The sequence below is a fragment of the Euphorbia lathyris genome, chromosome 10, assembly GCF_963576675.1.
Source record: "Euphorbia lathyris chromosome 10, ddEupLath1.1, whole genome shotgun sequence".
NCBI classification, from domain to species: Eukaryota; Viridiplantae; Streptophyta; class Magnoliopsida; order Malpighiales; family Euphorbiaceae; genus Euphorbia; species Euphorbia lathyris.
In genome coordinates this window covers 62,454,804-62,526,892 of record NC_088919.1, presented here as the reverse complement: position 1 = coordinate 62,526,892, position 72,089 = coordinate 62,454,804, and the positions used below count along the sequence as shown (strand labels likewise).

The 72,089-nt window shown below is 36.1% G+C and overlaps 2 protein-coding genes and 1 non-coding gene across 5 annotated transcripts; 2 read left to right on the top strand and 1 right to left on the bottom strand.

The window, feature by feature from the left end:
* Nucleotides 1-43,214: 43,214 nt before the first annotated feature.
* Nucleotides 43,215-43,321, top strand: LOC136210273 (small nucleolar RNA R71). The gene has a single exon (XR_010677978.1). It is a non-coding gene; the product is annotated as a small nucleolar RNA R71 (small nucleolar RNA).
* A 4,055-nt stretch (nucleotides 43,322-47,376) lies between these two features.
* On the top strand, nucleotides 47,377-52,128 carry LOC136209220 (F-box/kelch-repeat protein At1g57790-like). The gene is made up of 3 exons (XM_066000631.1): nucleotides 47,377-47,532; nucleotides 49,058-50,182; nucleotides 51,865-52,128. Exons 1-2 carry the CDS (start codon nucleotides 47,501-47,503, stop codon nucleotides 50,154-50,156), a joined length of 1,131 nt encoding a protein of 376 aa, XP_065856703.1. The 5' UTR covers nucleotides 47,377-47,500; the 3' UTR covers nucleotides 50,157-50,182; nucleotides 51,865-52,128.
* Nucleotides 52,129-53,199: 1,071 nt separating this feature from the next.
* LOC136208829 (heterogeneous nuclear ribonucleoprotein Q) lies at nucleotides 53,200-60,730 on the bottom strand. 3 transcript variants are annotated; one of them, XM_066000082.1, is made up of 9 exons: nucleotides 60,574-60,730; nucleotides 59,035-59,445; nucleotides 58,835-58,951; nucleotides 58,506-58,646; nucleotides 58,219-58,392; nucleotides 57,605-57,812; nucleotides 57,351-57,526; nucleotides 54,723-54,808; nucleotides 53,200-53,744 (listed from the first exon to the last, which is right to left on the bottom strand). In XM_066000082.1, the coding sequence occupies exons 2-9, from the start codon at nucleotides 59,434-59,436 to the stop codon at nucleotides 53,606-53,608; spliced, it is 1,443 nt and encodes a 480-aa protein (XP_065856154.1). In that variant the 5' UTR covers nucleotides 59,437-59,445; nucleotides 60,574-60,730; the 3' UTR covers nucleotides 53,200-53,605. The 3 variants fall into 3 exon arrangements, with proteins under 3 accessions (XP_065856154.1, XP_065856156.1, XP_065856155.1); XM_066000084.1 differs by having other exon boundaries at nucleotides 59,035-59,471; nucleotides 60,574-60,726; XM_066000083.1 differs by having other exon boundaries at nucleotides 59,035-59,820; nucleotides 60,574-60,718.
* Nucleotides 60,731-72,089: the final 11,359 nt, after the last annotated feature.

Below are 72,089 nucleotides of genomic sequence, written 5' to 3'. Positions count from 1 at the left end.
TATATGGTACTTGTGTTCGGAGAATACAAACTCACAAAAAAAAAATTAAACAATGAAATATATATTAAATTTTGTAATGTAGTTTGTTCCTTATTAAAACCTAATTTTCTCAAATAAAAATAGATTTTTTTTCAAATAATAATAATAATAATAGATTTCTTAATTTGAATTAAGAAGATATAGGTAGATTGTTTTTTAAGATATATTTGAATTCTTAAATATTAGATGATTTAGAAGATATTGATAGATTTTTTAGTTTTTTTTTTAATTCTTAAATATTTGTTGATTTAACATAAGATTCCTAATGAATTAGTCATAATAAATCCGAAGTGTAGCCATAAATGCGAGAATAATACGAAGAAACACACAAGAAAAAGGAAAAAAAATAGACAGAGGAAAGCTATAATGGCCGCTGCCATGTTGAAAATTGATTATCAATACTCTAAACAAGATTAAAACACCCTAATCATGGTTTATATAGTGAAATTTAATAATATAAAAAATAAAAATAGATTTTAATTTTGAATTAAGAAGATATAGTAGATTTTTTAAATATTTTTAGATATATATTCGAATGACTTGGGAGATAATGATATATTTTTCAGTTTTTTTAGATATGTATTTGGATTCTTAAATATTCGGTGATTTACAAGATATTGATAGATTTTTTAGTTTTATTAAGCAACCGATTATATTTGATAATTTGTTTATTTTCTTATAGTTTAATAATTTAATTAATGTTGATTTTTTTTTGCAAGTATTTATTTAATTTGATTGTGTAAGATGATTATGTGAAAAAAAATATTGTATACGTTTTTCTTAGCAGAAATATAGTTTTATGGAAAAAAAAGAGTCAAATTTAATGCTGATATTATTGATTTAGCTTTGTAGGAATTTCCTCCGGATTAAAAGTCGGATTTGGGTAAAATCATAATTGGATGCAGATACTTATTTAATTAAAAAATTAAATAAATAGAAATTTTAGTTGAGTTAATTCTAACTAATTAATTAATTGGGAATATTAATCTTAATCAGAAATTAGAATAAGTGTTCAGCTAGATGTTAACTATCTCAATCGGATAAGAAGTCTAACCTAAAGATAGAGGGTTAAGTTAAATCTAAGACAACAATTATTTTTAACTCTTAAATAATTTTAGTGTGGGAAAAAAGTGACTAGTGATACAAGTTCGCGGTTCTAAAAAGATTCTTCCGCTGCTTACTCAAAATTAACCAAAACTTCAAAAAGATAAGCCTCAAACTCGTATTTGAAGTCCATTTGATTATTTGGTTAGCAAAATCCTTCAAGCCCTAACATATGAAATTATGAATTTAACCCTAACATTTCTAAACAAGATTAGTTTTAGCTATATATTACCGAAAATTTGAAAATATTGGTTAATTGGACCTTCCAAACAAGTTTGTTGATAAACGGAAGCATTTTAATATTTTTTTTTGTTGGTTATTTCTAATATATTAGTAATATAATAAATATTTTAAACACTTTAAAAATTGGCATAAAAGCTTATTTTCCCCTCGTGGTATCCAAAATTTTGTCATTTGCACCTTGTGGTATCATTTCGTAATAATTGCCGCCTTAAGCAGTCCCATAGGTAACATTTAATCTATTTTGAATGAAAAATTAACTGATTTGTTAATTCTCGACACGTGACACAATTTTTTACACATGAAATGTACACATTACAATTGTTTTTATTTTTTCGGCTTAAACAACATTTGCCTCCTAAACTTATCCAAAAAACTTGATTGGCCCTCTGAACTTTCAAAGTGTCTCGATAGCCCACTCAACTTATATAAAATGTCCAGTTAGCTCCCTAAACTTGCATAAAATGTAACCAATTAATCACTCAATTGCAAAAAAAAAAAAAAAAAGTTAAATGCGAAAGATGTATTGCACGCGTCTTAAAAAAAGTAAAACGGCTAAGATTGGGGTATATAGTTCTAAAATTAGAGAAAATAAGTTTTAAGTAAAAATACTAAGGTCGTTGGGGTATATGGTTCTAATATTAGAGAAAATAAGTTTTAAGTAAAACGACTAAGGTTTGGGGTGTATCGTTCTTTTTATATATATTCTGTGAATTATATGTAATAACATCTTCCACACGCAGCTTATTTTTTTACAACCAAATGATTAATTGATTATGTTTTATGCAAGTTTAGAAAGCTAACTGAATGTTGGCTTGAGAAACAATTTACATCGTGGTCCGAGATTTCTGGTTGAAGATAAGATCGTTTCTAACTTCCAAGTTTTCAATATAGTAGGAAAATGAGATTTAGTGGACCAAAACATGATTGAGGAGGCTAATCAGGTACTTCGAACTATGGGACATCAAAAGAATACGTGAAGAGTCTTTTCATCATCCGTACACCAACAACAAGTTTTACTTCGATCAAGACATCTCTTGGAAATGTTAGTGCCCATGGGGTAAACAAGCCGAATCTAGGTAGGTTTGATATTGACTCGTTAATATTTTGAGCCGAACCCTCTCAAACCGAGTTTTGAAAAGTTTCGACCGAATCTGACCGAGCTTTGACCGAGCCGAATTTTTATCGAGTTTGTAACGAGCTTAATAAAATTCATCATAGGTGTATAGAATAAGTAGCGTAGGATCATCTTTAAAAAAAAGTAGCGTAGGATGCAAACAAAGGTGTTATAACATACTCCACAAAAAACAATCACATGTTACGTTCGAGATTCAAGAATAGTATATGGTACTTGTGTTCGGAGAATACAAACTCACAAAAAAAAAAATTAAATAATGAAATATATATTAAATTTTGTAATGTAGTTTGTTCCTTACTAAAACCTAAGTTTCTCAAATGAAAATAGATTTTTGTTCAAATAATAATAATAATAATAATAATAATAATAATAATAATAATAGATTTCTTAATTTGAATTAAGAAGATATAGGCAGATTGTTTTTTAAGATATATTTGAATTCTTAAATATTAGATGATTTAGAAGATATTGATAGATTTTTTAGTTTTTTTAGATATATATTTGAATTCTTAAATATTTGATGATTTAGCATAAGATTCCGAATGAATCTTACGCCCCTTCCCTTTGTTCTCTTTCGACAGTTCCTTCCCAAATTACAGAATCTCTTGATTTCCCCTTCTTTTCTGAAAGAAAATAAAATTTTGTAAGAGAATAATTAATAAATAAATATGTCGAAAAAGAAAAATATTGCTCTGCTAGGGTTTGAGAGAAGGAGAACAGGAGAGTGCTAGGGTTGCCGCCGCTAGGGTTCCCGCTGCCGCCTAAAATGCTCATGTTGAGAGCCTACTCCAAATGAGAGTGTGTATCGTCGCCGTCTACTCCTATTGAGAGTGTGGGTTTTGTTGGTTTAGTGTCCGATCGGTCGTTTTGGGCGTTTCTATTGCCGTCATTCGTCGCCATCGTTCACTGCCGTCAGTCCATCGTCGCCTGTGTTTTGTGTATTGAGAGTGGTTCTGGTGTCTGTTTGGTCATGGATTTGTCTGGTGTCGAGTTGGTTAGCCGCTGTTGTCAGATCAAGGTTTTCTCTATCCAGTGTCGTCGTTCGTCGCCGTCTATTGAGAGTGGTTGTCTGGTGTTTATTTGGTCGTGGGTTGTCTAGTGTCGAGTTTGGGTAGCCGCTGTTGTCCGGTCGTGTTTTTTCGCTGGTGTGCTGTTGGTTATGCTGTGTGGTCGTTTTGTGCAAACAAAAATCAATTGAATTTATTGAATAAATAGTAGTAATTGTATAGAACATAATTTTCATATTCATTAATTTGAGTTGGTATGTATGATACATGAGTTGTCTGATCATGGTTGTGAAAACATAAGAAATTTTAGGATCTTGGTTCTATACTAGAGTTTGATCCAGAATTGAATTGAAGTTTTCTGAAATTTTATTTTACTAAAAAGTGATGGAAGATCAGTTCCAACAATTGAAGATTGTTGATGATGGGTTCGAGTTCGAGGCAACAGACACCGGAGGAGAAAAAACAGATTATAAGTGGTGCTTGGTTGGATCACTTGTGACGAACAAAAACTTTAATTTTGAAATTTTCAAACATCGAATGGCTAGTATATGGAGATCGAGAAAGGGTTTAACGATTTCTTGGATTGGGGGAAATTTGATTTTGTTTAGGTTTTATCATCCATATGATCTGAAATGGGTTAATGAAAATGGTCCTCGGACTTTTGATAATCAACTGTTAATTTTGTATACTCTGAAAGAGGGGAAAGATCCATCTGCGACTCAATTGACACATACAAACTTCTGGATACAGATTCATAGTCTTACACAGAATTTGTTTACTGAGACAGTGGCAAGGGCATTGGGAAATTTCATTGGGTCTTATGTATCTATGGACTCAAAAGAAAAATGGATAAATGAGCAAAGCTATCTCCGTGTGCGAGTTAGCGTGGATATCAGACAACCATTACAAAATGGAAAAAGGTAAGAAGGGAAGGAGGTGATTGGTTGAACTGTGTCTTTAAATATGAAAAATTGTCAACTATATGTTTTATATGTGGTCTAATTGGCCATTTGGATAGACATTGTGAGATCTTTTTTTGTAGTAAGGAGGAGGACTTAGTGAGGGCTTGGAATGCTTCCATGAAGGATCCCTTTCGCCGTGTTAGTGTTATGGGAGGAGAAAGATGGCTGAAGGAAGAAGGAAATATGGTATATGGCTCAAATAGAGATGCTGGTAGTAGTACAGCGGGACAGTTGAAGGAACCAACTCCTAGACATAATCTCCGGCATCTATCAAAGAACTTGGGTGTAAGTTTTTATGATCAGGAGGGTATGGAAGTCTCTCCAGTTAATCTCTTGCAATCAGAAACTGGATTAGAAGTAGGAGAGGAAAGGAAAAGACGAAGGGGAGAACTTGTGGCATTTCAACCAAAAGCAATTGAGACTATACAAGAGGTAACTATTCAAACCATGGAAGTTGATGATCTATCCCCAAATCAGGAAAAGGATAATGATAATAAAGCTTGTGAGCAAGAACAGAGAAACCTGAAAGTACAAAAAAAGCTAAACAGCAAACAGGAAAGGCAAGCCAAATGGTCTGCCCAGAGCAATGAAAATATTTAGTTGGAACTGCCAAGGTCTGGGCAACACTAGGGCAGTTCCCCTTCTGTGTGAGCTCATCAAATTGATTTGACTGTAAATGACCCTAGGGAGGGAGACTGGCGCCTTACTGGTTTTTATGGGTACCCGGAGAGAGCTAGACGAAGGACTTCTTGGGATTTACTAAGGAGCCTTGCTGCCACCTCTTCTCTTCCATGGTCTATTTTGGGAGATTTTAATGATCTACTTGTTCACAGTGATAAAAAAAAAAGGATAAATGAGCATACAGAGTGGTGTTACAAAAGATTTAGAGATACTCTGACTGATTGTGGCCTTACTAATATTCCGTTACAAGGTTATCCGTATACATTGAAGGAAAATAGACAAGCCTAGGCGCAGCGGAATTATAAAATTTTATCTATTTTATCTATTTCCCTTTTTCAAGATCTGTTAATTGTTATTTCATATAAAGAGGGATAGAACGAAATACCTTTATGACGATCTATCTACCGTTGCAAACGAAGTGCCCACAACTTCAAAATAATAGAATCTGTCAATGAATCTTCCCCCTACCCGAACAGACCTTCCAGACCTCCGAATGAAAATCCCAACGGTGAAAACAAGGAAGAATATGTCTAGAAGCTCCTGTCCAAAAATCGTGACGATCCGACGGTTCAATCTCCAGGAATCCGCGAAAATATGAACTGACCTGATGTAGGAGGAGCAAAACGAATTTCTCCTTTTGTTTGTCTTTTCTTCTTTCATGAGAACAACAAAACAAACAACACAGAAAAGAATAACTAATCAGTAATCAACCTTAATAATAGCAATCGCAATGATTGCCTCTAACAGAAATCGATATGAGATCAAAGAGAGAGTAAGAAAGATTGTAATTAGCCGAGACGGTTTCGGAACGGTTCCTCTTGCCTCCTTATTGTGTTAGACGAAATATGTAGGCTAGGGAGTCTATTTATAGACTTCTCAAAACCCTAATCCTAGTTGTGTTAGGTAATTAATTAATTAGAATCTTAGTCGGAATATGATTACTAATTATATAATTAAATAAACACTTTACTATTATCTAAATAATAACTAATTATATCTAGATAATTATTATTAATCAAATTAATAATTAATTAATGTTAGGGATAATTAATTAGAGTTTCAATCACATAAAAACTTCTAATTAATATTATCAGATAATCCTTTAATTTAATTCATAACCATAATCAAATTATAATTATTAATCAAATTAATTTATCCCTAATTAATATACAAATTTCAGCCCATATATATAGTGTCTCACTAATTACATTTTCGTCATCCGATTTCAAGTCCCATATGCGACCTATTAGGTTCTTTATTGCCACTAGCCGTATATATCCTTTGAAATTATTCATCACGATTAATTCCAACATATATATAACGGAATACCGTCGCGAGCTGTTACTAGCAGAACCTATGATATTCCCCCAGAGCAATTAAGAAGTCAGGTTGATAACTGACGTTAACCTTTCTGTATTAGGTACAGTATAATATGATCCTTCATCAATTATATCATGTCGGTCAATTCCTTATAACCATGGAACGTGTCAAGGTTACATACAATGAAGAGTCCGGTTTTACTTGTACAGGTTGAATTCACTCTGAAAGATAAGTTAAGTGAAATGTTCATTTCTACTCTTAACTCTATCACCTTGCAAGGATTTCAGTCAATTCACCACAAGCGGCCATTTGGATATATCTTCCACTTATCGGGAGTGACGAATGCTCAATCTGACATTAACTATTCTACAATTACTTTGTGTGATACCCAACCCTGCTCTCACACACCCCAGGCTCTCACCTGTTGGATCGTGCTCGCACAGAATCAAAGTATCAGACTCCATAATCCAGAATCACTAATTAACGAATGTTTGAGTCTGAGGATTAGTTATACCTACTAATACCAATGAGATGAACAGTTGACACTTTTAGATAAATTAATCCATGCTGTTATCTCAAGTCGGGTCCCAATCCTAATGAACTCCTTCACCGGATCCATGTAACTGTCTAGATATCTAAATATCTAAAGCTTGTGAGATCAGCTTTCTGTCTCGATAGAAAACACTGTTACATGCAAGTCTCAACAGTAATATGCCAATCCCTATAACATATTACTTGACTTGGGTTGATTTTAAGTCTATTGGTCTATTATAAAGTATAGTCTCACTTCATGCTTGTATGAACACTTTATAACTACTTAAATAAACTTAGGATTACTTTCTTTATGAAAGATTTGTGCCTTTATATATAGTTACATTTTAATGCTATATATCTGATTAAACAAATGACTAAATAAACAATTTATTCATTAATATTTATATCCTAAAACAATTGTCTTTAGGACACTAAACTCCAACATACATGAGTATGACACAGAGGTAAATCAAATGAAGTTCAAGAGAAGCTAGATCGAAGTCTCTGTACAGAAGCGTGGGGGAGACGTTTTCCTAGTAATTTTTGTGTTAATTCTATTGCTCCCACTTCAGATCACTCCCTAATAATTTTGCATACGTCAACCGACTTAGCTGTTCCAAGGCAAAAACAGTTCAAATTCGAGCAACGATGGCTAAGGGATGAGGAGATTTGGAATGTGATTCAGGAGGCATGGGGATCAGATAGGCAAATGGTACTGAGTTTGTGTTTAACGCATGTGGCAGAAGTGCTTATGAGATGGAGCAGAAGTAGTAATGTCAATTTTCGTCAGAAAACTGAACAATTAAAAGCGAAGTTAATACAACTACGTGATGTGGGAGGTCCAAATAATAGTGATGAGTATGAGTCGACCCGAGCTGAGTATGTGAGAATTATGGTTCAAGATGAAGACTACTGGAAACAGAGAGCAAAAGTCTTATGGCTTCAGGAGGGAGATTTGAATACTCGTTTTTACCACTCTTTCGCCAATGGAAGGCGGAAGCATAATAGTTTAACAGAGCTCAGAAACAATGCAGGAGAATGGATTGATGATAAAGATGGGATGGGACAGATTGCAATACAGTATTTTGAATCGGTTTTCTCTAACAGTAATAGCGAATGGAGTGAAGTGGTAGATTTAATACAGCCACGCATCACTGATTGGGACAATGAGCAATTACTGCGACCACTTACAAAACAGGAATTCAAGAGAGCATTATTTGATATGCTTCCTGATAAGGCTCCAGGACCTGCTGGATTTAATCCAGGATTTTATCAAAAATTATGGGACATAATTGGAGATGATATCTTCATTGCTGGGTCAACATGGTTTGATCAAGGTATGTTCCCCTCTAAGTTTAATAATACTATCATTACTCTCATTCCAAAGTGTGAGAATCCTGTTATTATGACTGAACTTCGTCCAATAGCACCGTGTAATGTTATACTCAGAATTTTCTCCAAGTCTTAGCGAATAGATTGAAAATGATTTTGCCTGGGATTATCTCTAAAAATCAGTCTGCTTTTATTAAAGGGAGGTCTATTCATGACAACATTTTGATCTCATTTGAACTTATTCATAGCATTAACAATAATGTTGCTAAGAAAGTAGGTAATGTGGCACTAAAAGTGGATATGAATAAAGCATATGACAGGGTGGATTGGAATTATCTAAGAGAATTGATGCTAAAGTTGGGTTTTGCAGATAAAAAAAAGGGCGGCCCGGTCGCACTACGCGTTCCCGCTGAGCGAGGGTCCGGGGAGGGGTCCCACCACAAGGGTGTACTGGGGCAAGCCTTCCCCTGCCAATTTATTTGGCAAGAGGCCGCTCCTAAGACTCGAACCCGTGACCTCTTGGTCACACGATAACAACGTTTTACCGTTGCGCCAAGGCTCGCCCTCTGGGTTTTGCAGATAAATGGGTTAATTTGATAATGCATTGTGTATCTTTTGTGCAATATATGGTTAGAATAAATAATCAATTGGTTGGTCCTGTTTGCCCAAAAAGATGACTTCGTCAAGGTGATCCGCTATCATTGTACTTGTTTCTGCTTTGTGTTGAAGGGTTGGCGTCATTATTAGTGGCAGTTGAGAATAGGGGGTTACTGCATGGTTGCCGAGTTAAGCGAGGAGCACTTGCAATTTCACATTTGCTCTTTACTGATGATGCATTCTTATTTTGTCAGGCTACCATATCTGAGATTAGAGTCTTAAAAAATTACTCAGATCATATGAATTAGCTTCGGGGCAAGCTATAAATTTTCAAAAATCTGGAATCATGTTCAGTAGAAATGTGGCAAATGACCTAGCCATGGGAATTTCTAGCATTTTGGGTATTACTAGTCCGTTGAATAAATGAAGATATCTGGGTCTTCCATCGTTGGTGGGTAGAATGAAACGAGCAATATTTGCACACTTCAGAGACAGGTTATGGCAACGGCTACAACGTTGGAGATGGAAAGGAATATCAAAAGTTGGTAAGGCTACACTTATTAGAGCAATAAGGCAAGCCATCCCAATCTATTTCATAAGTGTATTCCTGCTCCATATATCGACGACTGAGGAATTACAGCGAATGTTGAATTCGTTTTGGTGGGGTAATAAAAAGTCAGGTGAGAGAGGACTGAATTGGATGGCATGGGACAAATTATGTGCTCCAAAATTGTTGGGAGGACTGAGTTTCCGAAATTTCACAGCCTTTAATCTTGCTATGTTGGGAAAACAGGGATGGCGGTTATTTACCAATCCATATTCGCTTGTTAGTAGAGTTTTCAAAGCTAAATATTATCCAATAAAGGATTTTATGGGGGCCTCATTGGGGCATTCACCAAGTTTTATATGGCAAAGTATCTGGAGTTCTCAACTAATCATTAAAGAAGGAATCAGATGGAAAATTAGAAACAGTCAATCAATAAATGTGTGGAGTGAGAGATGGTTGCGTGATGAGGAGGATGGCTATATACGAACTCCTGTGGTGGAAGGGTTGGAGTATTTGAAAGTAGATGATTTTTTTATCCATAATTCCAGGGATTGGGATGAAGAGCTATTGGAGGAAATTTTCGAGCATAGAGATATTACAGAAATTCATAAACTGCCTATTGGTACTTTGAGTAGTGAGGATCGGTTAATATGGAAATTCCATTCTTCAAGACATTACACAGTGAAAAGTGCTTACCGACTGGCTACAACGTTGGAAGTAGGAGAGAGATTTCATGTTCAGGGAGCCTGGCAAAAATTGTGGTATGCCGAAATTTCACACAAGGTCTGGTATTTTGGCTGGAAACTAGCACGCAATTGTCTCCCAACACGTTTGAAGATTCAATTACGTGGGCTACAGGTATGTAGTACCTGTGTGATATGTAACGAACCTTGGGAGGATGGATGGCATCTTTTTATTGAATGTGCAGGTGCTATAAGAGTGTGGCAGAAGGCGGGACTTCTGGATCGAATTAATGCGGAGGCGGAAATGGCTGAGAACTTGACAGCATGGTTTCATAATATGATTAGAGCAGCACCGGAACAAATTGTAAAAACATTTTTGATGCACCTCTGGAATTTATAGCAGGCTAGAAATACCCGTCTTTGGCAGTATGAGATTCGCACAACAGATCAAATAGTGGCTCAAGCTTGCACAGTACTTAATGATTGGTCAGAAGCAAATTCCTTGAGGAATCGGACTGGTACGGGGGAACAGCAGATCGGAAATATAGTAGCAGGAAATATTTCATCTGCTGGTTGCACGGCTTGGCACCCGCCATCGAAAGGTTTTCTCTCGTGTTGTGTTGATGTCGCATGTTTTAACGCCGATGGTCATGCAAGGATGGGAGCAGCAATACGAGATGCACGGGGGTAATTTATAATGGGGAGATGTGCGGGTCTGTTACGTTATCCGACAACACGAGAATGTGAGACCGAAGCTCTATTACAGGCTATGCAATGGCTAGAAGCTGATGGAATAAGGAATGTGGTTTTCGAATCTGATGCTAAACAAGTGATTGATGCAATAAATTCTAGTTCTGTTGATGATTCTGAATTTGGGGATAGAATTATTGAAATATGATTGATTCTAACATCAAATGACACTTACTCAGTCAAATGGATACGGCGGCAAGCGAATGAGATGGCACATGTGTTAGCACAGTCTTCTCGTTATCCACTTGTCCTTCATTTTTTACTTTATTACCAAGTTCTGTTTCTGATTTATTGTTACAATTTTACCATGATTTGATTAATGCATTATTATTTTTATTCAAAAAAAAAAGATATTGATAGCTTTTTTAGTTTTTTTAAATAAGTGATTATATTTTATAGTTTGTTTATTTTGTTATAGTTTAATAATTTAATTAATGTTCATTTCTTTTACACGTATTTATCTAATTTGATTGATTAAGATGATTATGTGAAAAAATATTATATACGTTTTTCTTAGTAGAAATATAGTTTTATGAAAAAAATGTCAAATTTAATGCTGACGTTATTGATTTAGCTTTGTAGAAATTTCGTCCGGATTAAAAGTTGGATTCAGATGGAATTATAATTGGATTCATATATTATGTTCGCCGCTTACCCTTCCTCACTAACCAATCTTTAATAAAAAAAAATTATTTAATTAAAAATTAAATAAATAGAAATCTTAGTTGAGTTAATTCTAGCTAATTAATTGATTAATTAATTACGAATATTAATCTTAATCAGATATTAGAATAATTGTTCAGCTAGAAGTTAACTATCTCAATCGGATAAGAAAGTCTAATCTAAAGATAGAGGTTAAGTTAAATCTAAGAAAACAATTATTTTTAATTAAGATAAATCACTCTCTCTCTCTCTCTCTTCTCCCTCTCCTAATTCGACCGGCAGACCCCATCTCAGTCTCTCTCATGAGACTTCTCGTTCTTAGTTCGTAGATTATTCGTTCTTCCTCCTAAATAATTTTAGCATGTGAAAAGACTGACTAGTGATACCAGTTCGTGGTCTTAAAGAGATTCTTTCGCTGCTTACTCAAAATTAATCAAAACTCCAAAGAGTTAAGCCTCAACCCCGTATTTGAAGTCCATTTGATTATTTGGTTAGCAAAATCCTTCAAACCCTAACTTATGAAATTATAAATTTAACCCTAACATTTCTAAACAAGATTAATTTTAGCTATATATTACCGAAAATTTGAAAATACTGGTTTGACTGTTATTTAACTGTCGTATTGGACCTTCCAAACAAGTTTGTTGATAAATGGAAGCATTTTCATATATTTTTGGTTGGTTATTTGTAATATATTAGTAATATAATAAATATTTTAGACATTTTAAAAATTGGCATAAAAGCTTATTTGCTTGTGTTATCCAAAATTTTATCATTTGCATATCATTTGGTAATATTTGCCCCCTTAGGTAGTCCCATAGCTAATATTTAATCTATTTTGGATGAAAAATTAACTGATTTGTTAATTCTTGACACATGACACAGTTTTTTACATGTGAAATATACACATTACAATTGTTTTTAATTTTTTCGGCTTAAACATTATTTGCCTCTGAACTTGTCCAAAAAACTTGATTAGCCCTCTGAACTTTCAAAGTGTCTCGATAGCCCCTTCAACTTGTATAAAATGTCTAGTTAGCTTCATAAACTTGCGTAAAATGTAATCATTTAATCACTCAGTTGTAAAATAAAAAGTAGTTAAACACGCGTCTTAAAAAAAGTAAAACGACTAAGATTTGGGTATATGGTTCTAATATTAGAGAAAATAAGTTTTAAGTAAAACGACTAAGATTGGGGTATATGGTTCTTTTTTAATATATTATGTGAATTATGTAATAACATTCTAAGGCGTGTGGAACACATCTTCCGCATGCAGCTTACTTTTTTACAACCGAATGATTAATTGATTACGTTTTATGCAAATTCATAAAGCTAACTGTATGTTGGCTTAAGAAACAATTTACGTTGTGGTTCGAGATTTTTGGTTGAAGATAAGATCGTTTCTAGCTTCCAAATCCACCAAAGGATCAATCAAAACCATGTCAATCATATTAGAATCATCACCCCCACTGGTTTGAACTGGAAGATAATGTACTACCAAGTTTTCAAGATAGTAGGAAAAATGAGATAGTTCGAACCATGGGGACATCAAAAGAATAAGTGAAGAGTATTTCATCATCCGCACACCAACAACAAGTTTTAGGTCAGGACATCTCTTGGAAATGTTAGTACCCATGGGGTAAACGAGCCGAACCTAGGTAGGTTTGATATTGGCTCGTTAATATTTCGAGCCGAACCCTCTCGAACTGAGTTTTGACGAGCTTTGATCGAATTTGACCGAGTTTTTATCGAGTTTCTAACGAGCTTTAATAAAATTCATTATATGTGTATGGAATAAGTAGTGTATGAGCAATAATACAAGCACTTGACAATCCTTTAGAATGAGTTTTTCTATATGCCAGCTGCATGATTCTTACTGGATTGATGGAGTCTATATTTTGATTGAGTAGTGTAGTCATAGAATTTGACATTAGCTCCTGCATCTATGCCTTGAGAAGCCCAACCGCCAACTCCATCGACGACACCAATGACATTACTTGCTTTACAAATAAAGTGCGCATCTTCTCATTGTGGTCTCGCTTTGTTGTTCTTGGGTATATAAAAAGAGGCAATGGTAAATTTGAGTGTTGTTTTGTTACTGTGATCGAAATTATTTTTCGGAAACTGGATCGATGCATTTGGGTTGGGTATGGCTAGTTTTGAGGCATTCAAAGTTGAATTTATTTGCAATCATATTTGCAACAAAGAGTAAATAAAAGTGTCACGGTTAGTTTAATAAACATAAATGACGAGTGAATTAATGGAGAAAACATGGTATAGGTTTGTATATAGTCCGTGTTTTGTTTAGTCATTTCCATGTAAAGATTGGAAACTCATTCCGATTGGGATTTGGAAACAATGTTGATATTGTTAGAGGGCTTAAAAACGATGACGCTACGTTCTAGTGTTAATAGGATGATAAATGTAAATTTATAATCTAACAGCAAACTGGAACAGGTAAAATAAACAGACCGATGTTAAACAAAATTATATAAATCAAATATTGTGATTAGGAGTGTAGTCATAAATGTGAGAATAATCCGAAAAAACACACAAGAAAAATAAAAGAAATATGCAGAGGAAAGCTATAATGGCTGCCATATTGAAAACTGAATATCAATACTCTAAACAAGATTAAAACAACCTAATTACGGGTTTATATAGTAAAACTTGAAATTTAATAATATAAAAAAAATAGATTTTTCTTTAAAAAAATAATAGATTTTAATTTTGAATTAAGAAGATATCTGTAGGTTTTTTTTTAAAAAAAAATTAGATATATATTTGATTTCTTAAATATTTGATGATTTAGAAGATGTTGATAGATTTTTTAGGTTTTTTTTAGATATATATTTGAATTTAGTTTAATGATTTAAAAGATATTCATAGATTTTTTTAGTTGTTTTAGATATATATTCAAATTGTTAAATATCTTATAATTTAGAAGATATTGATAGATTTTTTAGTTTTTTTTAGTTTTTTTAAGTAACTGATAATATTTATAATTTGTTTATTTTGTTATAGTTTAATTATTTAAATAATATTAAATATTCTACTGGTAAATGAGTAATTTGTAATCTTACCGGATCGATTTGTAAAAGAAATCCAAATAGATAAAAAAAAAAAGTTGAATTTTTTGAATTTATTTATCTAATTTGATTTGATTGATTAAGGTAGTAGGAATTTCACTTGCATTAAAGGTGGATTCAAGGGGACTCTAATTGGATTTAGATATTTATCTAATTAAAAAATTAAATAAATATAAATTATAGCTTGATAAACTAATTAGAAACACTAATCCTAATCAGGAATTAGAATAAGTGTTTAACTAGAAGTTAACTTAACCACGGGGTGTAGTTGAGTGGTAAAGGCTTCTCCTCCCTTAACCAAAGGTCCAGGGTTCGATCCTCGTCTTTGGGAATGGAAAGAATATCTCGTGGCCAGCAGTCCCACCCATAGAAGTGTAAACCATCTGCAAAAATGAACCGCCACTGCTGTCGGCGGTGGGTACACTTGTAAACAAAAAAAAAACTAGAGCTTAACTTATTTAAGCTAATTGAATAAGGAAGTCTAACCTTTATAGAGTTTTAAGCTAAACCTAAAACAACAATTATTTTTAGAGTAAATTACATTTATGGCCATTGAACTTTACTCATTTTAATATTGTGATCACTGAACTTCAATTCTTAACGGTATGATTATTGAACTTTACATTTTTTAATACTGATGGCCGCTCATGTCACGTCCGTGTCTAAAATTTATGATATTGAATTTTCTAAATAGATAATTAATTATAAATTTAAGTATATTATTGGATTTAATTTAATGTTTATGGATAGAAATGAAAAAGTTTTGAGTAAGTTTAAAAGAAGGTACCATTAGAAGGATTAAAATCAATATTTTTCTAATTTGGAAACCATGTATACGGACAAACTAGTATTTGGCAATTCAATTTTATATTATTTAAATTAATAATAATATTATATAAAATAATATAATATAAATTGGTATGAGATATCAAGAATGAAATGCATATGGGAAGGACAAATTTGCATGTCCATGTGTCTTCTTTTTGCATTATAATAATGAACTTATCAATTTCATGCATGGAGGAAAATTTCAAGTTTTGGAGGTATAGGGATTTAGAAAATTTGGCGTTGAATAATTACGGAACAACCACATCGAACTCTTGATGTCGGTGCGAACAACGATTACATCGGTGATATTCGATCGTGACATTCCAGAGCCGGCGATAACATTTTGACGATGGTATTTTTAAACTCATATTACTTCTAATGTTCTACTGATGATTTAATAAGTTAGATCCTTTTAGTTCAGTCAAGATCTAAACATGTTTATTATGAGTAATTTTTGTGCTTTAGATTTATTGAGGTAATATATACAATCGGGTATAGTCTTAATGGGTTAAGAGAGATACAGATATACGAATGTAGGTAGAACTACGTGGTTTTGATTCCCAAGTTAAATCTTAAAACATTATTTGGGATACGTAGGAAGCTTGATAGAATTATCAAGTCCAAGTCAAATAAAGAAATAAACTTTAAATAGTCTAAATAAATAAATACATGTTAGGCAGTCTGAATAAGCATTTCTTATAGTCTATTAGGAAATTGGGTTTAAGTAGATCAATTCGTAGAAAATAAATTTGTATTTTTGGATCATAGTCGTGTGTTATTTGGTCTTCCCTTCATGCCCGATTCCGTTTAGGATCGGGTATGACAGCTCAACTTAGACTAACTCATAAAAATAACCGTTAACGACCTCAAAATGAAAATATTCAGGAATTAAAGTTGTTCAAAACGACATTTACCATGAAACTAAATTTTTTATTTTCCAAAATCATATTTTTGGAGCTTTCTCTCTCTAAAAATTCATTCTATCTCGCCTAATCAAACAACACCTAAATGACCTCAAAACGAAATTTTTCAAGAATTAAAGTTCCTTAGAATATCATTAACCCTTCGAGTTTTTTATTTTGAAACCGTCAACAGTCGTTTTGAGGCATTGAGTTGCCACCGGTGTTAAAAAATGTAAAGCTCAGTGGCCATAATGTTAAGAATTAAAGTTGAGTGACCACAATATTAAAATGGATAAAGTTCAGTGGTCATGGATGTAATTTACCCATTATTTTTAACTAGGAGATAAATCACTCTCTCTCCTCCCACTCCTAATTCTCATGGTGCACCCTCTCTCGTTAGACTTCGTTCTTAGTTCGTGGATTATTCGTTCTTCCTCCTAAATAATTTTAGCATGGAAAAATCGTTACTGATGATATAAGTTTATGCTACTGAACTGAACTTAATTGAACTTCACCAAATAATTATAGTTATAATAAAAAAGTACAATGATATATTTTATATATGAATAATGATAAATTATATATATATAATGATAAATGATATATTATATATAAAAATTATAATTATAATAAATAATGACGAAATATATATTATATATAAATAATTATCATTATAATTTATAATGATGAATTATATATAAATAATGTTAAATTATAAATTATAATAAGTAAATTATAAATTATATATAAATAATTATAATTATATCAAATAATGATGAATATAAATAATAAATAATAATACATTGTATATAAATTATAATTTTTTTTTATTATTTTTTTTATTAAAGGCTGGTTATCGAGGAGGAGCCGAAGACGGACATCCCAGCTATGCTGGCACCCCCGACTATAAATTATATATAAATTATAATAAATAATTATACATTATATATAAATAATTATAATTATATTAAATAATGATGAATATAAATCATAATAAATTATATATAAATAGTTATAATTATAATAAATACTAATGAATTATATATAAATAATAAATTATATATAAATAATAATAAATTATATATAAATAATGATAATTATAATAAATAATGATAATTACTGAACTGAACTGAACTGAATGCTGCTGAACTGAACTGAACTTAACTTAACTAAATTGAATTGAACTGAACTTACTTATGCTGAAATTAAGTAAAAAGCAACAGGGTCTAAGCCTCAAACCCGTATTTGAAGTCCATTTGATTATTTGGTTAGCAAAATCCTTCAAGCCCTAACGCATGAGATTATAAATTTAACACTAACATTTCTAAACAAGATTAATTTTAGCTATATATTACCGAAAATTTGAAAATATTAGTTGACTGTTATTTAACTGTTATATTAGACATTCCAAACAAGTTTGTTGATAAACGGAAGAATTTTCATATATTTTTGGTTGATTATTTGTAATATATTAGTACATAATAATTATTTTAGACACTTTAATAAAAATAAATGATTGGCAAAAGCTTATTTGTCTCTTGTGGTATCATTTGTTAATATTTGCCTCTTTATAGGTGATATTTAATACATTTTGGATGAAAAATTAACTAATTTGTTAATTCTTGTCACGTGACACAATTTTTTACACGTGAAAAGTACACATAACAATTGTTTTTATGTTTTTCAGCTTAAATATTATTTGCCCATGAACTTGTCCAAAACTCTTGATTGACTCTCCAAACTTTCAAAGTCTTTTGATAGCTCCATCAACTTGTATAAAATATCCAGTTAGCTCCCTAAACTTGCGTAAAATGTAATCAATTAGTCACTCATTTGCAAAAAAAAAAAGTTAAATGCGGAAAATATATTGCACGCATCTTAAAAAAAATAAAGTGACTAAAATTGTATATGGTTCTAATATTAGAGAAAATAAGTTTTAAGTAAAACGACTAAGGTCGTTTGGGTATATGGTTCTCATATTAGAGAAAATAAGTTTTAAGTAAAACAACTAAGGTTGGGGGAATATGATTCTTTTTTAACATATTCTGTGAATTGTGTAATAACATTATAAAGCGTGTGGAACACATCTTTCACATGCAGTTTACTTTTTTTTTGCAACCAAATAATTAATTGATTATATTTTATGTAAGTTCAGAAAGCTAACTGAATGTTAACTTGAGAAACAATTTACGTCATGGTCCAAGATTTCTGGTTGAAGATAAGATCGTTTCTAGCTTCCAAATCCACCAAAGGATCAAACAAAACCATGTCAATTTTTGGTTCTAAACAACTTTAATTCTGGGACATTTTCATTTGAGGTCGTAAACGGTCATTTTGATGCGTTAATGGAAGCTTAGTAGTCATATAATGTAAGAAAGTGTAAACAACTTTAACTCTCGGACATTTTTATTTTGATGTCGTAAGTAGTCATTTGGAAACGTTAATTAAAGTCTGTAGCCATAACATGAGAAAGTATAAAGTTGAGTAACTTTTATATTACATTTTAAAATATAGCGATCATAACGTAAAAATACGAAAAGTACTAAATCAAAATTTTATTAACTAATCAAAATTTCATCTAAACAACAAAACTCTAGCTACTAAATCTCTAAACAACTTCACAAAAGTCCTAAACCCTAAATAATAAAAGTAATATGGGTCTTTACATCATGACTATGACACTACAACAAAAACTGTCTATAGAGGCAGTTTTTTTTGCTTGTAGGGGCGGTTTTAACCGCCCCTACAAAGTCTAGGGGCGGTTTTACCAACCGCCCAAAATCTGCCGCCAAAGGGGGTCGGAGCTACAAAATAGCGACGAAAAAGACCACCGACGGGGTAGAGTAAAAAGTAGCGACGGATTTGTAGGGGCGGTTCAAACCGCCCCTAGACCTAATTCTAAAATATCTCTTTTCACTCTACCGCCCCTAAATAATTTATGCATTATTTATTATATATACTAATTTTTATATTCCAATTTGCTACCTACACTAATTATGGATAAATTGATCAAATTTAAATGTACAAATCACTTCAAAAGGAACATATAATATGAAAAAAATCAACTTTTAATATATTACTAAATTCAATACATGATCCTAAAATTTAAATTCAATACATGATTCTAAAATTAAAAAAGAAACTAAATTTGATAGAGTATGTCATTTCAAACTAAATTAAATCGTGAATCTGAGAGGAGAGGAGAGGAGAGGAAGAGGAAGTAATTTGTGAACTAGATACAGCGATAGCAGATAGCAGATCCCATGTATGCGGCTTGAGTGCTGAAAATCGTGAAGTTCTGAGTTTGTCGGGACTTAGAAAGATGAAAAAAATAACCTAATTGCTTATGGGCTTTCATATAGTATCATTTAATTAAAGCTCATAGGGGCAGTTTTTAATTCTGCCACAATAATAGATGGCCCAAAGCCCATTGGGGCACTTAAACAAATGGCTGCTACAAAAAGGCCACTAAAGCCTTATTTTTTTGTAGTGTGACCATTTACCCAAGTTATATACCCATAAACACTAGACTTAGCATTCACATTCTGAAAACTCACACAATATTTCCAAACCCTAAACTTAGTAAAATCAAGAACATTTAGATAAACCTTAACCCTAACACTTTGAGGCATATCTATAACAGCTTTATAAACAAAAGGTCCTTCAAATGTAGCCAAAGTAAGACGCCTTCTTACCCTAAAAACACCTCTTAAATTGTACCCTCCAATTGATAGTTGAGATTATAAGGTGGGATGTTACTGCATCTTCTGATTCCAAATAAGTTTTTGACTGGGTCTGTCAATGTCGTAGATGGTATCATTTCGTAAGGTCATTGGGGTACATGGTAATATTAGAAAAAATAAGTTTTAAGTAAAACGACTAAAGTTGAGGGTATATGGTTCTTTTTATATATATTCTGTGAGTTATGTAATAACCTTCTAAAGCATGTGGAACACATCATCCACATGAAGCTTAATTTTTTACAAGCAAATGATTAATTGATTACGTTTTATGAAAGTTCAAAAAGCTAACTGAATGTTGGCTTGAGAAACAATTTACGTCGTGGTTCGAGATTTCTGGTTGAAAATAAGATCGTTTCTAGCTTCCAAGTTTTCAAAATAGTAAGAAAATGAGATTTAGTGGACCAAAACATGATCGAGGAGGCTAATCAGATAATTCAAACAATGGGGGCATCAAAAGAATAAGTGAAGACTATTTTCATCATCCGCACACCAAAACAAGTTTTACTTCGGTTAGGACATCTCTTGGAAATGTTAGTACCGATGGGGTAAACGAGCCGGATCTAGGTAGGTTCAATATTGACTTGTTAATATTTCGAGCCAAACCCTTTTGAACTGAGTTTTGACCGAATCTGACCGAGTTTTGATCGAGCTGAGTTTTTTTCGAGCTTCTAACGAGTTTTAACAAAATTCATTATATGTGTATAGAATAAGCAGCGTAGGAGAAAAACAAAGGCCTTAAAACATACTCCATAAAAAACAATCACATGTTATGACCGAGATTTAAGAATATTATATGATACTCGTGGTCGGAGAATACAAACTCACGAGAAAAATTAAACAATGAAATATATATTAAAATTTGTAATGTACTTTGTTCCTTAAAACCTAATTTTCTATCTAAAGATACAAAAGTCTAAGTTTTTTGTGTCATTTTTCTTATGGACCAAAACTAATAATAATTAATAAAAGAAAAATTTAAAACAATGAAATATTATATATATATTAATTAAAAATAATTGAACATGTTTGCGAGCTTTTGAGAAGTTCGGGCTCAGACTCGTTAATGCTCCAGCCGAGCTTTGACAGAACCGAACTTTAATAGTTTGCGAACTACCAAGACTCGTTGACATCCCTAAAGGCAACACAAATAAGGCTCTAAATAAAGAATTTAATTTTATTTGGAACTTGGATTATCTGAACATTGATGACTCGTTAAGAGCCGCAAACTTTTGTTACCACTTTGTAGCCTGGTTTTTAATTTTGTTCAAATAAAAATAGAATTTTTTTCAAATAATAATAATAATAGATTTTTAAATTTTGAACTAAGAAGATATAGGTAGTAACATTTAACCAAAAAAAAAAGCTCTCGTCTCTCTCGATCGCACGAAACCGCCGACGCCGTGAACCGTGCTACCTCGGTTAAGGGTCGTCGCCGCGTGCAGTTGCCGGTGAGAGCGTCCTTTCCGATCTCCGATAAAGGCAGTCCCTGTTCCGATCAGTGGTTAGTAGTTTGTGGTTATTTCGTTTGTTGTGATTTGGGGTTTTCGGATCTTTGCGATCTTTAACCCAGGTTTTTAGGCGGGTTGCGTCTTGGCTGTGGAAGGGTGTGAGGAAGGCGCGGGGGCGTGCGAAGGGGGTGACAAGGCCGTTTCTGTTGAGCGGCGGGGGGGAGTCGCCGGCAAGTCGGGTGGTGGTGGCGGCTTCTGTAAGTTGCGATTTCCTTAGAGATTTTTGGGGAATCTGAAGTCGAGTACTCCTGGATTTTTGTGTCTGCTGTCTTCAGTTGGGACAGGAAATTAGCTTTAAAAAGTTATATGGAAATGGAAAGGGATTTAGAAAGACTCAAGATTGAAGGAGAGGAAGGTGGGCTGCTTGATTTGCTTCCACCGGCTGTGCCAGAAGTGGAGATTGGTACGGGTCTTCGCTTCTTAGGAAGGTTTGTGGCGGATAGGCCACTCAATTTTTTGAGCATGAGAAACAGGCTGGCAGTTCTATGGAGACCAATGAGAGGGGTCGATATTCAAGAGGTAAGCTCTAACCTTTACTCTTTTGAATTCTTTCATCCGATGGATAGAGATAGGGTGATTGCTGGAGGTCCTTGGTCTTTTGACAATTATATACTGATTATGAATGTCTGGAATTGGGGTATGCATATAGATGATGTGAATTTATTGAACTATTCTATTTGGGTGCAAATTTATGGTCTTCCTGTGGGGACTATGTCTGAATTAGTGGGCAAACAACTAGGAAACTTTTTAGGGACCTTTGAGGAGTATGACTTAAACAATAATTCTGGAATTCACAGACAGTTTATGCGTATCAGAGTCAGTCTGGATAGTGAACGCCCTCTGAAAAGGTTTAAAAAACTGAGGAGTACTGGAAATGTGTGGTCTTTAGCTACTTTCAAATATGAACGTTTAGGAATTTTCTGCTATGTGTGTGGTTGTCTGGGGCATACAGAACGTTTTTGTGAGAGAGTTTTCAATATGCAGGGGGGTGAGATTCAGAGAGAGTGGGGGGAATGGCTTAAAGCCCCAGTCAGAAGGGGTGGAGACAATAGTGGGGCAAAATGGCTAATTGATAGCAATGGGGGAGGGGGTTCGGAGGTGGGAGGGGAGGGGGATCGGGAGCTATGAGGGATATAACTAATATAGGGAGAGGGAAGGAAGTGAGGGGGATGAATAAACAAGTGAGGGAAGGGGAGAGAGAAGTAATGATCTGTCCATTTATAGGGCCTTTCTTCAAGCCGTTAGCGAACGATGAGGGTAAAAGGTTGGGGGTGGGGAGGAGGGAGATAAGGGGGAAGATACCGAGATGGAATTAAATGATGTCAGAAAAAGAAGAAGGGAGGATAAGGGAAAGGGAATGGAGGGGGAGGGAGAGGATAGGCAGGAGGGGGAAGTCTCTGTTCTTGGAAAGGATAAGGGGAGTTCCACAGAAATTGGTTCGGCGAGCCCTAAAGAGCAGGGCCGCCGGGGGGAATGAGTTGTTTAAGCTGGAACTGTCGTGGTCTGGGAAACCACCGGGCAGTTCGCTCCTTAAAGGAGCTTGTTTCGTCCCAAAGCCCAAATATTGTATTTTTGATGGAAACACTAGTAGAGGATCAGAGAGTAAGTTTGCTAAAACAACAGTTAAATTTTGAGGGAGCATTCCCAGTCAGTAGAAGAGGCCGCAGTGGAGGGTTAGCTTTGTTGTGGAAAGCAGGGACTCATGTGGTGATCAAAAGTTTCTCTGATCATCATATTGAGGCAATTATCACTGACTCCTCTCAAGGGGATTGGAGATTGGTGGATTTCTACGGTTTTGCTGATCGTAGTAGGCATGGAGAGTCTTGAGAACTACTGAGAAGATTAGCCAGGGATGATTCTGTCTCAGGGTAGTGATTGGAGATTTTAATTGTATTCTGAGTTTTGAGGAAAAGGTAGGTGGAGCGGTTTACCCTAACCCCTTAATGCAGGAGTTTGCCAAAACAATTGAGGAGTGTGGACTGAGCGAACTGATTCTGAACGGTAACCGTTTTACTTGGGAAAGAGGTAGAGGGTCTGATTTTTGGGTTAGAGAAAAACTGGACAGGGGTTTTGCTTCGGCTGAGTGGCTGAATCGATTTGACAATCATCACCTCAAAACTTGTATGACTGGGTATTCAGACCATCTCCTGCTCTTTCTTCATCTGGAAAGGGAGAGAAGTAGAAGTAGAGGAAGGAGATTTCATTTTGAGGAGGTTTGGCTTAAAGAGCAGGAGTTCAATAATCTGGTTAGAGGACACTGGAGAAGCCAGAGGGGCAAACCAGTTCAGGAAAATTTGGAGGAATGTGTGCAGAAAATGGCACTGTGGGGAAAGAATTTCAATATGCGTTTCAAAAGCCAAATTAGGAAATGGAGGACCCAAATGGAGAGATTACATGGTAGCAGAAACAGGGAGTCCATTGCCGCTTATTTCCTAGCCAAAAGAAAACTTAATGATATCCTGGAAGCTGAGGAGAGTTATTGGAGGCAGAGGGCTAAGGTATTCTGGCTGACAGAAGGGGACAGAAACACACAGTTTTTCCATGCTAGTGTTAAAACCAGATGTCAACAGAATTCAATTACCTCTTTGACAGATGAGAATGGGGCTGTGATTGATAACCAAGCCGAATTATTGGAACTAGCACAGAGTTACTTTCAGGATGTGTTCTCGGCTTCGAATTTGAATAGGGGTGACACTGTGCAGGTAATTGACACGTGCATCAGTCCTGACATGAATGAATCACTTGTGGCTCATTTTAACCAAGAAGAGTTTAAACAAGCTCTATTTTCTATGAGTCCTAATAAATCCCCTGGCCCTGATGGGCTAAATCCGGGCTTTTTTCAAGCCTTTTGCGACACAATGGGAGCAGATGTGGGAGCAGCCTGCGCAAAGTGGCTCAGTGAGGGGGAATTTCCAAGCGGAATAAATGACACCACAATTGTTCTGATTCCAAAGGTTGACAATCCTAGAATGCTGAAGGATTTTCGCCCTATCGCCCTATGCAATGTCATCTACAAGATAATTGCTAAGGCCTTAGCAAATCGTCTGAAAAGGGTTCTCCCTAAGATTATTGGTGAAACTCAATCTGCTTTTGTTCCTGGAAGGTCTATAATTGACAATGTGCAGGTGTCTTTTGAAAGTATACATTATATGAAAAGATTGAATAGAGGAAAGATTGGGCAGGTGGCTTTAAAAATTGATATCAGCAAGGCCTATGATAGAGTTGATTGGGATTTCCTAAAAGCAGTTATGGGCAGAATGGGATTTCATGAAACCTGGATTGGCTGGATGATGCTTTGCATAACAACTGTGAAATACAAGGTGGCAATAAATGGGGAGTGCTCTGACCAAGTTGTCCCTGGTAGAGGATTGAGGCAAGGGGATCCCCTATCTCCCTACCTTTTTATCCTGTGCGCTGAAGTCTTATCTAAACTTATCATAAAGGCTGAAGAAGAAGGGTTTATTTCAGGGTGTAAGATCTGCAGAAGGGCGCCGGCAATAACACACCTCTTCTTTGCTGATGACAGCTTTTTATTTTTTGGGGCAACTATTGATGAGACTAGAAAGGTCATGAACATCCTGTCTGAATATGAAGTGCCTTCGGGTCAGGCAGTAAACTTAAGCAAATCAGGGGTTTTCTTCAGTCTTAATGTGTCTGAACCTTTGCGATTACAGATCAAAGCTTTATTGGGGGTGTGCACTCCTCTCGACACAGGTAGATATCTGGGCTTACCAGCACTCATTGGGCGCTCCAACGCAGGATTTTCGCTTTCCTAATTGATAGGCTTCGCAAGAAGTTTGGTGCATGGGGTCTCAAATTCCTGTCCCAAGCTGGGAAAGAAGTGCTGCTTAAGTTTGTGGCTCAAGCCTTGCCAACCTTTTGTATGAGTACATTCCTCTTACCTTTATCTATCTGTGATGAGCTGCAAAAATTAATGAATTCTTTTTGGTGGGGTATGAAACCTGAGGGCAGAAGAAACATTCATTGGTTTGATTGGGGTAAATTATGTAGGCCTAAAGAGTCAGGTGGGATGGGTTTTAAGTATCTACATGTATTTAACCTAGCAATATTAGGTAAATAGGGTTGGAAATTACTAAAATTCCCAAATACTTTAGTGAGTCAAATGTTCAAAGCTAAATATTACCCTAGGGAGGACTTACTTCTCTCCAAATTAGGCAATAATCCTAGTATGGTTTGGAGAAGCATATGGGAAGGCATTAGTATATTGAAAACAGGGGTTAGATGGAGAGTGGAAGATGGTAGATCAATCAGAGTTTGGGAGGATGAGTGGGTTCCTAATCTAGAGGGTTTTGCATAAATTCTTTTTTGGTCCATGGAATGGAGAATTTGATGGTAGCGGACTTGCTCCTTGAAAATGGGAGAGGGTGGGATATGCAGAGACTAAACAGCTGCTTTAGCGAAGTGGAAGTGCAGGCAATTAGTGATATTATCCTGCCATACAATGTAGGGGAAGATATGAGGATCTGGCATTGGTCAAGGGATGGAAACTACAATGTTCACTCAGGCTACTTGTCAGGTGTGGGGCTAGTAGAAGCTAGCAGACCCCAGGAGGGTTGGAAGAGATTATGGAAGCTATTGATTCCCCCAAAGCTGAAACAGTTTATTTGGCGTCTGTGTTCAAAGTGCTTACCCACTAGAGCCCGGTTGGCCCAGAGAAGAGTCCCCATTTCAACTGAATGTCCAGTATGTGTGGAGCAAGAAGAGACGGATAACCATTTATTTGTTGATTGTTGTTTCGCAGGTGACATTTGGCGTGTAGCAGGTGTTCCTATGCCAAGAGTGGATAACAGATACCTTGACGAGTGGCTTCTACAAGCCTTGAGCAACTCAAATATGGAAGAAATAGTTAGAATCTGTTGTGCACTCAAAGCAATCTGGGACCACAGAAATAGAGTCCTGTGGCACATGAGATGGTGGCCGGCAGACACGGCATGGAAAATCAGTTTGGAGGCGGTTCAGGATTGGAAAGCCTATCAACAGAAGGCTCCACCTTTGGGCAATCGACACACGCAAGCAACGCACATACAGACGGCCCCACCGACGGCCGCCCAGCCACTCCCGCGTACACAAGGCACACAGATGAGAGGTAACCAATTCTTGCCAAACCCTCAACATAGATGGAACACGCCTAGCCCGGGCTTTATCAAATGCAATATCGACGGGGCCGTAGTCAATTTCATGCCTAACAAATACCCCCAAATTGAATCTTTGCTTGTCCTCATCAACAGATAGAAAACAAGAGTTAGGAATGAAAGAATACGGAGACAGGATTTGAATGTTTTCAGAGAATTTGAGAGGACGATAGTAATTGTTTTTGCTCTGAAGAGATAATGACAGAATATGTGCAAGTTATGATCTTTTGATGAGGTTATACCAGTGCAAGATTGTGTGCCCTACTCGAGAAATTCCTTAAAGCTTAACATTAGACCTCAAATTTCACAAAGAACAACCTGTTTGTCTTAATGCCTCACCAAGGAATGGAATTTTTCACTCGCTCTCGTATGACATTTGTTTGCCATAGGGAAAGGAATTACAACTTCACTCCTCAGCTCAGAAAATACACCCTTAGGGTGTGAGTTTGCTTTTTGGTCCAGTGTCTATGGATCAACATTTTTTTCAAACATAGTCAAAAGGTCTTGATCATAGGTTGTAATGTTAGGCTAAGGCTCAGGCATGGAAGTGAATGGCTTTTTTAAGTGTCAGAATTCTGTCTCCATGCAACAAAATTTAATTATACTCAATTCTTAGCATATGAGCAATTCTTGTTCTTACCCTAAACACTCTACATAGCCTGTTTCATAACAATGGCCAGACTATTCTTTTAAACACACAAAAGATAACCATCCAAGCATTCTATTTCATGTTCCAGATTAAAAGACTTTATTCAAAGATTTTTATCTTCTCATATTCCAGCATCATACCTCAAATGTCAGTATTTTTATCTACATAATTCATATTTTGTATTTCTCTTCTTGTTTCAAAGCATGAGACAGATTCAAGGTATTCTGGAATAACAGTGAAAGGAATGGGTTTCTTTGTGTGGTGTGTGTTTAAGAAAGAACAGGCTAAGGCTCAAGTTGGTTTATCCTAATAATGTGAGTGCAATGCACGGGTAGGCTATTTGTGTAGTGAATTGTGAATCTAAATGCCTTTTTCCTCCTATGGTTGTAAAAAAGAATGTCCATGTCAACAGGGCATACCCAAGCAAATTCTCCCTAAAGATAGTAAATGCTGGCCCACTCATAAAAAGAAACAATGCATATTCAAATGCAATTGCGGGCTCAAGTTCTCACTATTTTAGGGGGCTATGCATTTAAGGCAAAAGGGTCCTTTTGTGGAAAAAGATTTAAAATTTCAAAATTTGCGGAACTTCAAGACTCGGGAAGACATAAATCAAACACTAGGCTATCCTCATACATTCCACTCATAACCAGCACAGTCTGTTCAGTGATTACTGTAAAACAAAATAATCAAAACACAAGAATATGTACTAAGAAATGATCATAATGAGGAATATATACGAAGAAAATTTACTAAGGACAATATGAATCAAAGATCACATGGGGTTACTTGTTATTCATAAGATTTAACTAATTAACAACTTGTTCAGGCTTTTTATCATGTTTATGCATACAAATATTGTAATTTGTAATCATTCCCCACCCCCAAATTAGAATGAAACATTGTCCTCAATGTTGGTATAAAGGAAAGCAAACAATAAACAATAGCCGCATGATAAAGTACATAGTGAGCAAGAACTTGAAAAGAAGCGCGGTAGATGTTACCAGATGCTTAGGACATCGACATATTTGAAGTAATCAGGCGGGAGGGGAAAGAGAGGAATCAACCTCTCTCTCCGCAGCGGCAGTAGTGCCATCCCCTTTCGAGGAGGTAGCGGCGTTGGCAGGTGTTTCAAGTTTAGTTCTTACCGGGCTTTTGATCGAAAAACCAGATGGACTTTCCTTCCCATGTTCCTCAACACAGAGAGTTTTCAGCATGTCGATCTCTCCCTACTGCACAGCATACTTTTGCTCAAGAGAAAATATCATTTCTCTGTTGGCCTGGTTTTGAGCGAACAGGGCATGGAACTTGGTAAGAATGTCTTCGTTGGTGAGCTTGGCACACTTCTGGTAAAAGCCCAAATCTTTGGCGTGCTCGATCTGTTCCGACTCGGAGGATACTGACACAGTGGGTTCATTCTTTCGCTTTCTACTTTCAACTCTTCTGGCTTCCACAAAATCCGGCATCCATACCCATTTCCCATTGACCATCCTTCCAAACAACATACTCTGAAGGCTCTTCAAATCTATCTGGTCTGGGTGGTTAACCACCGTGAGCCGATTCTTATCCTCAGGTTTGAACACCCCAATGGCTTCCGCTATACGGGTTACAATACTACCACAGCAAATTACCGATGAGTTCTTCTTTCCAAACGCACTAATATACTCCCTAAACTAGAAACCCAGGTTCATCCTTTTTCCTTGCACCATACTCCACGGAGCGGTGAGGTCGGCATGAGGTATGGTGGCCTGATTCTCTCGTGCGAATATGGTGCCTGAGACCAGCTTGTGTAGATACCTGATAGCATAATCCTGGATACCCGATGCCTTGGATGCACTTCCATCATAACTTGGCTGGCCCGAGATTGAATGCTAGAAAGCCGAAGGGATGAACTTATTAGGGGTTTCAGTGAATGCCCCTTTGTATCCTTTCGACTCCAAGTCATCGTCATCCGCCGCTCCTAGGAGATTGTTGAAGATGTTCAAGGATGGCCGTTGAGTGTGGTTCATGAGCCGGAAACTAAATTTCCCTTCCTCATCAGGGTCGGTGATTTCGGGATCATGTTTGAAAGTTGCAAGAAACTCCATGGTGAGTTCTTTATATGCCGGGTTGTTCATCTCGAAGAAGCACCCAAAATGCCCCGCCTCCATGAGTTTCCTCACTCTTTCAGCAAGCTGGAGTTTTTTCAATGTATCCCAGCACACAGTTCTGATTGGCCCAAACTCGAGCTGAGCAAGATCATCATAATATTTTTGTGTGGCGGCGTCCTTGAATTGGGAGAGCTTCTTTACTAATTTCTCGTCGGGAACAAATGCAACCGTGCTTGTGCCCACCATTTTGCTCTTGCCCTTTTCTTTCTTTGTGCCCTCGATTTTAACTTGCTTGCCAGATCCTCGAGTTCTCATCCTGTGCACAAGTCTAAATAGGGTTTCCAACGATAACGATCACATAATATGTGGTGAACAGTGTGAAAAAGATGTGTGAAAAAGAAAGAAAGTTGAACAAGGGTCCGTAATTTGGTCTGTCTCCTTAAGTAGGGAGAAGAATGAAATGACATGTTGCTGACCCGTCTTTATGACAGCTATTAAGCCCAAAATATACCTAAAATATCATCAATAATTACATCAATATTGCTACGAATTTATGCTATTTATAACTGTTTAGAATACTTTTACTCTCGAATATGTTTCTTTCGTGCAAGGTACATAAATATTTGGTAAAATCCAAATAGGAGTAAAAAGAGCTCAAAAATAGAAGAAAAGCCCTACAAAAGGAGTCAAAGATGACGAAAAATAATAACGCCAAGTCGAGGACATGAACGAGAGCGAAAAAGTGAAAAACGCTCCGTGCCGCGACCGCGGCCCCCCCCCCCCCTTTTCACGGTCGCGACACGCGTCCTTCAGCCTTTTTTCCCTTCGTCCGATGACCAAATTGTTGCTCCCCCATTCTCGGTAGAGAATTTAATAATTCTCGGTACGAGCAGGAGATTTTGGAAGCCTAGTTACACACTTTCGTTTTCGATGAAACACGATCGTTCGGGTGGATAAAGACGTCCTTTCGCAGCGGACACGATCCTTCACAACGGACACGACACTTCAATCAAGACTCTTCAACATCTATAAATAAAGAGTTGATGGAGAGTTGAAGAAAAAATGATATAATGAAATAATGATATAGTGATATGTGTAGAAGAAAGAAATTAGTGTAGAATTTATGCAGAAATTCCGAGTCAAGTGATTCAGAAGTTAGATTTAGATTCTGTAAAAAGCAATATGATGTACACACATTGTTTACAAATTAATAACAAATTCAGTAGCGTTTAGACATTGTTCCAGTTTAGTTTTCATTTTGGTAGTAGACCGACCCAGTCTCTATTACGAAGATTCAGCGAGAAGATTGAGTAGAGGATTCGCCCCTGAGCCTGACAAACTCTAACGAAACCCAAGGAAAGGATTGACAACCCGTTCACTTGCACGCCGTCGAAGAATTCAATGCTCCATGTTCTCTGTAAACTTGTATCAATTTATATTTCATCTAATAAAGTCTGTTCTATTCGATAGATTCTTATGTAGCACTTTGGTAAATGAGCCGAAGTGGATTGATGCTGGTATTTTCATTAAAACGTATTTAATTCAAATCTTTACAAGGAAACTTTGTTGAACACTTAGGCAAATTATCATCTCGAAAGAGTTTTAATTTGATTAAGGGCAACTATCCCGAAAGGGTTTTGTCGCGTTCAAAGCCAATTAATTAGAGGTTCCGTCATTTATTTCATCTTTATAATTCGTACAAAGTTTAAAGTTGTTTCTTTGCTTAATGCAAACAAATATACCTGTTTACTTTTCTAAAAGTACTAAAACGTTCCTATTTTGCAAATTCAATCTTAAATCAGATATTTTCTAACATCTTAATATTCTAATCTAATTCTCATTCTAGCTATTTCAAAACCAAAACCGATTAAACGATTTTCCATATTATAAACCTTTAAAGTAAATTTAACCGATTATAAATAAGTTTTGTTCAAAAAATGTTCCCTGTGGGATCGATATCTTTTATTACTACAAGCGTATACCGTGCACTTGCGGAAATCGCTCAACAATAGCGCTCAAATGAACGCCACCTGGACGAGTGGTTGGCAAAAGGCGCGTTCATTCGAAGAGACTCCTGGGTGGCGAACAGTCATTTTTCTAAATGTGAATTCATTACTCTCCTATCCATTTGGTTTTACCGAGAAAGGAGAATAAGTAGAGTAGGTACCCAGTGACAGACGATTAGATGTTTACTATTTTTTTAGTCCACAGTTCGCCTCCCTTTTCCCAAGGATCACTCTTCAACAAAATTTTATATCATTTCACAAAATTTGATCTTAACTACCCTTAACAAAGTTGAAAATGTAAACTAATTAAAAAAATGCAATGTTACTTGTGCTACAATTGGTGTTTGTAGCGAACACCCTGTTTGTGCTTCTATTGGCGTGCGGGATCTTGGAAGTGGACTGTGTCGATCTTCCTTGTGTGATCATTCTCCAGATATGGTTTCAATCTTTGCCTGTTTACTTTGAAAGCTTTCTGACCTACTTTGCCAATTTCAACTGCTCCATGACCAAACACCTTGTTTACCAGATAAGGTCCCGACCATCTTGATTTCAGCTTTCCAGGAAACAACCTGAGTCTCGAATTGTACAAGAGAACTCTCTGTCCTTCATGAAACGTCTTCGTCTGGATTTTTCTATCGTGCCACATCTTGGTCTTGTCCTTGTAATTTACCGCGTTTTCATACGAAAATAGCCTGAACTCTTCCATGTCACAGAGTTGAAGTCTTCTCTGGTCTCCCACAGCCTGTTGCTTAAAATTTAAGAAGGTTAATGCCCAAAAGGCCCTGTGTTCCATTTCAACCGGCAAATGACAAGACTTGCCGTACAATAATCTAAACGGGGACATTCCGATTAGTGTCTTATAGGCCGTCATATACGCCCAAAGAGCATCATCAATCTTGTTTGCCCAATCTCTCCTAGAATTGCCAACAGTTTTCTCTAAAATTCTCTTGATTTCTCGATTTGAAATCTCTACCTGTCCACTTATTTGTGGATGGTAAGGCGTGGCGATTCTATGAGAGAGTCCAAGGTTTCCCATCAGCTTCTCAAATTTGGCATTGCAAAAGTGGGTTCCTTGATCACTAATGAGCGCTCGTGGGACACCGAATCGGGCAAACAGACTTTTTAGGAATTTTACAACCACACGGGCGTCATTAGTGGGGCTAGCCATTGCTTCAACCCACTTGCTCACATAATCAACAGCCACTAAGATATATTTATGCCCAAAAGATGTAGGGAATGGTCCCATAAAATCTATTCCCCATATAACAAAAATTTCACAAACGACTATGTTATTGAGGGGCATGGCATTTCTAGCTGAAATATTGCCTGTTCGTTGGCACTCATTGTAAGTGCGAACAAACGAATTGGCATCTTTAAAAAGTGTTGGCTAGAAAAAACCTGATTGAAGTACTTTGGTTGCAGTCCTGCTAGCGCTATGATGTCATCCTGCTTCTCTATCATGACAATGGCTTAGAACAGTCTGTCCCTCCTCTTGAGATATACACCTGCGAATAATTTGATCGGCGCACAACCTAAAAAGATAAGGTTCTTCCCAAAAATAATATTTAATTTCTACATAGAACTTCCTCCTTTGATTAGTGGACAGGTTGTGAGGTTTCAGTGAACTGGCTAGATAATTGGCAATGTTGGCAAACCACAGAGCATGCTGTACAGTATATAGACGCTCGTCTGGAAAATCTTCCAAAATCTCTGGTTGTTCCTGGCTGCTTTGGTGAGGAATTCTTGACAAATGATCAGCAGCCACATTTTCCGTTCCCTTCTTATCCTTAATTTCGAGATCGAACTCTTGAAGTAAGAGTAACCACCGTATCAACCTTGGCTTTGCATCCTTCTTTGCGAACAAGTAGCGTAGCGCAGCGTGGTCTGTGTGAACAATGACTTTTGACATAACCAAGTAGGGACGAAATTTGTCGAAAGCATACACTACAGCAAGGAGCTCCTTCTCGGTAGTGGTATAGTTCTGTTGGGTCTCGGTTAATATTTTGCTTACATAATAATAGGCCTGAACTTCTTCTCAATCCTTTTCCTAAGAACAGCTCCCACACATTATCGCTAGCGTCACACATCATCTCAAAAGGCTGTTCCCAGTCGGGTCCTGCCAGTACGGGCGAGTTGATCAGCTTGCTTTTCAATAGTTCAAACGCTTTCAGACAGGTTGTATCAAATGAAAATTCCACATCCTTATAAAGCAAAGCTGACAAAGGCAGCGCAATCTTTGAAAAATCTTTGATAAACCTCCGGTAGAACCCTGCATGTCCCAGGAAACTTCTCACATCCTTTACATTAGTTGGAACAGCCAGTTTCTCTATTACTTCCACCTCAGCTTTATCCACTTCCATTCCCTTTTCAGAAATCTTATGCCCGAGAACAATTCCACCAGTAAACATGAAGTGGCATTTCTCCCAATTCAAGACTAAGTGGGTCTCCTTGCACCGCACAAGCACAGCTTCGAGGTTGTTTAGACAATTTCCAAAAGAGTCTCCATAAACAGAGAAGTCATCCATGAAAATCTCTACAGTCCGCTCCACGATATCATGAAATATAGACATCATGCATCTTTGAAACGTGGCTGGAGCTTTGCACAGTCCGAATGGCATGCGCCTGTAGGCATAGGTTCCATATGGACATGTGAACGTTGTCTTCTCCTGATCTTCACTGTGAATTGCAATCTGATTGTACCCCGAGTAACCGTCAATGAAGCAATAGAATGCATACCCTGCTAACCGTTCTAACATCTGGTCAATGAAGGGCAAAGGGAAATGATCCTTCCTTGTAGCTTCGTTGAGCTTCCGGTAATCCACACAAACTCGCCATCCTGTTATAGTTCTCGTAGGGACCAACTCGTCTTTCTCGTTGAGTACCATTGTGGTTCCTCCCTTCTTTGGTACAACATGAACAGGGCTTGTCCACACACTATCGGAAATGGGGTATATAATTCCGGCATCCAGCAGCTTGATCACGTCTTTTCGCACGACCTCCTTCATGTGGGGGTTCAGTCTGCGCTGTGGCTGGACAGATGGCTTGTGATCCTTCTCCATCAAAATTCTGTGGACACAGACTGTCGGACTAATACCTTTTATATAATCAATTTTCCATGCGATTGCATCCTTGTTCCTTCGAAGCACCTCCATGAGTTGAGCTTTCTGATCACCAGTTAACTTTGAAGATATAATAACTAGGCTCCCGCTGGGTGGTTCCAGGAAGGCATACTCGAGGTGTGAGGGTAAAGGTTTTAGTTCGGGTTTAGTTAATGGCATAGTAGGTATCTCAAGTGGTTCTTGATGAGTGGGAACAGTAGGATCTAGAGGAGGGGTAGGCAGGTTTGATTCGATGGAACAGCCTGTTCCGTCACATAAGTTCACCTCTTCTCCCAAGAGAGTCTCTAGAATGTCCTGTTCCTGCAAAGTGGAAAGACTTTGGAAATCATCTAAGAAACAGCATATGTCATCACTAGTGTTAGCTCGTCTCATTGCCTCATTCATTCTAAAAATGATTTCTTCCCCATTAATTCTTAAAAACAGTTGTCCCTCTCCCACATCTATCAATGCTTTACCCGTTGCTAAAAACGGTCTACCTAGGATAATAGGAACATGCAGGTCCTCATCTATGTCCATTATGATAAAATCAACAGGCAATATGAATTTTCCTACTTTGACCAACACATCTTCCACGACTCCCCTAGGATAACATACTGATCGATTGGTGATGGGGGTCAAAAACCCCTATCTTTGGGTACGATTTTAGGACGGTTTTTAGCATTATTTCATGAATAAGCGAGCAATTCTTGCATTTATATGCTTTTGTGTGAGTTAGTTAGAAATTGGAAATGTTTTATTTACTTTTCGTTGTTTAGGCTCGTTTTCTCGTTATTTTAGGCAAATATGGCCAAAATAGCATGTATGTTAAAATTCCATTATCTTTTATAGCTAATTGATCCGCCAAAAGTCGCACCAAACGGAGTGTCTACTCAAAATGAGCGATTAGCGGGTCAATTTAGCCTCGGAACTAATGTTATTTGGAGTTTTCGTGCATGTGCAGGCTAAAGCAGGAACGAGTCCGGGTGAAAATCACGTCTCGGGCACCCCCGGCAGTCACTCGGCGAATTGAGCATCGGTGAGCAGCCCAGGCGGTGCTCGGCGAGCAGCCCAGGCGGTGCTCGGCGAGCTGCCCAGGCGCTGCTCGGCGCGCAGCCCAAGCGCTGCTCGGCGAGCTGCCCAGGCGCTGCTCGGCGCGCTGCCCAGGCACTGCTCGGCCGAGCAGGCCTCTGGAGGCCAGCTCACCGAGCTGGCTGTGCCAGCTCGCCGAGCAGGCCCTCAAGGGCCTGCTCAGGCGAGCTGGCCTGCGGGAATCAGTCAAAAACTGATTCCCGACCCCACAAAGCCACGATTGGCCCCACGACTTCCTATTTGCAAAAGGACACGAATTAGGTTAGAAAGAGGGCTCGAACCGCGTCTATAAATAAGATTTTTCCATTGTAAATTAGATATCTTTCATTATTGTAATTTACTTTAGCTTCCCCCTTGAAGTTCCTCTCCATCTCCTCCATCTTCTTCAACCTCCATTGAAGCTCCTTCAAAGCTGTTCACCGAGGAACATTCAAGGTCCGTCCTTAAGACCTAGGAAGTCGACTGCAGAGTAGACAGGTTCCCTGAAAGGGATTTTCGTATCACCTTTTATCTTTCCTTGTTTGTACTCTTTGATACAGTCTATGAATCCTAGGCTAATTGTATCCTGTGACATTGTTCTTCGTCTTTAATAATATTTTATCTCTTATTCTGTTCTATGATTAATTGTTTAATCTTTGTCTTACGCTTTATTCAATTGGTTTAACTCATTCAAAAGCCCCAAAATCTAGTAGGCACATATTGCGAGCTGAATCTAACCTAGTCAGAGCCTAGGAGATTGACGACCTCTTAGTTGATTAAGCCCAAATTGCTGAGCCTTAGACCTAGTTTCGGCCTTACAAGGACTCACGCACTAGGAACTTCAGGAGGGTAAGTAGGGTTAATCGCCTTGAATACAAGTGACTTAGATAAGCTTTTTAATCAATAGACCTAATAACCTAACTTCATTATTATCGTTCATACCATGTTCCTTCGAGTAATTGCATTAGTGAAAGATCACCTAGGAGTAATATAACTTAATTAGGAGTAGTTTAACTTAATTAGGCGTAGAATAACTTAGCTAGAATTAGTATAACTTAGCTAGGGGTAGCGTGATTCAACCTAGGAGTAGATTAACTTAAACAAACAAACTCAAAACCCACAAAGCCTAGATAACACCTGAGACCAAGTAACTCGATACTTGTGGTAAATAAGTCCTGTGGATTCGATACCTGGACTTTCCAGATTTTATTACTTGATAACAATGGGGTACACTTATCCCTTAGTGAGCCTTGCGGTACCGAACGCCGTGAGGCGCATCAAGTTTTTGGCGCCGTTGCCGGGGAAAGTAGATTAATTCTATAAATACCCGACAACCGCCAATCATCAAGTTTTTGGCGCCGTTGCCGGGGATTTATTTCTTCTGCAATATCGAACCAAAGGTCGATTTGTTAGTTTAGGCATTCCTTTGTGAATATCCTTTGTCTATATCATTTATACTTGTTTATATATAATTCTTTATACTCTTTTATACTTGTTAAAATTTTGTATTCATAGTTGTAAAAACTGGCTTATCAACTTTTGTGCTAGAACTTTACTTTTTCTCAGCATTCTCTGAGCAATGAATTGGCAAGAAAGAGTCGAGTGACAAGCTCAAAAGTTTACCATACCATCAAGACAATACATTCGTACCCTGGAGAATGAGGCTCCCAATCCCTCCATGACCGACTTAAATAAGAAAATGGATATCTTGATGGCGAAACTGAGCCTCAACACAAATGAAAGTGTAAGTTTTGTGGGTAATCACCAAAGGTATAATTCTAACCCCAATTCTTACAGCTTTTATGATAGTGATTGGAGAAGACCTCAACACTCAAATCTGTCCTACGGGAACCCTAACATGTTGAGGCCTCCAAATAGGTTTGTTAATGAGCACAGGGAAAATGAATTGGGGATGTTTCCTTATGAACAAGCAAGTCAAGTTCCTCCACAACCCTCTAACTCACAAGATGAGGTGCTGTCCCTTTTGAAAGAAATATCAGCCCGACTTACAATCAATGAGGAGGTTTGCAAGGACTTGACCAACCAATTGGCTCAAATAAACCATGAGATGCAAGAGCAATCCCGAGATGCTCCCCCGAGCATAAAGGAAAACATAGAAATCCCACAAAGGGAATCAGCTCGAGCCATCTCTTTGAGGAACGATAAAAAGGTAGAACCAAGTCCACTGTCACATGCACCGCTCAAGGTAAGTGAGGAACCGGAAGCGGTAAGCAACCCCGGTTCAAAATCTGAAATTCTAAATCATGTGATAGAGATAAAAGATCAAATCAAAACTTGTGTATCTCAACTATCTTTTCCTCAAAAGTTAGAAAAGTTTGGATTTACTCCTTGTTCAGAAGTTTTCATTCTCTTCGACCTACCAAGAGAATCCAAAAGGGAGCAAACCAAACGTTTTCATAATCTGTTTATATTTGGCCTCTTGTTTTTATTTAACTCATTTGAGGCTCCTAATCCGTTTTGTAGGTACGGATTATTTGTTAAGGAATTCGAGTTCCTAACGCGGATAGAAGCTTATACTTAGGAAGGAACTCTACGTCGAGCTAACCGACTATAAAAGTAGCGCTTCTTGGGAGGTAACCCAAGTTTGAATACAACTTTCAGGTTTTTACTATTTAATAAATTTTATAGATATACTTTTAGGTTTGTTTAGTTTTCTTTTAAGTTTTTTTTAAGTGCTCGGGTTTATAAAAAAAAATCGTAATTTCGCCCCGGGAGGCCCAGCTCGCTGGGCACTGCCGCGCAGCCCGCCGGGCACCCCAGCTCGGGCGACATAAGCAACAGTTCGGGATTTTTTCCCGAACGGAGCTGAAAAAAAATAGATAAATAAATAAATAATAAAAAAAATGGCACCGCAAATCGTCAAGTTTTTGGCGATTGCGATAAAATCAGTAAGTTGTCTTCTCCACCCTAACTTCTTGCACATGTGTTTTATGGTTTTACATGCAATGTTGGAACTTATTGCATATTTTAAGTGTGAGGAGGAGGGGTAGACAAACTTACAAAACTTTGTATAATTTTTAAATTTTTGTTGCGTCGTGTCTAGCTTAGTTAAATGCTTTCGGGTTTTATTTATGTTTCTGCATGCTTAGGACCTAAAACCGTGAACCTCCTTCGAATCTAAACTTCATTATTTATCCTTGAGGGCTGAGAACCGAATCTAAGATTGCATGACAACTAGTTTAGGTGTAGGACACAATCCTTGTATCTGTAAAAGCATGAGCTAAAGTTTGCATTTAGACCCTACTTTTGAAGAAATGCTAAAATCATTACTTAGGTAGATAACTTAAGAATTGAAGGCATGTGATATTAAACTTGAGTTTGGGGAGAACTAGTAAGCACAAAATTGAAACCCAAGAACTGTGAGTTGAATTTGAGCCCAAGAGCGAACATCAGAAAGCTCTTTTTCTTGACATTTTTGTGTGAATGCTTTGACTTGTGGAAAGATTACAGATTTTGCACCTAATACTGAGTTGAACCTACATGCGTTGATTTGAGATGTTAAACGATGAATCAGCCTCATTAGAATTAACCTTTTTCTTTACCTTATTTTCTCTTTTTCATCTACTCTAGGAAGCCCCTTTGAGCCTGTATTTTTGTAGTTTATAGATTTTTCTTTCGTTCTAACCCATATTTTCGCAAACCATCACTTGGTTTGTTGCTTGACTCGAGTTTTTACAAAGCCCGTATCAATCCTTTATTTTCTTTTAGCGCTTTATCCTTGTTTATGGCATCATAGTAGCAAGCCAAAAGGCTAAGAAGTGACTGAGCATTACTACCCAAAAGAAAAAAAAGAGAAAAACAGAAAAGAAAAAGAAAAAGAGACGAACAAAAGAGGGAGAACTCTATTCCCCAGTTCTAAAATTAGAAACGTCTCAGAAAAAATAATAATAATACATAAAAAGCTCAATCACTTCACAATTTGCTAAAGCCATTTTAAACTTCGTTTTTCTAGCGCTAGAACTCCTAACCCTTGTTGTACCTTTAACCCCCTAACCACATTACAACCCCAATTCGAGGCTGTTTTTTATATCATCGGAGTCATATAGCATAGTAGAGGAACTCGGATGAACGTGCAAAATCAACGTAATCCTAAGCAAGAACATAAGCCGAGAGTAAACACTTTAGCCACCAAAATTGTGTGAATTGAGTGAACTACCTATGGTGAGGTGTTTTACTTAGCTATTCCCTTAAGCTCGTTTAATTGAACATGTGTCCTTTTTCTTAAACATATGACCTGTGATAATTGAAATGTGGCTTTTGGATATCGTGTCTCTACTTTGTATTTCCGAATACATGTAATTACAGATGCTCGAAATTGTGTCAAGCACCTAGTCAAACCAGGAGGTTTTCTAGCTTGCTTGTGATTGCGGGTTTAGTTTTTTTAGTTTACTTGGGGACAAGTAAAGTTTTAAGTGCGAGGAGGTTTGATAGGGGTAAAAAACCCCTATCTTTGGGTACGATTTTAGGACGGTTTTTAGCATTATTTCATGAATAAGCGAGCAATTCTCGCATTTATATGCTTTTGTGTGAGTTAGATAGAAATTGGAAATGTTTTATTTACTTTTCGTTGTTTAGGCTCGTTTTCTGGTTATTTTAGGCAAATATGACCAAAATAGCATGTATGTTAAAATTCCATTATCTTTTATAGCTAATTGATCCGCCAAAAGTCGCACCAAACGGAGTGTCTACTCAAAATGAGCGATTGGCGGGTCAATTTAGCCTCGGAACTAATGTTATTTGGAGTTTTCGTGCATGTGCAGGCTAAAGCAGGAATGAGTCCGGGTGAAAATCGCGTCTCGGGGACCTCCGGCAGTCGCTCGGTGAATTGAGCATCGGTGAGCAGCCCAGGTGGTGCTCGGCGCGCAGCCCAGGCGCTGCTCGGCACGTAGCCCAAGCGCTGCTCGGCGAGCTGCCCAGGCACTAGGGCCTGCTCGGCGAGCTGGCAGCCAGCTCGCGACGAGCTGGCCAGCTCGCGACGAGCTGGACAGCTCGCCGAGCTAGCGCCTGCTCGGGCGAGCTGGCCTGCGGGAATCAGTCAAAAAACTGATTCCCGGCCCCACAAAGCCACGATTGGCCCCACGACTTCCTATTTGCAAAAGGACACGAATTAGGTCAGAAAGAGGGCTCGAACCGCGTCTATAAATAAGATTTTTCCATTGTAAATTAGATACATTTCATTATTGTAATTTACTTTAGCTTCCCCCTTGAAGTTCCTCTCCATCTCCTTCATCTTCTACAACCTCCATTAAAGCTCCTTCAAAGCTGTTCACCGAGGAACATTCAAGGTCCGTCCTTAAGACCTAGGAAGCCGACTGCAGAGTAGACAGGTTCCCTGAAAGGGATTTTCGTATCACCTTTTATCTTTCCTTGTTTGTACTCTTTGATACAGTCTATGAATCCTAGGCTAATTGTATCCTGTGACATTGTTCTTCGTCTTTAATAATATTTTATCTCTTATTCTGTTCTATGATTAATTGTTTAATCTTTATCTTACGCTTTATTCAATTGGTTTAACTCATTCAAAAGCCCCAAAATCTAGTAGGCACATATTGCGAGCTGAATCTAACCTAGTCAGAGCCTAGGAGATTGACGACCTCTTAGTTGATTAAGCCCAAATTGCTGAGCCTTGGACCTAGTTTCGGCCTTATAAGGGAATCACGCACTAGGAACTTCAGGAGGGTAAGTAGGGTTAATCGCCTTGAATACAAGTGACTTAGATTAGGTTTTTAATCAATAGACCTAATAACCTAACTTCATTATTATCGTTCATACCATGTTCCTTCGAGTAATTGCATTAGTGAAAGATCACCTAGGAGTAGTATAACTTAATTAGGAGTAGTTTTACTTAATTAGGCGTAGAATAACTTAGCTAGAATTAGTATAACTTAGCTAGGGGTAGCGTAATTCAACCTAGGAGTAGATTAACTTAAACAAACAAACTCAAAACCCACAAAGCCTAGATAACACATGAGACCAAATAACTCGATACTTGTGGTAAATAAGTCCTGTGGATTCGATACCTGGACTTTCCAGATTTTATTACTTGATAACGACGGGGTACACTTATCCCTTAGTGAGCCTTGCGGTACCGAACGCCGTGAGGCGCATCAATCGGCCAACTGAATTGACATTCTGGTTGGTTGTGGTTCTCCTAATCCTAGTTTAGCATATACGGAATACGTCATTAGGTTTATGCTAGCTCCTAGGTCACATAGTGCATTTTCAATATTTAACTTTCCAATTGAACATGGAATAGAAAAACTCCCTGGATCTTTTAGCTTTTTCGGAAGCTGCTGCTTGTTCTGGAGTATTGAAGAACAATCCCTGTTTATTTGGATCATCGAAATGTTCTCCAACTTTTTCTTGTTTGACAAGATATCTTTCAGGAATTTTGCATATGTCGGCATCTGGGCAAGTGCTTCCATAAAGGGAATGTTGATATGCAGCTTCCTCAAGTTCTTCCAGCTTCTTGTTTATTAACCGCGTCGGATATGGCACAGGTGGAACATAAGGTGGAGGTGTCTTGTACATCTTTCCTCGTTCCTCCTGATCTTGATCACTGGATAACTTTACCCCGACGGGTTCTTCTTGACTAGGAACAGTTTGTTCCCGCTCACCTTCAGCATTTCCGGATGTTCCTGCACACTCAGCATTTTCATCAGTAGGTACAGTTGGTTGAGTTTGCTTACCAGATCTCAGAGTGATGGCCATGACATCGCCCTTGGGGTTTGGCTCCGTGTTGCTTGGCATTATTCCTTTTCCTTTTGACGTAGATGCAGCTAATTGGTGGACTTGTGTTTCCAGATTTTTAATTGATGCTTGTGTCTGCTTCATGAACTGCATCATCATTATCTTCATGTCTGGCTCTACATCTGCTTTTGGTGGAACATGTTGTTTATAATGCTGCGGAGATTGCCTCTGGTAATGTCCTCCTTGCTGTTGTTGATATCTTGGTTGTTCCGGATACCTCGGTTGTTCCTGCTGGTTGGGTTGGCCTGTCCATCCGAAGTTCGGATGATTTCTTGTGGCTGGGTTATATGTGTTAGAGTATGGATTCAGTGGATTCCTTTGATTATACCCTGCATAATCACATTCTGCCTGTGCACCTTTTCCTTGCTTGACTCCTGGACATTTGATGTTAAAATGAAGCCCTCCACAAAAATCACATATATCATTGAACGGTGGTTCATTGTGGATCGAGGACACATTTATCTTGCCGAGCTGTCTGGCAAGCTGTTCCACCTGGCTTGTCAATTTTGACACAACATCATTATTTCCCGCTCTTTTTCCTTCACTCCTGGCGGAGTGCCAGTTATAACTCGTGCTCACTACTCTCTCGATAAGGTCATACAACGCTTGTGGTTCAAGATCTTCGGGGTTTTCATTGGCAATGGATTCGATCTGGATCTTATAAATGTTGGTGACTCCATTGTAAAAGTTCTGCATCTGCATCCACATGGGGATGCCATGATTGGGTACCCTTCTTAGTAGTTCCTTGTACCTTTCCCATGCCTCGACTAAGGATTCATCCTCTTCTTGCACGAAATAGGATACCTCATTTCTGAGTTTAATGGCCTGTCTCGGTGGAAAATATTTCATCAGAAATGCGCTGGCCATTTCTTCCCAAGTGGTGATCGTTCCTGGTTGCAAGTTTTTCAACCAGTTCTTTGCTTTATCTTTTAGAGAAAAAGGGAACAGCTTTAGCCTGATCACATCGTCAGAAACGCCTCGGTTTGATCTGAAAGTGTTGCATAGTGTGATAAACTCCAGGATATGCCCATTTGGATCTTCTGACTGGTATCCATTGAACTGTACTGCTGCCTGCAACATTTGTATCATAGATGCTTTCACCTCAAACATGTTGTTTCCTTCGTTGGGCAACACAATGCACGACGAATGTCCTTCCGTGGTTGGCCTCGAATAGTCCCTGATTCTCATGACATGAGGGTTGTTATTCTCTCCCTCTTCTTCCTGATTTGGTTGGACTGGTTGTTCGGGCGGTACCCTTCCAGCCATCCTTCTTTCTCTTTGTCGCTCTCTTTGTCTTGCACGTCGAGCTCCCGCTCGGGTTCGTCTACATGTTCTCTCTAACTCGAGATCGATAGGAAAAAAAGGAGGTCCAGCTCTGCGCATAAACAGATAAAGACTCCTTCTGGCTGCACTATTTAGCAAACAGATTAAAAACACATTGTTTCACAGAAAATTTCGTATAAAATTTGTTGCTTTCAATCCCCGGCAACGGCGCCAAAAACTTGTTGTCTGCTGAATAGACTCTAGCAAGTGCACTAGATACAAGTAATAAAGTGATAAGTCAAGTATCGTATCCACAGGGATTGAGGACCAAAGTTTACAAGAAATACTTTGCAGAACAGGGTGTTCGTAGTGTATGATTCTTTTATATTGACAGATGTTGGTAGTTATGAAAACTAGTGACTAAACGAGTTGCTTTGCGTGTGAAACTGATTACTTGATAATGATAATAAAGGGAACAGGCTAAGCACAGCGGAACAGGTTACTGCAAGCCTCCAAACAACCTAATAAGCCATGAATGATGCAACTGAAGCCAAGGTTTCTGCTTTAACACTCACTTAAGTCAACTCTCGTGTGTTCTTAAGATTCTAAAACTTACTAAAACCATTAGCGTCCTACAGGTTTGTTCTTTCTTGCATTAAGATTTAAGCAGCATTTCAAATGAGAAAACCCTTGATAAAACCACCTAACATTTCTGCTTCGGGGTTGGATGTTTGATAGAGCGTTCGGTGAAGATGAAAGCAGTGTCCTATCATTCATCTAACACAAGCATACATGCATAAGCATTGGAATATAAAGCCTCAACAAACACTTCCTGCATTAACATCATTCATTCATTACTAGACTTGGGAAACTTACATTACCGGTCCCGACTGGCCGAGCCCATTCAAAAGAATTACTCACTCATACTGGCGAGTGAGCAATCTGTTAGTTTAAAGCTCTGAAACTCCATCTATGGAGCTCTCCTTCCTCCGCAAAGTCTATATTTGTGTTTTCTAAAAAGTGCGATACATTTCCTTCCTTACTACCTCTATTTAAAGGAAAGGACAGGGTCCAAAACGGTACTAGAAAAGTATCCGCTCAAAATAAATTACAAAACAAAGTCAAAAGTTCAGAAATCTAAAAATTGCTAAAAGTGGTGAAGATCATTTTGACCCTTGAACACTCAAGGGCCGAGCTTTCTTTTCATCATGTTGCTTTCCGCCTGCACTTATCCGCCTCTCTGCCCGCAACTACTGTCGTACCTGCGTCCCATCTAGTCGCTGTCCATCATCAGAAGTTCCGGCGTTTGACCGCTGGATCAAAGAATGGCATAATCTCCTCTTGGTATGTGCGAACAGGCTGCTTCCAGTCTATTCGGCTAAGTCTTTCCTTATCTGCATAAAAGCACCTATAAGACATTCTTTCTTGCAATAAAACACTACAAACACCCTTAATTCATTATAATTAACATGTTAAAATATAGTCAATTTCATGCCTAACAGATAGACACGACTGTTCACGAACAAATACGACTTTTCATTAATTCATGACCTAGTGGTAAAAACTATCGAGGGTGTTTAGCATTTGATGAGGATAGAGATAATGATAAATGTTGGGGATAGAGATAAGCATAAAAGATTGGGATAAAATAAAAATAGGATGGTTGAGAATTATTATTCCATGTTTGTTTTATGGGACAGAGATATGGATAAAATAATACATTTTACTATATTAGCCTCACGTAAGTTACGTATAAGATTGACTTTTCCATCTTATTAAAATTATAGGAACTTATTTCGCCTCCTTGTATCACCCCTCTTGGGTATAAGATTTAAGGGTTATCTAGCACTTTTCTCCTCGCCTTACCTCTAGAACAAACATAAGGCGAATACAGGATTACTCCGCGGGGGAGGGGGAGAGGGGTTGAGTTTACACGTGCGTTCGCAAAAAAAAAAAAAAAAAAAAAAAAAAAAACTAAATCGAACTTGTTCAACTTTTTTATATATATGTGTTATAATTTGTATGGTCAAGAATCAATTTTTAAAATATTAATGTACAATTTTTCAAAATTAAGCTAGATTTTGTTTAATTATCCTAACATGTAAAAAAAATTGGATTTAGGGAGGACCGAACATATAAAAAAAAATTGATTTTAGATGACCTACTAGGCCTAATAAATTAAGGATTTAGATTTAAGGAGTGCTCAATAGGCCAAAAAATATTAGAAATTTGGATTTATGGAGGCCTAACATATAAAAAAAAATAGAAATTTGGATTTAGAGAGGCTTAACACGCCCAAAAAAATTAGAAATTTGGATTTAGAGATGCCTAATAGGCCCAAAAAAAATTAGAAATTTGGATTTAGGAAGTACCTAAGAGCATTTCCAACAGCCTCTTAAATTGGCTCTTAAGTTAAAATTTGAGGAGGTGGAATGAAAAATCATCTCCAACAGCCTCTTAGTGACTCCTTAAATTACTAAGAGCTTCTCCATCCTCTCTATTAATAAAGAGCCTCTATCCACCTCTTAATGCCTCTTAAGTCATTTTTTATTAATAATTTATCATTGAGGAGTCTCTCTCCTTACACTATTGGTAAATATAACAACAATTAATACTTTTAATAATAAAATAATAAATAAAGAGTGAATATAAAGAGTGTTGTTGGAGATGAAATATCTTAGTCACTCTTAAATGACTAAGAGTCAATTATTTATATTATTTTTAGAGAGTGCACTAAGAGTCTGTTGGAGATGCTCTAACAAACCCAAAATGTTGAAATTTTAAATTGTGGACAAGCCTAACACTTAATGGGCCATTTTGGGAGGCTAATTCAACACCCCAATATTTTTTTTTGAGACAGGGGGCCGAAACTACCTGGGGTCAGGGTGGTTCAGGCGGCCGGAGGGACCCGGGGCCCCCAGGCCCCCTCCAATCTACGCCCCTGCATAAGATAAATATATTTTGGATTTTTTTATCCCTATCCTACCTCATTATCCTTTGTAACAAACACCCCCTAAGTAGTAAAGTAAATTAGACTTTCACATGAGTCAAACAATAGTGAATTGCGGTTTCACTTTTACCCTATGTTAAAGGGATAAGAGACCACAATAGACCTATAGTTTTTGGAAAAGTATTAATTTAGACTCCACGTACAAAATAGTACCAATATAGATATAATGTTTAAAAAGAATACTAATTTAGGTTTCGATAACGGAACATGACACGTCATTCATATTACTCCGTTATCATAGGTTTAATGGAGTAATATGAATGACATGTCACATTCCATTATTGATGATTAAATTAGTACCATTTTTTAAACGCTAAGTCTATATTGATGTTATTTTATACGTGGAGTCTAAATTAATACTTATCCAACAAAAACCATAGGCTATTTTGATACCTTATCCTATGTTAAACCCGCACATTAACTTCGATCAAAATGTCCGGTAAAACCTGCCACGTTAGCTAAAATTACTGATCGATACGCGTTGAGAGATCTTAAAGGTTTTCTAAAAAGAAAACTATGGAATGCGCTGCAGCGGATCATAGATACTTACACGTGCAAGCCCCCGTTTTTCCCAACTTGGATAAATCATGGTGGTTTCTTGTTTTGTTCCGACATTGTGAATTTGATTGTACTGTTTTTCAGCCTCTCTCTTCTGTGTATCTCCTTCTTTTTTTCACCTTCTTTTCTCTGTGGAGTGGACTGATTTGCTGAATTGGAGTTGCAAAATGATTGGCAGAAAGAAAAGAAAGTTGAAATCGTAAGTTACTTTTTCAATTTCTGATTTAGAGAACTGTATCTTTTCATGGCTTGCTTGCTTATTTAATTTTGTTGCAGTCAGTTAGGGTTTCATTGTATTCCTTTTTGAGGAGGTTTTTGTCAATTGGATTTTGTTGTGATGCAATGTTTTACGTGGAATTCAGGTGTAGGTGATAATCAATTGTGCTAAATTGGGATCTAATTGAATGGGTTTTAGTTTGTGGGTGTTACTCGAAATTATAGATTTGGAATTTAGAGAATGATTAAGTTTGGGATTTAACTTTATTCAGTTGGGGTTTAGTTAATGAGAGTTGAATTTGAATGGGTTTTAGATTAATCAATTGTAATTGTAATTGTAATTGATTGTGTGGGCATATCAACCTTGTAATTGGATTGTGTTTCTTCAGCAATTTGTGCTTGCTACTTATTATGTTAGTGTGATTTCACATCATAGATTTGGGTTTTCCAATTCATGATCTTTCATTCAGAAGGATTACTGTGTTAGTGACTTAGTGTGTGGAGTTAACAACTTAATTCATGTCTGGAGTACTTTCTTACTTATAGTTCAAAAGTTGAGACAAGGGCCAAATTTGACCTTAACGTTTTCGGTGAAGTGAAAATTTGGTTCTAACATACAAAATGGTCCAAATTTAAGATTAATTTTAGCCTGACCTTACTAAAAATTTGAAAATGCTGGTTTGACTGTACCTTTCAAACAAGTTTGTCAGTTTCGCATATTTTTGTTTGGTTATTTGCTATAAAGCACGGAAACTCTTGCTGACAAGCGTTTCCCGTTTCTGGCAGATGTGGGAAACGGAAACTCTCGGAAACTGATATGAAACGTTTCCGGGTACGTTTCCGTAATTACCAAAAATATGAAACGCGTCTCTCAGATTTTAAACGGTTTTCCCTACCTATTTCGATTAAAATTCTGGAAATTCAAACTTTCTATTTTGCAGTTCCTGTTTATATAAGATTAGGAAAATTGAAACTTTGTATTTGAGAGATAATTACTTCCTTGTATCCTTCAATTTAAAGAACTCATCCATATTTCTTTCTCTTGTAATGGTTGTCTCTTGAATCTTTAATGTATTATTATATTTTTAATATTTATAAATATGCCCCTATATTTTTAATATTTACACGTTTCCCCCACGTTTCCGTTTCCTATGTTTTTCAGAAATTACGTTTCCCAGTATCGTTTCCGTTTCAGTTTCCGTATCCGTTTCCGTGCAACATAGGTTATTTGTAACTATATATTTAATACAGTAAACATTTTATGACACATTGACGTAATCGATGTTTGGAAGGTCTGCTGTGAGTGTTAAATAACAGTCAAACCAGCTTTTTCAAATTTTCGGCAACGTAGGACTAAAATTGATCTTGCTTGGCAACGTTCGGGTTAAATCTGCATTTCACCGAAAACGTTAGGGTTAAATTTGATCCTTATCCCTTAAAAATTAATTGAATATTTTGGCAGTTGGTTCATTATTATATGGTCATTAATGGTTCACTATTGACTGTAGGTTGGCTGCAACTGTTATGAATAGTAAACAAGCATCAGCCTTGAATAAGAAGGAGATGTTAGAATTGCAAACTTGGGCCGACCTTCCTGTGGAACTTCTCGAGTTGGTCTTTAGCCATTTAACTCTCGAGGATAACATTCATGCTTCCGTTGTTTGCAAGAGATGGCACACTGCTGCAGTTTCCGTCAGAGTGGTAAACCAACCACCTTGGCTTATGTATTTCCCGAAATATGGTAATATGTATGAATTTTATGACCCAGGACAGCGCAAGACCTATTCGCTTGAGCTACCGGAGTTGCACGGGTCAAGAGTTTGTTACACTAAAGATGGTTGGTTATTGTTATACAGACCCAGAACACACCGCGTGTTCTTCTTTAATCCGTTCACCAAGGAAGTGATCAAACTGCCAAGATTCGAATTGACTTACCAGATTGTAGCCTTCTCGTCTTCCCCAAAATCAATTGGCTGTGTCATTTTTACCGTTAAGCACATAAGTCCTACAATTGTTGCTATTAGTACTTGTCATCCTGGGGCAACTGAGTGGGTCACTGTTAATTACCAAAACCGCTTGCCTTTCGTGAGCAGTATTTGGAATAAGATTGTTTTCTGCAGTGGACTATTCTACTGTCTTAGTCTTACTGGGTGGCTTGGTGTTTTTGACCCAGTGGAACGTACTTGGAATGTTCTTGTTGTGCCTCCACCCGCATGTCCTGAGAACTTTTTTGCGAAAAATTGGTGGAAGGGTAAATTTATGTCGGAATGTAACGGAGATATCTTAGTTATATACACATGTTGCAGTGAGAATCCTATTCTATTTAAGTTGAATAGATCAAACATGGTATGGGAAGAGATGAAGACACTTGATGGTGCGACTTTGTTCGCCAGTTTCTTATCATCTCATACGAGAATCGACCTCCCTGGGATAATGAGAAACAGCATCTACTTCTCGAAAGTCCGTTTCTTTGGAAAGCGTTGCATATCTTACTCTCTCGATGATTATAGATACTATCCTCGGAAGCAGTGTCATGACTGGGGTGAGCAAGATCCTTTCGAGAACATCTGGATTGAACCCCCTGAAGACCTCTCAATATTCATTTGAAAAACGGCAGATGATGTATGCGTTAAGTAAGTATGGTACTTGTGATTAACCCTTTTAAATTCACTTTGCTTAAGGAACTTAACATAGAATTCTTGCACGTATTTGTCACGTTTATGAGGTGTCAATTCCGTGCATGTTATTGAAGTTTTTAAACAATGATCATAGTGATTGAAAGGTTATATATATTATGACATAGTACGTTTCTGTAGGTATAAGCTCAGAATATAGTTTACATGTTTAATCTGTCTAGATATTGCATTCTTGGAGCTCCTACTTTGTGACCGTTCTCCTTTTCTTTACGGTAAAATACACATATGGCCCCTCAACTTTGGCAAAGTTGGTCCTACTTTGTGATTGTTCTCCTTTTCCTTTACGGTAAAATACACGGATCCAGGTTTCACTGAGAGGGTGCTTATCGTGATTTATGAGTGTTAAACTGATATTTTTCGAGTGTAAAAAAAATTAGAGCCCCGATCATAGTTTCCATAGAATTTTCGGTGTTGTCCGGTGATCTCCCCCCCAAAACCCCCCTGGATCCTTCCCTGCCTATGGCCACTCAACTTTGGCAAAGTTCTCAAACTTTGATGTATACTAACATAAAAGTCCAATGACCATTTACCGATGAAAATACCGATTGACAACGTGAAATGTCAGTAAAACACACTCCTTTACTAACATGATGGTCCCTCAAGGAGTGTGATTTACCTGCACTTCACTTCATGTTGGCTAGTTGGACTTTTATGTTAGTATATGTCAAAATTCATGAGTTTTTATGTTCGGTTTTTAAAGTTTAGAGGCCATCATGTTAGTAACGCCAAAGCTATAAGGAGCAACGAGTGTCATTTACTTTGATCCGTCTAGCTCCTACGTTATGATTGTTCTCCTTTCCTTCACTGCTATTTGATGTCAGATAGTCAAAAGCATCTGATGAGATCTTACTTTGTGCTATTAGCTTTAGATTACACATTAATATAAAATTAAGGGTCAAAATGGTCCTCAAACTTGGCAGCAATATCAATTTAACCCAAAATCGAAGTTTAGGTATCAACTCACTTCCCAAGTTGGCAAATTTTGACAAATTGGCTCAAACTTTATAAATTTCCGGTATTAAAACTGATTGCATCCAGGTCAATTTGTCAAAATTTGTCAACTTTTGTTTTGAGTTGATACCCAAACTCCGATTTGGGCTAAATTGACCCAAGCTGCCAACTTTAAGAACTATTTTGACCCTTAATTCCATTAATATAATTTTTTCTTTAAAAAGAAAAGACCGCATTAAATAGAATCAGAATACAAGGTTTGAACAATGATATCTGGAGAACTAGTTTGTCACTCTATCAGTCCCGGCATAGAATAGGATGTCTTTGCAAATTCATGGTCAAAACTATTCGCAGAACTAATAGCAAAAATGATACTTAGATATAGTGTTATTGTGAGGGCGAGCTTTGGCGCAACGGTAAACCATGTTGTCGTGTGACCGAGAAGTCACGGGTTCGAGTCTTAGGAGCGGTCTCTTGTCAAAAAAAAAAAAAGGCAAGGGAAGGCTTGCCCCCAATACAACCTTGTGGTGGGACCCCTCCCCGGACCCTCGTTTAGCGGGGACGCATAGTGCACCGGACCGCCCTTTTATAGTGTTATTGTATGGTTTTTTCCTATTAAGTCATGAAAAACTTAGCTTCAGAATTGGAATTGATCTCTGGTGTTGCAGGTATTGGTTGCTGCAGAATAACCAAGTAATTGACTAGTCAGGAGAATTCTTTTTTGAAGCAGGAAGCAGCAAGAGCAAGGTGTACATCAAGAATTTAGGAAGTTGGATTGAGTATTATCTGTCATATTGATAACAAATAATGTTAATGTTAGACCAGACATACAGCCTAAATTGTAGCTTATGATTTTAAGATCCATGTATCATCCTAGATGTATAGTTACATCATCTTACATGTTATTCCAATACAGATTTTTGTTTTTGGTTTCTTGTAGATTTTTGCTACCATTAATAATTTCTGATGCTACCCACAGCTTGTGGCTTATTGTTTAATCATTTCTGAATTAGCATATGCATGATTTCATTTGAACTGGTGTGTTTAAACATTAAGGGTCCCATTGTTTTGTTGCTGCTGCTGCTGGAAAAAACTGATTTTTTAAATAGGAAGTTTCTAACCAAACATCTAAAACTCTCTTTTTTAAATTTCCTTTTAAATTGAAAAGGCAAATAGGAAAAAATGAGTAACCAAACACTCTAAAACTATAATATCTCCGGTTGGGTGTTGTAGAAGAAGCCACCTTAATTTGGTATTACAATACTCTTATTACAACACTCCATGAGGGAGCCCGTGTGCATCCGAAAGAGCACAAGGATGAATGGTAATATCTCCGTTTCATATTACATGTCTTTCTAGAGATTCTTTTTTGTTTCATATTACATGTCATTTTATATGATCAGTACACGTTAAGTCATCTTTTTTTCTACTATAAAACGCGAGTTTACGAAAATTAATTAGAATAATTGACTTATTATAGAATAAATAAATATTGGAATAAATAAATAAGGGGTAACAATGTCTTTTTTGCAATATCCTTAATTTCTATACAATTCTCTAAAAAGACATGTAATATAAAACGGATGGAGTATATAAGATTAATATGACTTGTTCAAAAAGCTTGATTGGCCTCAATAGTCAACCCAATTTGTTTAATGAAATAAGATGTATGCGCAGAAAGTGAGTTACACGCTCCTTGAAAAAGTCACCCAAGAGGTTCTAAAGCAAATACAAACTTTCTTTTTAATACATTTTTATCTCTTTTGCAACACAGTAATTAAATTGACTACATTTTAAATAAGTTAAAATGGAACAAAACATTTTAAGCAAATTCAGAAAGCTATGAACATTTTAAAAATTCAAAAGTTCAATCAAGTTTTTTAAATAAGTTCAGTGACATAATGTATTAAGCCTTTACACATTACGTAACTGATTGAGATGTTTAACAATTCAAGAGTAGAGACTACTTCACTTCAACTAAATTGATTACATGAGCATACAGATCTGGGGAAATGCCATATATTTCAATCAAAATCAATAATTTAAGAACAAGGTCAATAATTTGATAATCCCAGAAAACATAAAAACAAAAAGCTCCATGCTTTAACTATTAGTAATTCTACAAATACTAATCCTCGTCAACAGCCTACAAGCTTTGATTTTACAATTGTAAACTCTCACAGACTACTATTTCAGCAGCAACCTCCACCGTGAAAGCAACACGAGGTGGAGTGACCGTGATCCCCCAAAAACTTGTTTAAATTTCCCGTCTTTCTCATTATAATTGCAGTTTAGTTGCAGCAGACTTGGGCTGTACTATAGTAGATATAACGCTTAAGACAAGGAATGTCAAGCAGGAAATTCTCCTCCGCCCATCTGTGTGCATTTCTGTACTAAAAGGCACTTAAATTAGTATGGTTTATACCGTCGTCCGCCGCCGCGGCTACTTTCGTTGCTACGTCTTCCTCCACTTGAGCTACCAGCACCACCACCTCTACCGGCCCGAGGATATGATGGAGGGGTGTGTGGTTGCATTCCAGGTTGTTGCCTGTTACCAACATAACAATTGTAACAATCAGTTTTCAATGTCCTCCGGAGCTGATTTATAATGAAACGGCAACACAAAGAAAGAAGTGCAAGATTTGCAAACACTAAACAATTAATATTTATCTTTCCAACAATCTCACAGCTCATAAATCATAATCAATCAACGTAATTATTCTTTGGAAATAACATGGTTTGAATGCTGTTAGGTCCAAAAACATCAAATTTAAGTTTGAAAGAAGAAGAATGTGCACAGCAGTATTGTATACATAAATACAAGTATAAACACACGTCCTTTGCGACCCCGGCATGCCTAATAGATTGAAGGGAAAGTTCTACTGAACGGCAATTAGACCTGCATTGTTATATGGTACGGAATGTTGGGTAGTGACACTGTTGCGATGGATGTGTGGTCATACGAGAAAGAATAGGGTGAGGAATGAAATAATTAGGACGAAAGTAGAAGTTACATCTATTGAGAATAAAATGAGAGAAAACCGACTAAAGTGGTTTGGCCATGTAAGACGAAGAGCACTTAATACGCTGGTTAAAAGGATTGAAGAGTGGAGGGATGCAATGATGGTGAGGGGTAGGGAAGGCCTAAGCAAACTTGGAAGAGGGTGATTGAGAGTTTATTGGGGATTGAGAAAAATATGACAATGGATAGGACGGAGTGGAGGGAGAGAATTTATGTCGCTGACACGACTTGATTTCTCGGTTTCGTACGACGGTTCATGTTAGCTGACCCCGAATTATTTCGGAACTAAGGCTTTGTTGTTGTTGTTATCAAACAGGTGCATCATTTAATAAAATCTATTATTTTATTTTATTTTTTTGAAATAAAAATCTATTACTTATTTTTCCAGCACTTAATTTTCGGTTTTATCAAACAACACCTTAGTTTGAATAGATATTTATTCACATTCTCAAATCCTGAAAGTAAAGAACACAAGCACGACTTTCTTAAGGTGAAAATACTTACAAGACATATCCAATCCTTCCATCAGGCAAAAGCATTGGCATCATTGCCATCCCAGCAGGACTAGGTCCCCTACCATACAGCATTGGCTGCAAAGTTCATAAACAAAATATTTAAATAATTAGAATTTATCAAATCATAAAAAAATTTATCTATCAGTTATTATTCTAATTTATTATCACGTAATAGCAAATATATGGCCCAAATTTTGCAGATTACAAAAAATGCAGTGGAAACCTCCAATACAAACCAGAAAACTAACTAATTCTCTCATACATGTGACAATACAAAATTTGAGTAAGCTGAATACAAGATATAAGATTTGGATGACTCAACAAATTATTCTATTTGCCAGTAACATTCAGTGAATAGACTTGTCATAGAATTTCACCCACCATTATACAAATTACGCCATTTTTCTCAAATAAATTATCAAGAATACAAGAGTTATACTGAAGCAACAACAACAACAACAACAACAAAGCCTTAGTCCCGAAATGATTCGGGGTCGGCTAACATGAACCATCATATAAAACCGTGAAAATCAAGTCGTGTCAGCGACACAGATTCGCTCCCTCCACTCCGTCCTATCCACTACCATATTTTCCTCAATTCCCAATAAACTCATATCACTCTCGATCACCCTCCTCCAAGTTTGCTTAGGTCTTCCCCTACCCCTCACCACTACATCCCTTTGCCACTCTTCGGTTCTCCTAACCGACGCATCAAGCGCTCTACGTCTCACATGGCCAAACCACCTTAGTCGGTTTTCTCTCATTTTATTCTCAATAGATGTGACCCCTACTTTTGTCCTAATTATTTCATTACGCACCCGGTCCTTTCTCGTGTGACCACACATCCATCTCAACATACGCATCTCCGCCACCGACATCTTATGGATGTGGCAGTGTTTCACTGCCCAACACTCCGTACCATATAACAATGCTGGTCTAATTGCCGTCCGGTAGAATTTTCCCTTCAATCTATTAGGCATGCCGGGATCACAAAGGAAACCCGTAGCACTCTTCCACTTCGACCAACCAGCTTTAATCCTATGAGCAACATCTCCATCTACTTCTCCATCCGTTTGGATAATAGATCCTAAATACCGGAAGCAATCCGAGGCCTGAACAACTCTCCCATCTAGGGTGATTGCCCCTACCTCCCTACTCCTACGGCCGCTAAACTTACACTCCAAATATTCTGTCTTACTTCGACTCAACTTAAAGCCTCTAGATTCTAGAGTTTGCCTCCATAGTTCCAACTTCATCTCCACTCCTTCTTTCGTCTCATCAACCAACACAATATCATCTGCAAACAGAATGCACCATGGTATACCATCTTGAAGTGAACTTGTTAGTTCATCCATAACGATGGCAAAAAGAAATGGGCTTAGTGCGGAACCTTGATGCACTCCAATCGTAATAGGAAACTCTTCAGTCTTCCCAACACTAGTACGTACACTCGTGCATACTCCCTCATACATGTCCTTTATGATGTCAATATATTTCCGCGAAATGCCTTTCCTTGTCAAGGCCCACCAAAGTACTTCCCTTGGTACCTTATCATATGCTTTCTCCAAGTCAATGAAAACCATATGCAAGTCTTTCTTCTTATTTCGATAGTGCTCCATTAATTGTCTCATTAGATGGATGGCTTCCATAGTTGATCTTCCCGGCATAAAGCCAAACTGGTTTTCCGAGATCTTCACCGTCCTCCTTAGCCTTTGTTCAATCACTCGCTCCCAAAGTTTCATAGTGTGACTCATTAATTTGATTCCCCGATAGTTGGCACAATCTTGGACATCGCCTTTGTTCTTATACAAAGGGATTAAGGTACTTTTCCTCCATTCTGATGGCATCTTATTGTTTCTCCAAATTTTGTTGAAGAACGTCGTCAACCATTCGATTCCTCTTTCTCCCAAACATCTCCAAATCTCAATAGGGATGCCATCAGGTTATACTGAAGCAACATTCAAAAATATTTTGCCACAATTATAGATAGGGATTATTTAGGTATTATTAGGTGGTTAATTGTTTTTACATATTTAGCTTTAATAGATGTTATTTAGGAATGTTTACTGCTGTGGGAAATTATAATTGCTGCCACATCAGCAGTTATTAGGCCTATTTAGAGTGAATTGCTATATTTCCTATTCTTATTTAAGGTAGGTTATATTTCCTATTCTTATTTAAGGTAGGTTAGAATGAATAGAATGATTTAAGGTAAGATAGAATTATTAGGGCCATGAATTTAGGAGGCTAGCTATACTTTCCTTTTCCTTTTTTCCTACTTAAGAGAATGAGTCTGTACTAATTCATTATGCAGTTGATTAATGAAATCTTTATTTCTTTCTTCTAAATTCTCTCTCTATTCTCTCTTTTCTCTGGTTATCTCGATCTCTCTCTAACCTTCTCTCTTCTTTCTCTATTCTTCTCTTCTCTTACGATCTTTTCTGCCCTAATCTTACTGTCAGAAATCCTAATTCTGACATATTTGTGATATTTTTCTATTGTCATAATCCCGATTAACTCACTATTCTGGAGAAGGGAGAGATTATGTGCTTCTGTGTGCGGTAAAGAGGGAGGGGGGGCAAGGGATGTGGAAGATGCATTGTGACTATTCCCTTACCTGTGCAAAGCCAGGAGAACCATATCCTGCGCCTAGAGCACCATAGGCACCCCCAACTAGACCATAACCAAGACGAGGAGCGAACGTTGGATTTGAAACGGATTTCTGTGAATTTTGGCCTCCAGAAGACTTCTGATCTGCTTGAGGCTTTGCAAGGGAGCAATCCAAAACTTGGCCTGCCAAACAAGAACCAATTCGGATCAACCATGGGGATTCATCATAAATCAGATATGCAAAATGGATTAGAAATTTACCATTAATTTCATATTTCTCTGTGTTTTTCAGTGCTTTCATGGCACTTGACCTCTCAGAGAAGTGTACAAAACCATATCTGCTCCTTTCATGGCCAGGTTTTGCAGGTGGAAGAACCACTTTAGTAACTTTTCCATGATGTTCAAAGATTTGTTTTAACTGATCCTGGGTTATATCTTTTGGTAAGTTCTTGACATACACTGCCTTAACCTGTATCAAATTTAGGAAGTTTTTCAAGTTAATTTTGTGAAAAAAAATATAGAAAGAAGATTTAGACGTCATGGCATCACAACCAGCATGATGCTAACCATCTTACTTGAAACTTAGAAGGAACTAATAAAGGGACACAGAAACATCAGTAATCTTCAAAGGAACAAAATGGAGAAACGCAATAACCTCAAATTTTGAGATTGACCAACCATGTTTTATTATTAGGAGGAATTATTCATTCCTTCTTTTATGCAAGCAACAAGCCATCTCCATGGACACAAGACAGTACATCAATAAGTAATAGAAAGAAACTTTGAGAACCAAAGAACAGGAGTAGTGATGACTTGATATATTTAGGGTCAGCCCAATATGGAAGACAAACCAGAAAGCAAAATTGTATAACCACCTGAGAAGCAGCAGAAGATCCAGCATTTTTAGGGTCAGCCCAGCTCACAGTTGGAGCATTATCATCAAGTTTAAAATCTGGATTTGACATCTTTTGTCTTGAGTATTCTGCACAAGCATGATTATAATACTCAACAAAAGCAAATCCACGATTGCGATTGGAATTTTGCGGGTCCTGTAAACAGTAAGACGTCAAGTTAATGAACACAAACACTTCAAGCCACAACTTAAGAACCATCATCATAAAAAGATTTTATAATATATTCTAGAAATCCAAAGCAGACAAACCTTCAACAATTCCACAGAAACTACACCAGGCCCAACCTTCTTTACAATTTTCTTCACATCTTCCTCGTCCAAGTCTCTTGGAACATTTCCTATGAACAACCGATGATTTGCTTGAGATGTTGAACATCTTACCTTCCTCCCCTAAAGAAGAATGTGAACGTGAAAAGAATGGTAAACTCAACTACTTAGGAACTCCAATACTTCGTCAAAGGGACTGGAGATATGAAAGAAATAAATGAATGCAAAACATACACATATTTTTTGTAACATAAAGCTGGATGGCATCCCCCACAGAAGATAATTAGGAAGAGAAACCAAAATTATGGTACCTTAAATTCAGTGTTGTTTAGTTCTTCAATGGCCTTAGAAGCTAACTCCTTCGATCTGAACATGACAAACGCATAACCCTTGGCCTCACCTGATTCTCTACCCTTCATTACCCTCACCTGTTCTTAGCATAGAAGCAGCTGTCAGTAGATCCAAAAAAGAAACACCCAGAAAAGGCATTCAAAATGAGAGCATAACTTACTTCAGTGACTTCACCTATAGATTCGCAAAAACCCTTTAGGTCCTCTTCAGTGGCATCATGAGGAATCCCGCCAAGGTACACCTCTGATCCATGAGGAGGAAGTGAAAGAAGCTCATCATGCCTTTTTTCATCATCTTCCTCCTCTTCCTTGTCTGAGCCTTTCTGTGCATCATCATCACCCTCCTCAATTTCTTCCTCTTCTTCAACCTCCTCTTCGATCTCTTCCTCTTCTTCTATCTCCTCCACTTCTTCCTCTTCCTCTACTTCTTCATACTCAACCTCTTCTTCCATTACATCCTCTTGTTCATTGTCATCATCAAGGTCAACCCCCTCTTCAGAATCCATTGACTTTTCAAGTTTATCCAGTTTATCAGCATCAGCATTATCCCTTGTCCTCGGCATCTTATTTGTCTAAGAAAACAAGTATGCAAAGGCAACTGTGAAGGAAGCACAGAAGCCAGAAGAATTCATAGAAGGAAGAGTACAAAGTACGGAAAGGTGGAAACAAAATGAGAGGCCAAATGGAGTTGCAGAGTAAGAATCCAAACTGAATCTTAGCCATAAGATGTGGACTCAAGGAGTTGCAATGCGAATGATATTCAATTAAGGGAAATGATCAAGCAACAACAGTTAGAGACAGGCAAGAGAGAGTTACGAATGATAATGAAGAGGATGATGCTCAGCAGGTGAAAAAAAAATTATACATCTAATGAAGCAGTGAATTTCTTGAAATTTAGATACTAGCAGTCCCAAAAACAACAGCCAGTTGATTGTTTAACTATTTATCTGGAAAATGCATCCACCAAAAGAGAAAAGCAAAAGACAAGAAATGAGAAAGTGAATTAATTTGATTGGCAACGCATATGATTGACATTACAAAGCATAATTTTTAGCTGTGATCAGACAACCACCTGTTACAAAAACGAAAAGAAAACAGAATGCATCGACTTATAAAATTTCATACCCAAATCAACCAACATAGTAGAAAAAGACAGTAGCAATATATGGATCGATGTTTTGTTAAAGAAAAAACGACATAACCATTACAATTCAACCCAAAGTTTTATCTTTTATGCCTATGATGCATCAATTTGAGTATTTACACCATATTTTCTGCAATTTCCGATCAACTTATGTTGAGAAATAAACTTATATAGAAGCATGCAACTCTAAGGTAATATATACTCGAAAGTACAAAAAATAATTTCTCGTATGTGCCAAAAAATGATAATGCTGCTGCTTCACTCAGCTGAATGCCCAGAATAATTCTAAAAATGCTCAATTAGACATAATAATCATTCCTCGGTCTCATTTTGGGACTCAATCCCATTTTTTTTCATCTAGTTCAATCTAAATTCACCTTACACTATTTCTAAGCTTTGAAATAAGCACAGCTTCGTTCATAAACCCCATTAAAACCAAATGGAATTTACGCGCACACACAATGTTTGATTGAAACCGAATAACCCAAGGCTATCACAATAATTCCAAAGAAAAACACTATCTGATAGGCAAACTCAAAAAGAGATAAATTTCTACCTTCCAGGTCGCGGTGGCAAGTAACGGGAATAATCACCGGAATGCCGTCGACGAGAAAAACTAGGGTTCAGAAAGATTGAGAAACGAAACAAGAGAAGAAGAGAGAGAGAAGAAAAAGGGCGAAGATGGAGCCGGCAACAGATAAAAGGAAAGAACGAAAATATGTTTTTAGGGCTTCTCAGCTAAAACCACGCCGTTTTAAGGTACTATTTAATTAGTAACTTTTTTTTTTTTTTGAAACTGTTTTAATTAAATTAATTAGTTTAGTAACTTAGTATGTTAGACTAAAATATTTTTCTACATTTTTTTTTGAAACAAATATTTTTCTACATTAGTTGAATATATTTATTGAGATGAGTAATAAACTTTAACCGAGGGTAAAAAATTGGATTAAAAAATAGGGATAAAATATCAAAATAAAAATAAAAATCATGATTGATACGAGTTTTAGTGTATTTATCACTTAACCGAAGATTAAAAATGGGATAAACATTAAATTTAATCTGATTATATCTTTGAAAATGCAAAATCTTAAAGTTAGCTGACACGACTTGATTTTCACGGTTTTATATGATGGTTCATGTTAGCCGACCCCGAATCATTTCGGGACTAAGGCTTTGTTGTTGTTGTATATCTTTGAAAATGCAAAATCTTAAAAGAATGTCTAAAAGTTAAGGACGGCAGACATCAAATATTGTGTAAAATGACATCACATGCAAGGCCGGCTCGGGACTATTTGAGACCTTAGATGAGATACGAAATGTAGGTTTTTTATATATAAATAAAATTATAGACATGTATATATTTATGTGTATATATAATATTTTCTCTTTTAACATAAAAATACTTTAGAATGGAAAAAAGATAGAAAAAAAATATATGTTCATGTAAAATATAGAAATTTAATAGCAAACTTTGTAATTTAAAAGTTATAAGAATAGGATATATATCTATTTCTTTTATGTTGTTTAAAGTTAAAAAAAAAAGACGTTGATATGGCTTTGATAAACAGATATTGGACTTCGAGGATTTGTATGGAAGAATAAGTCTACCTATTTAACTTATTAATACTTCCATTTAATATCCTACCTAATATATATATACTTCTTTTACATATCTGTAATCTTGGGGAGGGATCAAGTGAGAACCCTCCCTTAGATGAGGACACTTTGATAGGTGAGAACCACCTAAAACTACACCGTTTTACTCATTCCAAAACCAACTGCTACTCTAATGAAAAAATCGCGTGATTCACTCACAGCAAAATCAGGAACAAAAATCGCTCAAATCCCTCACATCCTCTCCATCATCGTTCTTCATCAGCGATCTCCATCATCGTTCTCCATCATCTTCTCCATCATCGATCTTCATCATCCTCAATTAGATCGACCTCCTTCCTCATCGTTCCGTCATTAAACACTCAAAAAATAATCTGAAATCGCAAATCAGATTAAGAAAAAACGATCTACAGTCAAAGAAATAGCATCAATCATGTAATTTTATCTCCAACAATTATAAATGAATATTAAATTGTGTTCTGTTTTTTATGTTTATAATTATTCAGAAATTGCTTAAATCTGAAACAGATTGGAAATCATTCAGATTCTATTCTGAAACAATGGAATTGCATTATATAATAGACAATGATCTACAAGAGAATGATGATAACCATGAAATTTCTCTGTCTTCAACTATTGAAAGAGGTACATGTGTTCTTCATAATTTCTCTGTTCTTCATAATCTAAAAAATCTTGTTTTAAATAATTGTTCATGTGTTCTATAGATATTAATACATATTATTCGTTTTTTTATTTATAATTAGTTGTAAAAATTGTTGAAAAAATAAAATTGAGTGTATGGAAATATAGAGTTCACTACGTTCTTCAAACTGTACCTCATGTTCTAAATAATTGTTCATATGTGCTATATATTATCACATATGTTCCAAAATTGCATTTAAATGCAGTATCAAATGAAGAGCAGCCAAATGATTCTTCCACTGCAATTATATCCTACACTCCATAAGTAGAAATTGTCCTGACTCCTGGGGGAACAAAAGAATGGAAGCCATGTTGCTCTCCGGAAAAAATACCTATTGTAGGAACAAAATTTAATACTATTGATGAGGGTATTGAATTTTACAAAGCATATGCCACTGAAGCAGGATTTAATATTAGAAAATCTACAGTGAAAAAAAGAAAGAACATAAATGTTGTGATTTTTCAATACTGTTTGTGCAATAAAGCAGGCCATAAGCAAAAAAAAATGTTGAAGATACTGAAGGACATAAACCGAGAAGAAGATTAATCACATGTGGTGGATGCCAAGCACAAATTGTTTTAAAGTGCTGCAATGATGGAAAATATATTGTCTATCGTTTAAAAGAGGAACATACACACCCACTTTACAGTCCATGCTGTATGAAATTTCAAAAACAGGGAAGAAAACTGACAATACTACACAAGAAGTTGATTGTTGATAATTCTAAGGTGAGTCATATTCTAAATTTACTTTCCTAACAACATCTACAATGTTTTCAAATTGTATTTACTTTCTTTATAAAATCTGTTCATGTGTTTTGTGTAGATGAATGTCGGACCCGTAAGAACATACAGGCAAATAAAAGAAAATGTTGGAGGATACAACAATGTAGGAGCATCTAAGCAAGATTTCAAAAACTTCCACAGAGATTTAAAGGCTTACATTTATGAGTCAGATGCCCAAATGTTTATTGACATTTTCAGCAAGAAAAAACTTCTATGGTCTGCTTTTTTTTTTCGACTTTGATATGGATGAAGACGATCATCTCTTCAGAGCTTTATGGGCAGACCCCATTTGTAGAAAGAATTATGCTCTATTTGGTGATATGGTATCTTTTGACACAACATACCAAACAAATAGGTATAATATTACATGTACCAATTTCTTATTGCAATGTTCTAAATATTAATTGGCATGTTCTAAAATCTTATTCTTATATTCTTAAAAAGTTTTCTTATTTACAAATATTTGTATATTATTTCCACAGATATAACATGATCTTTGGCCCCTTTACTGGAGTAGACCACCACAAAAAATGTGTTACGTTCGCTGCTTGTTTCATTGCTAAAGAAGATATTGCATCATTTGAGTGAGTTTTCAAAACGTTTCTTAACGCAATGGGAAGCAATGAACCTACATGCTTAATAACAGATCAAGATCCAGCAATGAAGATTGCAATAAAAAATGTTTTCCAAAAAACAGAACATAGATTCTGCATGTGGCACATTATGAAAAAGATGAATGATAAAATAAGTAAGCCTTCCAAAGCATTGTTTACAATTAAAAATTTTACTACTTGATTGTTCTACTATATGTTTTGATCACATATTAAATTGTATGTTCCAATATATTATTGGCATGTTAATTTTTTTTGTATATAATGAAGATACTTACTGGTTTTTTTAATAGGTCGTGCAATTATGCAAGAAACCAATTTCTTAAAAAGGATTCAACCAATTGTCTGGAGTGTTGAGATTGAACCTGAAGAATTTGATGAAAAATGGAAAGCAGTCATTTCAGAGTTTAATTTGGAAAAACATAAATGGCTAGATCAAATATTTGAAATCAGAAAAATGTGGATTCCAGCGTACTTCAGGGACTTATTCCTAGGAAGAATTATGAGAACTACATCAAGTTCAGAGAGCGAGAACAACTTTTTCACTGCTTTTACAAATTCTCATTTAAGTCTTGTAGAATTTTATTTTAGATTTGATAGTGCAATGGATGCACAAAGGCATAACCAAGCTCACAATGACAATGATGCCAAACATAAAAGACATGTATGCAAAACACCAATGGGTATTGAAAGACATGGAGCTGATGTTTATACAACTACTGTCTTTTATGAGTTTCAGGAAGAGGTTTATAATGGTTCTTTCTTTTGTGGAATAGACGGATTCTATAAACAACCTCCTTTCGAAATTTACACTATCAAAGAGCAAAGGACATCAAAAAACTTTCAGGTTATGTACAGCAACATTGAAGACGAAACAAAATGTTCGTGCAAGAAGTTTGAAAGACAAGGCTTACCATGTAGACACATGGTGTGGGTTTGGAAGGCAAAAATGCTTGAATCAATTCCTAATAGGTATGTTCTTAACAGATGGACTACATTAGCAACAAGTCAAAAAAACATTAATCTGCACAGAAATCTTATGGAAGAATGTGCTGCTACAATTGATAAGAAAACATTGCTGAATCAACTATGGTCAGAGATTAATGTTTGTGTCTATTTAGCTCAAGGTAATGAGGAAAATATAAAGGATCTTGTGAAGAAGTTTCAAGGAATCAGAATGGATTTAGAAACTAACATCACTCAAAAAGACACTGAGAAAAACAGAACTCTTACAAAAAAATAAAGACATTGAAATGTTGATTGGAACTAGTGTACCAACTGAAATTAATGTCAAAGCACCAAAAATATCAAAGAACAAAGGTACATGTGTACATGTTCCAAAAGGAAACGGTGATAAAAGATTGAAGAGTGAAAGAGAGAAAGCTGTTGAGGAAAACCAAAAAAAAAAGAGGTTATGCAGAGTCTGTAAACAGCTTGCTAACCATGATAGCAGAAACTGTCCAGAAAAATAGAACAACTAATCTCTTATATTGTTTAGAACATATGATATATTTTTTAGAACATATGATACATGTTTTAGAACAACGATTTAATATTTCCAATATACAATTTATTGTCACAGAATTATTTTTTTTCTATGTAAGAAGCTGAAAATTTCTTATTTTTATTTCTCTAAAATTTGTTATTTTTATTTCTCTATCTTTTTACCCGTATTTCATTCAATGACATAATTAACATATTTCAAAGTATTATAAGTATAATAATTATTTCATGTTCCTCTATCTTTTTATCTATATTCCATCCAATTTATGACGTGTGCCATAATTATCATATTTTAAGTATTACAAATATGATCATTATGACATGTATCAAAATGAATCTAACATGTTTATAGTGGATATAAACATGTATAACAGTAAAATTTAACTTCAAGCTTCTCATTCTATTCTAATGAATTTCCATATGATTACAATTTTGTTAAACAAGCCTCTAAGCTGCACACCTTTCCACTCTAAACAAATATATTAAATCTACACTTCATTGCGGTTATCAAAATCGTGTATGTTCCAAAAAATATGTTTTATGTTCCAACAAATATGTCTTATGTTCTAACATATATAACATGTTAAAAAATAAAACACAAACTTTGCCAACAGAAACTTCTACAATATATTTTATAAAAATTACAATAACTATCCCATATATATTACAAATTATAACTAACTAAACTAATAATATTAGTGTTCATTCTTCCATTTTAATGCCTTCCCATTAACAGCAGCAACTTCTTTGTTTCCAGGATCTGACAAAATCCTCCAACAGTACTCAACTCTAAAATTCTTCAACGGATCAACCTGCAATATTACAAAATCAATATTACTAATATTCTCAAAATAATAACATCAACCTATCATAAAAAAGATTAAAAAAAAACTCACATTGTTATCTCCAACTCCAATATCCCATTTATCAATATCTTGTCCAAAATATAATTCCATATGCTTCATAAGGAAAACACCACAATCATCATTGTTGGTTGTGTCTTTCCACTTCAACTTCAAATGTCTTGCACTATAAGCACTGATATCATTCAAACATTCAGGGCTTTCTCTTTTAATATAAAGTGAATATGCTTTCACCTGGAAAACATAAAACAACATCTTATGAATATTAAAACATATCATAAACTATTCAGAACATACAGTTAGTTTTTCAGAACATGATAATAAATATATAGAACACAATAACAAAACTAAAAAACAGTTGAGTAATATTACCAAAGCCTTTGCAAAACCCTTATATTTACTAGAAGGTTGAACACCTTTCTCAAGAGCCTTGTTATCAATAACGTCTATTTTTCCAGTAAAATGGTTGATAACAAAAAGATAGAAATGTGCAGCATGAACAACCGGAAAGAACACCTAAAAAGATAAATCATTAGCAATCATAATAATTTCAAACAAAAATTACAGTAAAACACAATTTACTTTTAATATAATTACCAACTGATAATTTTGTAAACTATCTACTTTAGCCTCACGAAGTTCATAACTAATCCTCTCAAAAAAAGCATCGTGTCTATCGCTGTACTTAGTAGATCCAGGAACTCCCTTATCTGTACACAGTAACAACTATACAAAAATACAACATTCATATTAATATAATCCAATTTCTTTTTAACAAAAAAAATATCAAAAAGTAAAAACACATACAAATGGTACAGTAGAGAAGAAGAATCTGTTCGCAGCAATTTGACCCCTGCTCTTCCTTTCACCATTCAATATTCGAGACCACGCATCAACAACATTACAAACCAAATGATTCTTTCCTGACAAGGTCATAATCTCCTCTCTATTGATTGTGGACAAAGAATCACTATACAACAACTCACTTCAAAAAAAGCAAACAGAATAAAATAAAAACAATAAGTATATCTTAAAGAAAATTCAAATTAACACAAACAACATTCAATTAAGATCTTACTGTGGGTCTCCATTACAGAAAGCATATTCCACCAACATTCTCCTCGAACAAAGCATATTATTTAGTAAATGCTCAGACTCAACAAAAAATGGAGACTGTAGATACACAGACAACTTTGAAATCCTTTTTGCACGATTTCCAACACCACCTTCTTGCGCTTTCTCAACTACATCTTTCTCTACTCTCCTATTCACAACATAAAAAAATAACAAAAAGGAAAAAAAATTAACCATGTTCCAAAACAGAAAACACATACTCTTAAATTTTATTCTCATGTTCTAAAATATAAACCATATGTTCAAAAAACACATACAGATATTCTAAATTACAAAAAATTTTAAATATCACTTACATTGCATTACTATTAGAAACATCATCAGTAAAACAATCATCAAATCCAGTAACTCCTACTCTTACCACTTCTTCCACAAACTCTTTCCGAACTTCATCCAAATCAATTTGACTATATTTCATACCACACCTACTTTTCCACTACAAAATATAAAAAAATTAATATCATAAAACAAACTATAATTTCAAAATAATGCAACAAAACATTTATTATAAGTGGACTATACTTTTTCAGCAAACTTCAAATCATTGTCCATCATAATATCTCTCATGTACCGCATTACAAAAAAACCACATGTTTTATGATCTTTCTGCTCTGGCACACCCTACAACACAACAAGCACAACATTAAAATCATGTACATCAATCTAACCTTTACGTTCTAAACAATTTCACACATGTACAAAACCAATATACAAATTAAGAGTTACCAAAAGTGCAGTCCATTTGACTTTAATTTGATCATTCCCAGAGTATAATAGAATAGCGCTGTTAAAATGAAATTCATTAAAATCAGGTACATAATCTTAATCTTAAAACATAATTATATATCAAATAAACTATAAAACAAAATATAAACAAAAAACATACTCATTCACAACATCCATCCATATATCTGCCCTTGGCAAACTCCTTCTCAACGGATCCAACCAATAAGCTCTAAAATTCGTCAAATCGATAACTGACAACGTCCAGTGTCCACTGAAAATAATACTATTATTATTTCAAAATAAAGAAAATTACTTACAAAAATATTAAATAAAATAACTAAAATTTCATACCCTGTATTATATGGACACAAAAAGATAGACTTATCCATCGTGGATATCTTCAATCGATTCATCAACTCATATGAGCGTTGGCTTACTGTTTTAGTACTTCCAATTGAATAAGTGTAATAAGGATCGACAAAATAAAACAATTTGTCCATTCCTCTTTTCTTCAACAAATTAAACAAGTAGCTACATAAAAACACAAAAGTACATAGTAAGAATCAACTACAACTAATATAAATAAAACTATAATATTTCAAAAACAAAATACCTCATATAGAAAATTATAACGTTGCAAGTTATCTCTTCCATATGAACCAAAGAATATATATCCTGCCTCAACAATAATGCTTTAGCAGCATGTCCAAACAATTCTTCACCAACAACATAGCTAACAAAATTGTCTTTCACCAACTCGGAATTAGCCCATTTACACAGACTCTGTAACTTATCTGGAATATTTCTAGGCAAAGCTTGTAAATCTACATCCACAACATCTTCTATCATCACGTTATCAACTTCATCATCAACAACAAACCTGTTGACAAAACAAACCACCTTAAAACATAAAAAAGCAATAAGATAATCAGAAACATAAAACCTATGTCCTAAACAATAAGGCATATGTTCTAAAATATAACAAACATTAAAAAAAATAAACAAAATATAAAATAATTCTTATCACATACATTACTTCAGGATCAGAATTATTCTTCACATCTACAACATCCACTTTCTCAACAAAATTTTTTGTTTGTGTAGATCCACCTTCGGCTCCAACCAAATCATGCAACTCTTGACTCAACAAATTAAAATTTGGACAAGAATATTTTTCTTCAGATTTCTTCATTGGAGTTTCACTTTCTCTCTGATCTTTCTTCTCTCTTTTTATTCTTTCAACTAAAGCATCTATCTCATCAAAAAAATTCAGAATTAAGATAAGGATGACTATCTTGACTAGACAAATCACATTCAAAATCTCCAGTCATTCCTGTATCTTTTTTACTTTCAGCTTTGTTCTCATTAACAACTTCTTCTTTCCCTCCTTCACTTTGACTAACTGGATCTTCATTGCCTCGAGTATATTTACTCCATAAACTCTTTATCACATTACCCATCTCAACGCTTGTACCATCTTCACCAAAAACAACATTAGCTTCTTTCAACATAACATACATTTCATTAACTTTAGAACCCAGTTCTTTAGCTAATGATTGGAACTTAGAAAGAAATTCCTGCATATACAAAACCATAATTAAAAAAACATGGCAAGTTATAAATAATAGTAAGCATGTTCTAAAATTTAATAAACATGTTCTAAAATTTAATAAGAATGTTCTAAAATTTAAAAACAAAGGGAAAGCTATAATAACGTACAAAAATTTCTGCTGGTCCACTAGAAGAAGCTTCTCCACATTCCTTCTTATTGCCAACTTCAGCATCTTGTTTATCTTCATTCCTATTCACTGCTTCTCTTTCCAAATTTCCTTCGTCCCCATACATACCTTCTCTTACCAAGTTTTCTCCTACCAATATTCTATTTAACACAATCCCACTTCCAAATCCCCTTAATTTCTCCAAAGCCATCCTCTTTTGAATTCGTTCTTTATTCCAAACAGATATCAATGGATAATCTCTTGGATTAACAACATTAGTTCATTGAAGCCTATCAAAATAACTTATCTAGAAAAAAATAACAAAAATGAACAAGTTAAACACAAATTAAAAAATAAACAACCAACAAATATTGTCAAACACATAATAAAAAAAATATACTTACCAACAAGAAAGGAAGGGGACCTGTGAAAAAAGTAGGACTCCTCTTCCAATCACTGACAGAATCCAACAAATGCTTATATGCAAAAGAACACCAGTCCAAATTTACAATCTCATTAACATTCCTACAACTATAAAGAAATTTAGAGTTCATAGCCTGGTTCTTGGTTGAACGAATACAACAATTCACCGCACAGAATACGAAATGCAACAAAAACTCATCACACAATGGTTTCGTCTTCAGATCATTCAGCTTAGCAATCACAGTACTATTAATTGGACTTCCACTCACAAGCCCAAAATAAGACCTTCATTCAGCAAAAAAATCTGAACAATCATCTTCCCCAACATCTTGGGGCTCCTCAATCTCTACACCTCCACAAAGCAAGCCATAAACAGCTTGAAAATCTTCCTTAACAAACTTCAACTCTTCACTATTACCCAACATAAGGCTACACCTATCTACATTAAAACTATTGACAAGTCTTTCACAAAAAAAAGCATTATGAACATCTAAACTTAAATCCAAAAAACCACCAAATCCAATCCGTCTAATTGCATTCTTATGAGTCTCTGGAATATCATTAAGAATACCAATAAACTGTTTAGGAGGTATTCTTTGACCAAGAGCAGTCTTATTCCTTTTAGAAATATTTTCATCATCACCTGCACTAACAACCTTCTTCCGCTTCTTTAAAAACCTAGAAGCAACATTTATGTTTCTTGCAAACTTAACTTTCTTTAGCTTCCTAGCATCAACGTCTTCCTTTAAACCATCAACAGAAGGTTCAGAAACTTGAGTAGAATCAAAACCTTTGCTACATAGACTCCTTGTTTGTCGTCTAAACATACCTTTACTAGATTGACTACTTGTTTCTTGCTTCAACGCACCTTTGATAGATTGACTCCTTGTTTGCCGCCTCAACAAATTATTAGACGGAACAACATAACTAGAGAGCAAATCATTGTCAGCAGGAATGGCTGACATTGAAGGTCTTTTAGAAATGGAAGGTCTTTTAGAAGTCCTCTTAAATCTTCTAGATGTCTGTCTTTTTCCACTTATAGCTTCAACAGGAACAACACTCTTACCTTTCTTCTTATTTTTCATATCTTCATCAGAACAATATTCTTCAATAATTTCATCCATCAAATGCAATAACTCATCAACAAAACATAAACTAATTTAACAAAGCAATAACTCATCAACAGAACATATGTTCAATATTTTAGAACAAAAACCATACAAAATAATACCACAACAAACTTTGAAAGTTCAAACAAGCAAAACCCCCAAACAAAACCAATATCTCATTAACAGAACAATTGTTCAAAATTTTAGAACAAACACATGCAAATATAGAACAAACTTATACCATAAAACAAAAACAATATACCATTAACAGAACATACGTTCATAATTTTAGAACAACAAACACAAAATATAAAACAATAATAAAACAACATAAAAACATTCTCAAACTAAATACATTTGAATACAAAAAACATAGAAAACACATACAGAAACTTCTTCATAAAGTTCAAACAAACGAAACCCTAGAAAATAAAAAAACTACATAAAATCGCTATCAAAATCAACGAAGAACATAAAACAACAAAATAAACGAAGAACATAAAGCAACAAACCTCGTTCAGACGAACAAATTCATGGAAAAAAACGAAAAAGCGAAAAAATGCAAACAAAAACAATGAACAGAAAAAACGAAGACGATAAACAACTAACCAAAGTTCAGAGGAACAAATACACGGCATAATTAATGAAATGCAGAAAGCAAATCTTCTATCAAAACCAAAGTTGATCGACTGTAGAAATGAGAGAAGATGGAAACAACGAAGGAGTCGAGGAAGAAGTCGAAGAACGAAGAGACAAATCTTTTCAACTTCAAAAACGCGCGACTTCTCACATGGAACTCACCGTTTTGTCAAAAAAATACCCCAAAACTACGTAGTTTTAATTAGTTCTCACCTAAGAAGTGTCCTCACCTAAGAAAGGGTTC

What these genes read in the sequence shown, in the direction of transcription:
- LOC136208829 (XM_066000082.1), bottom strand. Translation starts at nt 59,436, where the DNA reads ATGCCGAGGACAAGGGATAATGCTGATGCTGATAAACTGGATAAACTT. An exon ending in CTATAGGTGAAGTCACTGAA is followed by an intron (nt 58,952 to 59,034) that starts GTAAGTTATGCT and finishes TGCTAAGAACAG; the next exon opens with GTGAGGGTAATGAAGGGTAG. An exon ending in AGAGAAATATGAAATTAATG is followed by an intron (nt 57,527 to 57,604) that starts GTAAATTTCTAA and finishes CTTGTTTGGCAG; the next exon opens with GCCAAGTTTTGGATTGCTCC.
- LOC136209220 (XM_066000631.1), top strand. Translation starts at nt 47,501, where the DNA reads ATGATTGGCAGAAAGAAAAGAAAGTTGAAATC. An exon ending in AAGAAAAGAAAGTTGAAATC is followed by an intron (nt 47,533 to 49,057) that starts GTAAGTTACTTT and finishes TATTGACTGTAG; the next exon opens with GTTGGCTGCAACTGTTATGA.